Consider the following 51,079-nt stretch of genomic DNA (forward strand, 5'->3'; position numbering starts at 1 on the left):
CTGATCTGGGGTTACTCCGTATGGATCCACAAACGAAAAGATTTTTAAGACCGAGTAGACAATAAACATTTTCTTTTAATGTTTTTTTTTTTTTTTTCATTCATTATTTTAGTAATATTTTATTGATTTTACGAGTGGAATGATACGGGATGGCTTTTCGAATGTACGTTTTTTTTCTCATTTTGGAATTGTATTTAGTAATATATAGAAAGCTTAAATTGGACTATAACTTTGGTTTATTTGTAAATATTGCATCTTTTTGTTAGAATGGCTGTTGTTTTCTTTTAATAAATAAAATAAATAAATAAATACTTATAAGAAGCACAAATGAAAATAAACGTTGCTATTCTATATATTGTATTATAACAAATACAAAATATTAGTACTAAAATCAAACAATAAAATTTAATTAACTGGTTTGTTCTACAAAAAATTCTAAAGCTAAATACATATACAGTTTGCTTAATTCTTTTATTTTTTACATACGCGTACGGGATTCATTTTAGAAAAAATACATATTTAAAAATTGTTGTTTTAAAAAATAAAGAAAATGCACACGGCGGACGTCCGTGTCCTAGTCCCAAAAACACAATCGTAACTGACATTTATGCCGCTCCAGGTTATCTCTTTCGTTTCGCAAAAAAACATCGCAAGGGTTCATACTGCAGCATACTTTTTTGAAAACATAAGATGCTATACTACGCGTCCCAAGAAACCAATTTCTAAATATTTTTTTTTCTTCTTTGGAACTAAATATATAATAATGTATAGACGAAATACATTTTGAACTCAAATTTGATAATTTGTGAATTACGACGTTGTACGTAGGAGGGGTCGAAATGTAAAGCTAAATACATAATTTCAAGTATAGAAAGCTATAAATCAGAAAAATTATCATTCAAACTGGTTGTTTCCAAAACTTCCATATTCATTTCAGAAAAAAAAATCCCAACATGTTCTGAGAAACTAAGCTATATATAATGTTATTTTTGTAAATATCTTTAATATTGTCTAATTAACTTACAGATGTAAGCCCCCAGCCAACCAAGTTTAAATCTTCTCCAGCGTAGGTATAGAACATAGGCAACTTTATGCTTTGAATAGTTTCAGAAAAGACAATTGGTGTATTGACTAAGACGATAGCTATATCTGCCACGAGGGTGCTAGAACTGAACTCTTCGTGGATTCTAAATGCATGAACGGGGTATGTGAAGCCGCCACTTTCCAGTTTTGTACTCCCAGCGACAACGACCACATCTGATATGGAGAGACTGTAAAATAAAATTAGTACAAAATAATAATAAACAAGTCAATAATCTCTCGTGAACAATTATTTGGAACAGTAGAGAAAACCAAAAAATATACTAAAAGACCACGCCTAAAGAATATGGATCAAACCAAAGCAGATAATAATGATATATTATAGTAATTACACTAGTACGCGTTACCACGACTCGCTGGTTCGTCACCCGTGTCTGCCACAGTCAGACTTCCTTAGATGATCGAAGTTGCATTTGGTTTAGAAGTGCCCTATGCACCACTGAGTGCACAAATGAGAATTGCGGTGAATGATGAAATAAACAAACACAAACCACCATGGAATTTTCCAAAATATTCCAAAATACCTGGGAATTTTTTAACAAACTTACTCTACTAAGCAGTGAGCAGCGGTTAGTATAGTCCTTGAGCTGATAATGGAACCTCCACACAGATGAGTATTGGATTTCAGTCTTAAAGATATCATATATGGAGCCAAGTTTTCTGGTGCTGCAGACCCGTTGATGATGCGATGGACATTTTCGAGGGGAGTTGATGAAACTGAAAAAAAAAAGGTTTTTTTAAAATTTATTGCAATAAAGAGGGAAAACAGTTTTGAGAAGGGAATATGGAAGTCTAAGCATCAACAAGGCTTACGACATGTCATTGGCTACTTTAAGCGGCCCCTTTACACACTGTGTAACAATCGCAGTTCTGCCTACGTTTAAACACCCACATTTTTTCAACTCTTCCACCTTGGGTGAGATTCATCTGGCTGAATTACTTCACCTACAAGGCAACGCCTTCACCTAATTTTAATACTGCTTCTTTTACCAGTAAGTTTAATTGACAATATTTTAAGTATAATTTGTTAAGAATATTTTTTATCAAGTTTTAAAAGGCTGTGCTAAAAAAGTTTTTCGCAAACGGTGCTGTAACTTAGTGTTTTAAAATGATTCGAAATATTATCAAAAACTGAAATACTAGAATTTAGTATTAATTTTAGAGCTTGCATTTTAAAGGGTCTTTTTATAACAATCGAATGGGTCTATAGAATGAACGTTTGAATGATGCTCTCGGGCGAAGTGTACAAGTGGAGAGTTCTGGGCATAGTTTGTAAAAACGGATGATACATGGAATAAACAGTTTGATGTATGACGAGTTCAGTAGCCAGGAGCAATATAATCGCATATTTAGAGCGATATGTGGCAATATCTTTGCCATTTTAATGATAAATATTTCAAGTGTATTAATTGAACGTAGTTATGCAGAAAGCAGCCAAAGTGAAACTGAGATAATATTACTTTTGTAAAAAAGTGAATGATCAAATCAATTCAACAATTGGAATGTTTTTTGCTTTAACAAATTATGAATTATGTTACTTCGTCATACATAATTATTTTTTATGAAAAAAAAAACAATTTCATCATGTATTTGACCAGTTTTTATGATTTTATTAGTCTAGCTGACCGCACAACCTAAAATGTGCATTTTTCAGAAAACTTTGTAAAACTCTGATATATGTTGTTTCATTAGGTGTTGAACATATAATTTTACATGCATATTAGGATACAAGAATCACTTAATTTATTTGTCATCATAACTTTAAAAATAATTTTAATTATGTGGAATTTTAATGTTTTCTCCGTAAGTCAACAACCTAAAATATGCATTTTGCAGTAAACAGTCTTTTCTAATATTATATGATACCTCATTCAAACTTTGAATGCTAAAGGTAAAATTTTGTATTAAAACATGTTTTTTTATTAAAGGTATTTTTAAATTAACAAATTTATAATACTAAAATACTTTTGTATTTATTCACACGGCAGAATGCTCGTACGAGGTTTTCTTGTGATTTGAATTATTTAATTCCAAAAACAAGTACGACGTTTGCTCCGAGGAATTTATTTTTTGTGGCGCCAAGAGTGTTCAATATCCTGAATGAACATATTAAGATCTCCAAAACGAAATCCGTTTTCAGGAGGAGTGTACAAGTCTGGATTTTGTCCAGATGTGCGTGTTGTCCAGATGCCCTTTGAAATATATGTGTGCTTATTTAATAATACTAAATTTTAATTTTTGCTATTATTTAATTATGTACGTGCTTCCACTTTCAATTATCTTGTATCCCAACTCAACACGGCCCTTGGCTTCATAGAGTTTGGCATGCGTTATTATTGTATTTTTTTTGTAATATGTACGTATTTGTATGAATAAATAAAATAAAAAAATATATTCAATCTAACTAGATTTCTGGAGGCATTAATCTTTCCACCAGCATCTATGCTGTAAGATTTTTTTTTATTGAAATTGAGAAATGCCGATCAACACTGATTTTAGAAAGTGATTATTGCAGTTTTTTTAAAGCGGCCTGGCCGTTTTTAGCAGAACATAGCAATAGCATAGAAAATAACAAAAATAACATATTTGTTATTTTCATTGTATGTTTTGTAATATAAATAATATAGATGTACATAAATACCTTGTTTTTAAAACTGTCTGAATATTTGTTAATTATGTTTGTTTTTTAAGTTAGTCTTCTTTGTTTATTCTCAAATGTAAATCCAAAAAAGTATATTGTTAAGTGTTTTTGTCACGAGAAACCCCAGTGAGGTCACATTATTTTTATTATTAATTAAAGTTTGTAAGCAAAAAATATGAATAAATAAATAGAATTGACCATACTGCAGCCGATAACACCAATATATAAATTTTTCATAATTGTGGACTGGCAGCTTTCACCATAGCTACGTTTAATTCTGTCTTGGAAATACGAATTCCTTCAGTAAATAACCCCGGTACTTACCAAAACAGAACACTAAGCATCCAACGATAAAGCTGATCAGACCATTCATTCTGAATGCACTCAGAACTCTAGACTCCAATGATATGTAATTAAATCTAAAATAAATACTAAAATGCAAGCTCCTTCAGATGCAGCGGTATTTATTACGCGATGTTTGATAATAAAATTTATTTTGAAATCTTCAAGTGTTGATTAGGAATCAGGCATCTTCACAAATTTAGGCCAGTGGGACAAAATCACTAATTGATGTTAAAAATAATATTTTTTAATTTTATTTTTTTTAATTTATTTTTTTCTTACGGGTTACATACATTTAACAAAATGTTTTTACTTACTTCTTCTGTTAATAATAATATTTTTAACATCTTTTGTAAAGGTTGACTAAATCTTTTGTTTAATTTTGTCTGGTAGTTTATTGTATACTTTCAGTCCATGGTTTATTAGTCTCGATTGTCCTTTTCTCGATTCAGAAGGTTGTATATGATATTCTTCTGATATTCTCGTATTGTGTTTGTGTTTACTACAGTTTTTTTTTTAAGTTTGAATTCTTCGTCTACAGTTACATCATGTGGCTAATTTATAAATAAATTCTAAGGATTCTAGTTAAAAGAGTTCAGTTACATTTAATTGTTTTTTTTTTCGGTATGTAATTTATTTTTTACTAATATTAATTTGTGCGTCGTGTAATAATTATGAATCGTCTCTCTTCAATTATTTACAAAGAACTCTTTCGTAAGTCTACGACTCCCAGAAAATTCTCCTAGTTTTTTTTTAAAGAAAAATAAATATTTGCGTTCTTATAATTTACCCAAATATTTTATTTTGAGGGTCATTTTCAATGAATTGTAAATAAATCAACTAAAATTGTCGAAATTTATTATTAGTAAAGTAAGAACCGGAATATGGTCCCGCGGTAGTATTGTGGACCATTCTCCTATGGCTCGATATACGTTTTTCCCCCACAAGTTATTTGCTACTTTCCGGAAATGGTCTGAAAATTTAAATATTTTAGTAAATAATAAAGACTCAAGTATTTATTTCATTCCTTGAAAAAAGTCACTATTAGAAAATGGAAATCAAGTTGCGATATAGTGAGATTCGAACTACGGATCTTTGATTGGTGAAGCTGAGACCTAGCTACGGCGGCCACCGTGATGTAGTGGTCGAGATGCTTGACTCACACCAAGGTTCCGGGTTCGATTCCCGGTGAGAACACAAAAATTAAATGTGATTTTTCTCAAGCCTGGGCGATCTGTGATTTGATTCGCCACTGTAATTGGGCCTTCTGGCCTGTTGTGGTGCAAAAGAAAAAAAAAGAAATGTGTCTTGGTCAAAAAATAAACCATAAAATAAGCTTAGTATGATTGTACTAAGTCGTAATTATTTTTATGAGTGACTTTTTCTTACACCGGGTAAAAATAGTTACGCCGGGTATAGTTATTTCTTAAAATTAGCTTGGTATAAGGAAATCTAATAAGTGAGGCACTATGTGTGATAACATAATTTCTTGACGATAGATTTTATGCTGAATTTTTGGGATTCGATAAGTTTTATTTTCAATTATCACGCGATGATTGCAATGAATGATTATTATCTTGTCACAATAAAGTGTCGATTGTGCAAAGTAGGTTTGGCAAGACCTTGGTACTGTTTGGTTTAAATAAATATTTATCGTAGTCCACTGGAAAAATGTTAAAATCCTTGATTCTTCTCACTGTGTTGCTAGCACAAACCAATTGTGAGTATAAACTGCAATTTAATATTAGGTGTTAACATAAGTTGTATCTGTTTTTTTCCAAATCAAAAAATGAGCACCAAAACACAAATTGTAAAAATTATGCGTCATTACAATACACTGTACAGTGTATAGAAAACTTATAGAAAAACAAAACAGTTGAACTTTTATGCATCTTATTCAAGAAATAATCAGTGCGAATTCAGCAGTGGTTGAAATACATTTCGCGATTCTAATAATAATTAATTATTTAATTTGGCCATTTGGATTTTTAGCAAACCTTGGTTTAATTACTTTTATTTTATAATAAATTCATGGCGTAGCCGAGATCTGAAATTGCGTGGTGTTTCGAAACTTAAGGTATTCCAAACGAAAATATGAAATAATTTGATCAAATATCTTATTTTTTATACCATTTTGTAAAAAAAAACCTAAACTATATGGTTATGGTAACAATCAATATACTGTTAAGTTTTCGCAAACCAAATTTTATAAAATTTCCATTGAAAACAAACGTAAAAAATGATAAAAGCACCATCTATGAATAACCACATTAACAGTGTAGGTAGCTCCCTAGTTACAATATATTTTTTTTATAATGTATAATTCCTATTTTAATATGTTTATGTATTTATTGCGATTTTTTTATTTTTATTTATAATCGTTATCCGTTGTTTATATTATGTTTGTAACACTCAATATAATTTTTTTCTAAGTATTTAGTGTTATTTTTGCATTTTTATTAATATTCTTAATATAATGTATATTATTGTTTTCCAATTCAGTATCCTTTTTGATTACAATTAGTAGAAATGCGTATTTACCAGATGTATTTTTCTGTAATAGACAATCCATTCTTAGTTTTTTTTTGGCTTTTTTCACCCCTAAGGTATATTTATAAAAAACTTCAAATAATCAATTAAATTTAACTTCGAGTCCTCTTTTAAAACTATTCCCGTTATGATTTATTTTATCTTCTTTCTCTCTCTTTCTTTCAATTTTCTGTTTCTTTCATACAATATTTTATTATATAAATAGCAACGCGTGTAATTATAAGTTAGTTAAATTCCTGACGATGAGGTAGTAACCTCGAAACCGGTCGAAGTGTAATTTAAAAAAAATTAAGTGGTTTATACAAATTCATAAACAAATAAGTGTAAAATGTCATACCACAAGGTGAAAAATGATTTTGATAATAATATATTACAGTTCGCTTACAGTTTATAATATTTGCATCGAAATATTTGTTAATAATGTGATTCACTGCAATATTTACTTGTCCCCCCTGACGCGTAAGACTGATTACCTTAGAGTATTTATGAACAATATGTACCCTTAGCTGATTACCTTACTCTTTCTGTAACATATGATCGAGATATATTGCATTTTTTTGCCATCTTTTTGCTAAAATGAATGTTCCCACACACGCCATTTCCCAATGTACCTATTTGCATATATTATGATTTTCATTATGCCTACACTCTATAAATCATAAATACTAATTTATCTATTCACTGTAGCTACTCCAGCAATCAATGAAGCAAATGACGGAAACTGGCGCATTGTTGGGGGATCTGATGCAGGAACGACTGATGCTCCTTACCAAGTGTCTCTCAGGTCGAATATTAAGCTGCACTTCTGTGGGGGGTCCATCATTAATACACGCACTATCGTCACAGCGGCACACTGCATTTACAGGTAACTGCAGATATTACTATTCATCTGAATTTTTAGCAATATAAGCATTTAACCCAAAGTTAAGATAAAAACAACTGTATTAAAACTGTCAGCAATGTAGGTATATCGTAAACTAGAGAGCTTTATGCCTGGTGGGCATTGTTAAGGCTCTCGTAAGGTCGTCCAGCCAACTGAGTTGCCCATGCGGAGTCCATCGGATAAAACTAATGCCTTCCTAAAAATTTGAGCTCTAAAAAGTTAGTGTCTATTTTTTTTTATTTACGAAAGTACGCTATTAGTTAATTAATATTTTGATTAAAAAATATTCTGTTATTGGTTTGTTGTTTTAATTGTAGCGTTCTGAGATGGGTTCTATATAAATTCATTAATAACTTCTAAAAAATGGCGACAAATCCAAACACACAACTTTCCTAATGCGCAGTTATTTTTTTTATTATTAATTTTCTTTTATTTAGGAAACATACAGTACAGTTACAAATTTTAATATTTTACACAATTAGACTTAACTCTAATGGACAAGTGAAGTTTCTATATTATAAAGCAAATTATAGGTAAGGTTAATTACGAAAGTATAAAAAAGAGAAGGAAAAAGAAAAACAAAAATTATTAATTAATTATTAATAATAATTAATAATTAATCTTATTTTGAAATAGAGCAATCTCTTAATCTGTCTTCATTGGAGAGACGTAGAACTGAGATGGACCTCATATGCATTTTCAAAATACTTAATGCTTTAAGTGATGTCCCATCTCTGTTGCAATAAATTTCTTTTCATGTTCCCAACCGTGTCACCAGAAGTCAAAATCTGCTATTTATAAAATCTTCTAAGAGCAACTTTGGTTTTTATGCCCCAATGTCCAGAATGTGTAGATTAGTCCATTTATCACACGACTTGGATTTTTTTGGTATAGATCTTCCGGCTTTTCGTAGATCTCTTCGCGACTAAACAGTGTGGGATGAAGTTGGAGTGGCATGGTTTAGCTCAAAGTGTTTGGTCTTTCGTTTTTTTGAATATATTGTATACTATTATTTTTTTGCCCTTGTTTTTCTTTGCTAAATAGTTTTATGTTCTTTTTGTTCAGTTTCTTGCATTTATGTTTCTTCATGTAACTGTTGTAATTGGCTTGGGCCGTATGTAAATAATAAATAAATAAATAAATAAATGAAATTGGTTTACAAATTAAAATTTAAGTAAAAAATATATATTTTAAAGTTTGAAGTTTGTGGTGAGTATTTACAAATGGAATTAATAATAAAAATTAAGAAAATTTGTAAGAGTAATTAAAAATTAAGAATTAAAATAAAGAATGAAAAACATGCTCAGATGTAAAAATAAAATAAAATAGTAATAACATTTAAAAAAAAAAGGAAAACATAAATACATACATACATATTTTAAGGGATTCAAAGAAACGATGAGAAGAATCTGTAAGTGAAATATAAGACAGTAAATTTAAGTCAATTTCAAAAACATCTTCAAAATTAATGACACATTATAGTAAGAGCAGCAATATATTGATTTTATATACATATATAATATAAGTAATTAAAAGTCGTTTAAAAGTATAAAAACATGCAAATGCAGCAGAGAAAAAAGAAAGAATAGCAAGTATAGCAAGTAACCTTTAAAATTTGAAAAAGCAATATAAGGAGAAGATTTTCAACCAAGAGAAGTCGATCAAATTTCATTAAAGCAATTTTAGTAGTAATACAAATTTCAAAAGAGAAATTTGATTTATAATAATAATATTAGTGTATATAATTTGAAGTGATGTAAGAGAAAAAGGGATCAACGGGAGTTTTATTCAAAAGTTTTAAATACACTATTTTTAAATATTTGTAATCCTGTATGATAGATATCTATATGGTTAAAAAAGCTGTTAAAAGTGGAACACAATCTATGTAAAAACGAATTCTGACAATAGTTCGTATTGACACTAGGTATTCTAAAGGTTGGGTGATTTTGTAGGGCACGTGATGGACAGTTAATTTGAATTTTATTTAGGAGCTGGGACGAATCAGCTAGACTGTTAATAATTTTGTAGAGGAATGTGAGGTCTATTAATGTTCTCCTTTTTTCAAGGTTAATTAATCAGTTTGTAAAAACGTGCAGATAAGTCATGATTTGGAAATATAAGAGAGCATCGGAATTCAAATGTTTTAAAAATTTGTTTTGTGCTTTCTCCAGCCTCAATATAAGTAATGTATTGTGGATTCCAAATGATAGACGCAAATTCAAGATGGGTTTTTACATAACTATAATAAAGATTTTTTATTCTTAGATCATTTTTAAAAGGCTTAGATACGCGTATAATAAAACCTAATATTTTATATGCTTTTTCAATAATTTTATCAACATGTGATTGAAATACCTAGATCTCGTATTTCTTGGACACGGTGCAAGACTGTACCCGATAGAGAATACGAATAATCTATCGAATTTTTTATTCTCGTAAAGGAAATTGTTTTGCATTTAAGCGGATTTAATATGAGCTGATTATTTACACGATAAGTAGAGAAGTTTTCAAGATCTTCTTGCATTTCAAGACAATCTTGTAGGGAAGTAACTTTTTTGTATATTTTTGTGTCATCGGCAAATATTTTGTATTCGGAAAATTTAAAGACGTTACCCATATCATCAATATAAAGAATAAACAATAATGGACCCAAGTGGGATCCCTGGGGTACACCGGAATAGCATTGTTTAAATGAAGACTGATAGTTTAATAGTGCAACTGATTGGAGGCGAGACCTTAAATAAGATTCAATCCAACGTAGTAGCTTACCGTGAAAGCTATAAAATTTTAATTTGTAAAGAAGGATTTTGTGATTGATTTTGTCAAAAGCCTTGCTAAAATCTGTATACTGAGCGTCGACCTGATGTCGGCCACCCATTACGTTTAGAACCCTATCTGTAAATTCAGCAAGGTTAGTAGATACATTTCGCATTTTAATGAAACCGTGTTGGTTCGGATCAATGAAGTGCTTCACTGCTGGAGAAATTTGTTCAGTGATAATTTTTTCCATTAATTTGCTAAAAACTGAAATTTTAGATATGGGTCTATAATTTTCAATATTGTGTAGATCACCAGTTTTATAGACAGGAGTGACGTGAGATTTCTTTCAGCACATTGGAAATTTATCTTCTTTTAATGATAGGTTATAAAGATATGACAACGGACATGCCAATTGTGTTGCACATCTTTTTATGAAAAACGTAGTAAATCCGTCAGGTCCTGCTCCTTTTGAAGGATCTAGATCATTTAAATATTTTAGAAATAATTCAGAATTAAATGTTATAGTTTGAATGTCAATGACATTTCTAGAGTCCACAATAGGTAAATCAATGTCGTTATTAATAAAAACAGACTGAAAGAAGGTAGAAAATAACTCGCAACTGCTTTGCACGTTATCACTCTTTGTATCATGAAGAAACATTTCAGTTGGATAATAACTTAGAGATTTTTTCGATTTAACGAATGACCAAAATTGTTTAGAATTTTTCTGAATAGCTAGTTCAGTTTGATCAATGTATTGGTCATAACAATTTTTGGCTTCTTGCTTCTGGCGTGAACGGAGAAGAGAAAATGTTTTATAGTCTGCAAGGTTTTTATAAGTTTTCCATTTTTTATGGTATTTAAGTTTTTCATTTATTATTTTTATTAGTGATGCGGAATACCAATTTGGAAATTTTTCACAAGATTTCACCGTCTTGGTTGGTACAAATAAAGTCACTGCATCATTAAGTATTGAGTATAATACTGATGTCGTTTTTTCTGTATCTAGTCCCTCAAATTTATCGTTCCAATTTACTTCCGAGAGTAGTTCATTTATTGCTGTATAATTTGCCGAATGATATGAAAATTTAAGTCTAGGACCACTTTTTGCGTCATTTGATTCTATTCTTGCAGTGATATCAATACAAAGTGATTTGTGATGAACATCTTCTGTAACGAGAGAATGGTCGCAGGTTATAACATTGCACAGGTCACTGTTACTTAAAATGGGATCAAGTATGCGATGTTTACTATTATTTTGGGAATTAAATTACTTGAGATTCAAGAAGTTTATTTTATCAATAAAATTATTGCCAAGTGAATCGTTAAATTCACATGGAGAAAGGTAATTAACCTCAGTATTAGATTTCCAATTTATATTAGGTACATTATAGTCTCCTAGTAGAATGAATAAATCATCAGGATATTTGTACATAGTACTAGAAACATTCTCAAAGTGGCGTTTTTTGTCTTCAAGATGATAACGACTGTGGAGTAAGTATGTAGAACATATGAAAATATTATGTTTGGAATAAGTTGGAATTGAAACCCATAAATCTTCATTTGTCGTTGACCAATTTAAATGACTGTATGGTAAAAAAATCTTTCGGACAGCTATAATCACGCCACCGTCAAATTTTTGACCGGCTTCTGCATAATTTCTATCTCGCCTAAAAACGGTAAACCCATCATCAAATATTTCTCGGTTGCTGATGCTTCAGCATAAGCCATGTTTCTGTCAGTACTATCACATGATGTTCATTATTTAAAATAGAGTTGAAAAGAAGATTAGTTTTAGTTCGTAGTCCACGAACATTTTGGTAATAAAATTTTAGAGTCGTGCCCTTTGAGATACAAAATAATAGTGTAAAACAAAAAATTGAAAAGAAATCAAGCAGTTATGCGCGGACTGGTAAAAAATGTTAAATACACTGCGCTCTCTCTGATTCTGCGTAAGTGTTTTAGTTCCTTTAAGACGGAGCTTCAGTACAGAACTTCACAAGTCCGCGCATGCGCAAATAGAGATACTTCGTATCTGAGGAACAAATTCCAACAATCACATCCAGGTTTATTGTTTATGTAATGTAACTGTTTTATAAGAAATTCAGCACCTTAATCGGTTGACACGATGTCATTAAAACTATGAAACATAACTCTTTTATGCTGAAATTATGTCTTTTTTTTTGTTGACTTTAAAGGATTTAATTTCAATTTCTATGTTAGTTGGCAGAAATTTTACGTATGTTTGTACCTAGTACCACGTGACTGCTTTCCTAGTTGAAAACCTCACCGCTCACTTCTAGAGTTGCCTCAGCTTAGTGACAATAATTGTCTTATTTTTAAAATAGTTACAATATCAAACAAGCCAACTTATTACCTTCGTTTTTTTTATTTATTGATTATTTAGTTGATGAAAAATAAACATGCTTAAATTGAGTTCCTTACTAGGAAATTCCGGGCCGAGGAATACATTTTACAAGTTTACAGTTTTTTTCAAAATTTAAGAACAGGATAAACGATGAACTGAAATCTACCTTGGCAAACAAATGTTTGTTGAAGGATGTAAAACCAGCAGTTCACAATGTAATTATGGTGCAGACCGTAATGTATGCAATCGAAGTAAACGCGGTCGAAATGCGATCTCTTAGACGACTGTGTGGGAAATCAATGTATGACAGAATAACGAATGATAAAACAAGGCCGGAGTGTAAATCTGAGTCAGGTATAATTGTTAAGATTAATTAAGGGTCTCTGAGATAGTTTGGTCATGTAGGAAGAATGGATGACGAAAAAATGGAGGGACAGGATGAACGGTAATGGGAGAAGAGGATGACCAAGGAAGACGTGGCGTGATCATACAAATCATAATCTTAAGTCTGGTCATGTCAAAATCAGGCAAAATTAAAGGCCACGTATGGGCCTGGTAATATATGCAAGGCTAGACGTGTGTGGCGGTCCATCCTCTCTGCTTACCCTTACGGGGAAATGACGTGATGGTAGGAGTAGTAGTTGTAGTAGTAGTAGTAGCAGTGATAGCCACGGTACACTATGAATGTCGGGAATATGTAAAAAATGTAGAATTATATGAACTCTATTCTTATACATTTAATCAAATAGTCAATTTTTATTCCAGGCTGGAATTTGATGACCTGACAGTCTTTGTTGGAACCATCTATCTAAACTCCGGAAGTACTGAGTATGCTCTGTCGAAGATAATGTGGCACCCAGAATACGATTCTAACAGCTATATCAATGACGTGGCGGTCCTCATCACCAGTACCGCCATATCCATGTCTTCAACTGTGGCTCCTATCAGCCTCTCCACATCTACGGTTGAAGCAGGAACGACAGTGATGTTGACAGGATGGGGAACCACTACAGTAATTTTTTTAATATTAAAAAAATAAATTATTGCAACAGAGAGGGAAAACATTTTTGAGAAGGGAATATGGAAGTCTAGACATTTGCTGCGCTTATAACCTGTCCTTACGTGGTTTAAGAAGCTACCTTACGCCCTGTGTAGTATTCACCATTCAATAATTAAAATCTTAAAAACTCAAATTATGGGAAAAAAAAAAATTTAAAAAAAAAAAACACTTTCTTACGGGGAACATGGAAGTATAGGCTTTTAAAGAGCTTACGACCTATTGTTGGCTGATTTCAGTGGCCACTTTACTTGCCGTGTAACATTAAATATTCTTAATTTCAGTCTAAACTTGGACAATCTTTAATTTTAGGAGTTATTGAGATTAAGATTGAACTTTATTGCAACAGAGAAAAAACTTTTTTGAAAAGATAGTGTGCAAATCTAGACACGGAGACCTGTCATTGGCTGGTTTAAGAGGCCACTTTACACAATGTGTAACAATTCAATATTCAAAATTTTACTTTTAACTTGGACATACCCGAAATTTTGTTGATTAAACTAACTGTTATAAAAGAAAGTACACAAATTAAAAACTATTTCCAGGTGTTGCCTAGTAGATCAAATAATTCAACCAGATAAATCTCACCCATATAAATCAAGATTTCCGATTTTTTTCTTCACAAAAGCGGACTTCCTGGCAGGTCTTCCTTGTGAAGTCCCTCTGGTGTATTGTGAGCAACCACATGATGAATTCTTGCTTTATCCATCCTATCCACGCTGTCTCTCCAGTCCGCTGTCTCTTCCTAGCCCATCTTACGATGTCTTCTATCTGATAGGTCTGTCATTACAGAATTTCTAACTCTGTCTTCGAGAGTTCTCTCTGCTATAGTGCGCAGTACTCTCATCTCAGACATCTAAAGGAAGGCTTTTAGTCCCAATTGTTGCTGCTCTAGTTTATCTGCAATATGTCATAATGTGCCGGCCACAGATTTTGTAAATTTGGACCTTGCTATCTGATTCTGTTACTAAGAGTTAACGTAATGTATGCAATAATGTATGTCTTGCACAATATAATGAATTATATTAAACTGAAAATTTAATAAGGAATAAGTTACTTTCTTTAAAAAGATTTTGGCGTGTGTGCGTGTGCGTTGCAACCAAATTTTAATTGATGTTTGTTGCATTTAACTTTTAGTACCCTGGAACTAAGCCCAACAACCTTCAGAAAATAAACTTAAAAACGATTTCAGTACCTGACTGTGAATCCAAATTATCTACTGGAGTCATTTTAGACACTCATATTTGCACTTACACTAAAGTTGGAGAAGGTTCATGCTCTGTAAGTATACTTTTAACTGCTTCCATACTTATTCAATCATCTATTTATCATTTTAAATAAAAATTTTGATTCTTCAATGGAAGGTTGGATTTTAAACAGAATTAGAATAGACAAATTTCGAAGTAGTATAATTTATATAATGTCAACGTGTAATAAAAGCTTGAGTATTACATATTACAAAATGTACTACACATAGTCGATGAACAAAGTAACAAAACATTCGAACATTTATTAAGTTAATAACTCTTGTGTGGCTGTGATGTCACACTAGTCGACAAAGGACACAAGACTTAATATATCTCTCTTATTTAAAAAAATGTGAATTCATATTTTTTGTAATCCTCAAATGGATATTTTCACACTCAATTTGGAAAGTAACATTTGTATAACTATGCTAAATGTGAATACAAAAAATATTTATCCTTTCTACGCGAAGAATGAATGTCCGCTAATTCAGCAACACATCTATACAGATACCTTATACAAGAGAGAGCACGAAGATATAAGTCATATCAAGGAAGAAAGAAACGCCTTTCTGCGGCGGGTGTCGTCTAGAACAGATTTAGTCTTCAGTCGGTTGATGACAATGATGGGGGACGCACGCGCGTAACATGAGCGGCGTATTTGTGGTTTTTAATTAATTTTGCTAAAACAGGGCTTAACTATATGTTTATTCGCATTAATTATGGAAAAGGAATTATTAAGCAGTATGTCTCCATGTTTTTAATTTTTTTCAAATGTCTGAACTTTAAAATATACCGTCTTTTACTAGTGGTAACACGATGTTACATCACCGCGCGCAAAGGGATTATTTACCACAGTCTTTTAAGAGTTAACGATGACCACCAAGTCTAAACATTAGCTAACTGCGTCAACCTAGAAATTAATATTTTGTAATTAATATTTATTGTTCCGCTATTACTGTTGATACGTGTAACACCTCAGCTTCTACGTGAGGCTTTTGCGATTATTTAAACAAAATAAAAACGTTCACTCATTACTTCAAAATGGGGTACTGGGTGGGAAAGAACGTATATTATTAAAATAATGAACTTATTAAAACTGGCACAGAGAACAATAAAGATGATCGATTATTAACTAATAGACTAGATCAAATTAAGACAAAAAATAATGTAATATTTTTGATGTTTGAAGCACTTACTTTGTGGAACATTAATATTTAATTTATTAAACAAAATAAAATCACTTTGTTTTTACGTACCACTTAAACATTTTTATAACTTAAGCTTATGTTTTTTAATTTAAGTACATAAAAACAAAGTGGTCTTATTTTATTTTAATATATAAAAAAATAAATGTTTTTATATTTTTATGTATCGTATTTTGAGCGCTGGCTATTACACCACGAGGGTGTTTGCTTACCATGCAAGAGGTCTCGGGTTCGATTTCAGACAGCCAGGCCGCTTTCATACAACACACTGTAATAATGTTGATCTCAAAAACGGCATTTCTCAATTTGCAGAAAACACCCACAGCTCTAGAAAAACCTTACGGTACTTTAAAACGACTACTTAAACTGGTCAAATACGTAATTAGGTACTTGTTTGAAATATATTAAAAACTAATGTATTAATTGTCTATCATTTGTCAAATTCAGAAACCTTCCAACTGTTGTGTAAATTTGATTATTTACGGTTTTCACAAACGTGTTTTTTTCTCAGCTTCACTTTTCTATGGTTGGGTGCTTTCTGCATGACTTCGTTCAATTATTGTAAAATGTATAGTTAAATTCAAATACAAAAAATAAACATAGTCATAATAATATTAAAATCGGGAAGTTCAGTTCAGAATTATTTGCTAAAACAGTAGTAAAATAAGGAGTTGTTATTGATCATCGCCACAGCAACCTAAAAGAATGGTTTACCAATCAAGTTTTTACGGTTAAGGCTGATATTTGACTATGACATTTATAATCTTTCTAGTTTGTCTTTTTTACTATTTTAGGGAGATTCTGGCGGTCCATTGGTTGCTGGAAATACTCTTGTTGGTATCGTATCCTGGGGATTTGCTTGTGCTCGTGGGTACCCCGATGTCTTCACCAGGGTCAGTTCCTTCGTCGACTGGATCCAGAGCAACGCCCAGCACTAATCTTATCTCTAATAAATCTGAAAAATTGTCTGTTTGCGAGTTTATACAATAAAAATATTACGAATCGAAATACTATTTATTTAAATATTAAGATGAAGGATAAAAACATTACCAAAAGGATATGGAATTCAAATTCAACAATTTTCCCTACCAGAATAGGAAGATATTGTTTTTTTTTTTTTTTTAAATATATGCGTTCTTATGATTTACCCAAATATTTAATTTTGAGGGCCATTTTCAACGAGTTGTAAATAACTCACTATTAGAAAATGGAATCGAGTTGGGGTAGAGTGGGATTCGAACCACGGACCTTCGGTCCGTGAGTCCAAGACACTAGCCACAGGACCACAACCCGAGTTTGTATTATGTTTTTTGAACAGTTTTAAAGTTATATGGGTCTACGAAGCACATTTGAGTAAAAAATATAAAAAATAAAAAAATAATAATAATTTTGAATTTTGAATTTCTCGAAAATGGTCATTGCATTAGCCACGCCCCTACACGTCACGATTCATGTTAATTTTGAACTTTGTAACCGTTCAAATTTTTAAAGAACATCGTCCCGAGTTTTGACGTCACAATTATTAATGCCAAACATATCGCGTTTTTCCAGCGACATATTTTTTTGTAATTTCTTTTATAAAGTTATGTAAGAAAGGGGTGCTGCGTTGGTTTAGACATGTAGAGCGAATGGACAGCGAAAGAACGGCTAAAAGGATCTACGATGCAAATGTTGATGGATGCGGAAAACGAGGAAGACCGAGAAAGACATGGCACGATCAAGTCCATCAAATACTTCAAGATGGACATGTCAAAAGTAGGAATTATCGGCGTGCGTGCATGAGAAGATGTATGAATGTAGAGGAAGCGAGGTCTGTATGCCAAGATAGAGTGTTATGGCGTTCTATCCTCTCTGCCTACCCCTACGGGGAAACGGTGTGATGGTTTGTTTGTAAGTTTGAAGTTATGTATAAAAAACAATTCTCCACAATATTCATATTGATTTTGAAAACACAATAAATTACTCTGAATCCCTAACATATATTTTTATCGGTATTCGTAGTATGTGATATTTCAGTGGGCTTTTACATGTTTGAAAATATATAAACTAAAGCAGGTATATTTGTAGGAGAAATTATAAACCGTGAAAAATAAACAATAACAATGGAAATTCTCAGATATTTCACAGGTCATTCAATTTTTTTTATTTCTTCTAAAAATAGTCTTTCTTTGAATTTCGATTTTGAACAGCAAAATGAATAGATCATAATTCTGTTTTTTTTAAATTTAATTATCACTTTAGTTAGTGCGAAGGTTTTTACGGTCACTGTTATCAACATGCTTCTTTTTTGGGTTGTACCGTGTGTGTTCCGACGTTTCGGCTACCATTGCAGGAGCCATCTTCACTCACTCGGTTTACCCTGAAGATGGCTCCTGCAATGGTAGCCGAAACGTCGGAACAAATCCGACACACACGGTATCACCCAAAAAAGCAACATATTGATCACTTAAGTTTTATTTGAAATTCCTCTTACTTATAAATTTGTATAAAGGACTTTAACTTTAGAGTTATACGTTGACCGGTTTCTAAGTTACTTCCTCATCATCAGGACTTGAACTGACTTGGAATTACTCGCGCTGCTATTCATATTATTGTGTAGAAGAAACAGAAGAGTGTAAAAAGGAGAGAGAAAGAGGATTATATGAATCATAACGGAAATATTTTCAAAAGAGGACTCGAAGATTAATTTAATTGAATATATATTATGGAAAGCTTTTGGTTTTTATTTTTATTTTATTTCGTTGGAAAGCCAACAGACGTTTATAAATTTGTAAGATACAATTATTTAAGAAATACATATCACTAAAGCCCAATTAGAGGCTTTCACATAATATTGTTAATGTAAATGTTGTAACATAAAAATTATACATAACTAATACAAAACTTATAATATTACTAAAAATGTAAATGTAATACATATTACTAAAATATATCTACTTTTGAATATTGGTCACACAGTTGCACATATATTTATATATATAATTCCTCTATACGTGTGATGTCACCGTACTCCTCCTAAACGGCTTAACCATTTTACGTGCGGTTTTCAGAGAAATATAGATCTTTGAGCTGTGCGTGTTCGTAGATATTAGAATCTTCAATCCAATATGTTAAAAAAAAAATAGGAGCATTAATGTTTTATTCATTGATCTACCAGGGTTGCATTCGAGGAAAATGCATTCACAAAAAATGGAAAGATGTAGTTTTTTTTGTGTTTAAAAAAGTTTGTTTTAGAATATTTACAAACGGCATTTGTTTTTTGTGGATCTCAATCAGATTACTTCCTTAAATTCCTTAAAATTTCTACCCATTTGTTTCTTTTTATTGGATTTTTGGTAACACTAAAATAATATTAAATTCAATAAATAAAAATAAAAAAATTCCTACATAAGTACACCACTTTGTTGGTGAGACGACCGGAGTTTGACGTTTGCAAAAAAATGCAGAAATTGAAAAAATATTTATTTTATGTTTTGGAATTCAACTATAAACAAGAACCTACTTGAATTCAATATTTTTTAATATCAACAATTTTTAGTTTTGGAATTTAATCACAAACAAGTACCTAGATGAAAAGTGTTTTTCCAATATGATAGCAGGCAAGCCAACTTCGGGCAGGACAACGTCTGTCAGGTTCGCTAGTTTTAATATATAATACAACTATAGTTTTAGAGTATATACATCTTAGAGTCCGTACTATTCCAAAGTTTGTAAGAATTTTTGAAAAGGGGGCGTGGTCGTTTGTTTAGTGAAGACGTTTTTCGTTTCCAGATGTTTATAAAACAGGGTTGTCACAAATGCGAGATTGGTAGGGAGTAGGAATTACAATAAAAAAGTTTATTTTAATTTAGTAGCAAGTTTACTAAAAACATTTTTAATAGATAAAAGTAAGCAATAATAAACATTATAAATGAAATTGTGGAGTACATAAATTAATTTTAAAAACAAATATGCAATTACAAATAATAAACAAGTAAAACTGCAATTAAGTAAATTTATTGAGTTTGAAAATTAACCAATTTGTTTAAATATTGGCTTGCTCTGACGGCAGGTTGTAACTTACATCTTTAAAAACTGGTTAAACGGAGTCTCCAATTCCAAAATATTTTCTGAATTCGTTGTTTGATTTGAAAACTGAAAACAGTAATCTGTATTTTTTTAAAATTTAAACATGTATCTTTGGATAGAGTGAAGATACAACTTCCAATTTGGTGATTTGGAGAAATCACGCCGTTTCACCGAAGAGGTAGGCAGAGAGGATAGAACACCATATCACTCTGTCTTTGCATGTAGATCTCGCTTCTTCTACATTCATACATCTTCTCATGCACGTACACTGATTATTCTGACTTTATGGTAGATAAATATGAAATAAATGTACGTTTACCCATAGCGAGTTAGGTTTTTGAAAACAGGGAGGTACCGCACCATTTATAACACGTACCAAATAATTTGTTTTTGTCCAAATTAATGGACAGAAAGTGGTTGGAACAAACCCAATTGTTATTTTCAGGGGACAATTGTTCCGTCCTGTCTTATGGATCCATTTATTTCGCCTTATTTCATCTATAGGGAATCAAAAAAAAAAAACCTTAATTAACTATATTATGCTTATAAATTTAATGATAAAATGATTACACTAATAAATAACATTTAAGTGAAAACGTAATATTTTAAGGTAATGCACAGCCCTGGCAATCTTAATTATAAGAGCCGCCCATAAAGTGGTCATAAAAATACCATTTAAAATTGGCGCAGATGTATTGTCATCTCTTTTAGTTACATTTAATAAACGACAATTTCACATTCTTTCAGTGATCAAAGAATTATTTATAGATGTCGATTGACTCGGTAAAAGGTCATCGAGTTTGCGTGTCTTGAACATTTGAAGAAATATTTGGATTGAAACGATTGAAAAAAAATATTTAAATCACATAAATCCAATGTATAAGGTATTTGAATTACACCGAAACAAATGCTATGATAATTGCTCGAATTATAGTACAAAAATAGTGGTGCATTTATGTTGAAAACTACCAAAAAACGTATTAATTTGAAAATGTATAATATTTGATAAATACCTGTGATAACTGAAGCGTTTTCTTCCTTTTCCAGTTCTATTTGAACATCATTTCATGACACAAGTCGGCATAATGATTTTTGATGTAATTAGCACTAAATACGTTAAACAATCATCAAAATACCGACAGAGCGTTTGACAGTTCGAAACAATACTGGCCGCCTACGTAAAAAATGAGCATCATAAAATTCTAAAATCGACTACAAAACAAAAATGAGGACCGTACCCACAGATTTTTTCTGTCTCCCTTTCTCTCATTTAGAACATATTGTAAAAAATGAGTCCGCTATAACTGGCAACATGCATTGGATTGGTAAAATGTTTTGTTATCCCTCTATATATGTATATACTCTAAGACTATAGTTGACCATACAGTGTACATTTATTATGTGCCTACATACAGAACTGCACATAACCTGCATAATATAGGCTGCGGATTCAAGGCGCAACATCGTAAATTGATTTTTATGGAAATTTTATTTTAAAAGGAAGTTAAAGATATGTTATTAATATCAATACAATTAAATTTCTGATTGCATATATTGTAGGTTCTATTTACAAATTAATATTGAAAAGATTTAGTGGAAAATTTAGAAATTTTAAATAGAGATTGGTATCTAGTCTAAATACTACATAAAAATGGTAAATGGTTTTACTTATTTCTAATACGAGTATTCCTAAATAGTCTAAACGAGTACCGTTTTTATCAATACGCAAAATTTCTATACCCGTTTCTTGATTAAAATTATAGTTTTCGGATATTGGATGATTTTCGAATTCTGTGAAGTTATTATTGCTGAGACATCTTATGTACCCATATGTTCTTTGATTCTTATTTTAAATTCACCAGAAGTTTTTCAAATAAAGACATTTTGGTAATTAAAACAATTTTATTTACAAATTCCCGAACGATTCAATTATCACACTTTTTAAAACAATTTGATAAGAAAATAAAATAAATAAAACAACTTTATTTTTAACCACTAATTTTTATTTTCACCGACTGGTTTTAAAGCAAACAAGCTTGTACATGTAATATTTAATGAACATGATAAAATTAAAAGGGAATCAATTCATTAGTTACGTAAATCTTGACGAAGAAGCTTGTTTGCTTTAAAACCAGTCGGTGAAAATAAAAATTAGTGGTTAAAAACAAAGTTGTTTTATTTATTTTATTATCACGAAAAACCACAAAGTTAGTGCTTCAAATATAGTTATTACTAAATGAGTTATTTTATAAATAAATAAGTGTAAAATGTCATACCATAAAACAAAAAATGTTTTTGATATTAAAAAATAGGAAATAATAATGTGACCGTAATAGAGAAAAATACATTAGTATATTTTTTTTTAACAATTTTAAATTAATCTATGAAATGCTGTCTGGTAAAAAAATATATACATTTTAACAGCATTTGAACTTTGTTTGTGACCGTTTAAATTGAAATAGACCATCGGCACGAATCTTCACGATTGTCAAGGCCAAAAATTTTACGTTTTTGTAGGGGCATATTTTTGGATAATTTATTTTTTTAAGTTATGCTTGTCAGCATTTCTCCACATATCCTTATTGATTTTTAGGGGTTCAGCTATGTATGTTGCCGGGGGTGTATATAAAAAAAAACCAAATTAAGATCGTATACCAGTCAACGCGGAAAGGGAATGATGTTTGAAAAGATTTTGTGTGTGAAAGTCGAAAGTACTCGACGAATGGACTAGTAAAATCAAAATGATAACAAAAAAACAAATGATGTAATATCAGATAACATTTCATAAAGCACATTTATTTCTGTCATCGATACATATCTCTAACCATTGACTTTTATCACATTTAAACGATAAGACCTTTGAAATTAGATATACCGTATTTAAATCAGTCTACACTGATAAAAAAATTGTATCAAATGGATACTGCTTTGAAAATAGCGGAAAAATTTCTTTCGGAAAAAAGTATAACCATTTTATTTTACTTTTAGCAGTCATTTTTAAATTGGAAAAAAACCGAAAAAAAACGAACGTAATTTAATGTATTATTTTATTTATTTATTCCTTTAAATTATTTGTATTCTTTTTTTGTACAGAATAATGTTCTCTCACTGTGTCCCGTGCCGAGGGAAACATTTTACAAAATGTGAAACATGCCTAAAATTATCTATTTTACAAAGTTAACATAATAATAACAATAAAAAAAACGTAATTAATCAAATTAACCTAATTATCATTAACATAATAAACAATAAAAACTAAAATAATCATTATAAACACAAACAAATTATAAAGACCAATAGAACAAATTTCATAAACAGTACACACATTTTACGAAGTTAGAAATACCACATTGTAAAACGAGGCTCGCACAAAGGCATGCATATTTTATAGGCCCAAAAATTTTTGATTTTTTTTTTAGTGATAATATTTCATTGATTACAAACTTTCAAAATTTTCCTTCTTAAAAAAACATGCACTATCCTGGATTCAAACTAAAGATACAAACTCTTTTTTTCTATGATTTATTTTGTTGCCTTTTAATAATGAGGAATATTTTTGTGTTTTTTTTATATTTTTTATTGACTTTTTTCATTACTATAAATAAAATTCCATATTATCTTTTACAGAATATCTTATTTTTTCTTTCTTATGTTACACAAAAATATTATAACTGTCAATTATTTATTATAGGAGCAATAATTCATTAACATTTTCTTGTATACCCACGAACAGGCCATGCCTTTGTGGGATTTTTTTGTTTACTATTAATATGTATTTCATTGTTATGTAATTATGCTTTATTTTTTTAATACTCTGTTTTATCATTTATGTTTATTGTAAAAAAAAAAAACTCTCTGGCCGGCGCGGTGCGCCGTATGAAAAGCTTTTATCTCGCGTGTTTACGTAAAAAAATACACTATAAAAAAGTGTTTTCTACGGCCGTGAGAGCGTTTGGAATAGCAGCGTTGGGAAGTATATGTTATGGAAAATAGCAGCTTTCAAAAACAACTGAGAGTGCGGCTAGGAATAGCAGGCGTTGCATTGAAAAGTATGGAGGCTGTCTGAGGATTGGATATGTACTCAGTAAAAACCAAATGCCGCCTATAAAACGCCAGCATAACACCTAATCTCCTCCAAGGATACCAATCGTGCCAAAACTCTGAGTTTCGAGAATGGATGTCTCAGAAGAATTCTGGGTGTGCGGTGGTTGGACTTGGTAAGAAACGAAGTAATAAGAGAGCGGACGGAACAATCTCCGGTGACAACTGTCACCAAGCTGAGGCGATACGGTTGGCTTGGCCATACGCTGCGGATGCCTCCTGAGAGCCTGAACCACGATTGCCTACTTTACAAGGCATCAGGTTCTCGACGTCCTAGACGTCCACTGCTGACTGTCCGTCGGCAATTCGTGTCAGAACTACGGGACACGAACCTGACTTGGGAGGATTTAACTTGATAGGATAATTGAACGTATTACAACAGAGATGAAGAACATTTAAGAGAAGGCAACATAGAAGTCTAGGCATCTACAGGTCTTATGACCTGTCATTGGCTGGTTTAAGTGGCCACTTTACACACTGTGTAACATTCACCATTCTGCCCATATTTGAACATCTATATTCCTTCAATTCTTTCATCGGTTGATGTTTGTGAAGTTAAAAAGCTGAAACCTTTATTTATGCGGGTGAGATTCATCTAATTGAATTACTTCACCTACATAATAGGCAATGCATTAAAAAAATGTTTTTTTCAATTTCCATACTTCTTCATGGACCAAGTGGATTTATCAACAATATTTTGAGTTTATCCAAATTTTTGTGGTCAAGAACTGGATTTAACTCCCTGGGATGACAGGTCATAAACCCTGTAGATGCCTAGACTTCTATGTTGCCTTCTCTTAAATGTTCTTCATCTCTGTTGTAATATGTTAATGTTAACAGCTCCCCGGGGAGTGGAATCCAGTCCTTGTCCACGAAAATTTGGACAAACTCAAAATTTTGTTGATAGGATAACTTTAATCTTGATAACTCCCTAGGCGTGAAATCCAGCCTTATCGACAAATATTTGGACACATTTAAAATGTTATTGTCGAAAAATACGTTTTACAATAATTAATCTTATTGAATTAAAATGGCTAACAGCTAATCCAGTTTGTAAGTTTAGATAACAAAAAGATTTATTTAATTCAAACAATCATTTTTATCTAAGGATTATGGTAAGATAGTACACAAATACAGGTTCAAGTGTTTTTAAGTAACCTTTTTTGATTGATTTAGGTTTTTGTTTTTGACGTTTGATATCTCTTTTCTGACTAAAGATATTTTTATCCAACTTTTCAAGGATTTCCGATTGCTTATGAATTATGAGTAATCCGTATTAGCATTTTTGTATTAATAACCTAATGATCATTTTCCCATTCACGCGCAGTGGTGCACACGAAAAAGAATTAGTACTCTAAGGCAAGTTATCCCGATTATTTGATACACGAATTCAAGATGATCAGTCTTATGCTTCAGATCCAGAACAGTGTCATTCACTGCTCATAATAATTATTTTAAATAGCGCTATTTCCACGATTAAATACCTGAAGGGCGCTTAACAAAGTGATTCTATGAATACTGATTATTTATTTATTTATTTATTTTACATAAATTGCCTTTAACATATATTGAACATGAATATGAAAAAAAAAATACACATTTAAAAACATAACAAAAAATGAAAAAATTGCATAAATATAACAATAGTAACAAGTAAGTAAATACACATAAGCAACCAAAAATATTAACGAAATAAATACATAAATATGAAAAAACAAAAAAAGAAAAAACATTTTTTAATATAAAGAAAAGTTTAAAAATAATATTGCGAGAGAAAAAATAAATCAGACTCGTTTTATAACTATCAAGTCCAGAACCAAATATATCAGCCTTGTCCTCATACTGATTGCCATAGCTATGAAGCCTAGGGATAGGCGAGTGCATGAGATAGTTGGTTCTAGAACATGCAGAACAAAAAGGAGATCTGTGGCGGGTATGTCAACCAGGTACACGGAAACACACCAACTCCAGCAAATCTTGACAGTCAATTAATGAATTGATCACCTTAAAAAGTAATATTAGGTCAGTTGGAATTCGATAATGGGGCGACCAGACTGGAGAAATATATTCTAAACGACTTCTAACCAGGGAGCAATAAAGTGACTTGATTGGAGCGATACTTTCAAATTTATTAGTAACCCTACAAATAAATCCCAACATACTTAGCGCCACATTTGAAATCTTGTCAATATTTTTAATAAATGTAAGTTTATCATCAAAAATTACGTCAAGATCCCTTATGAAATCAACTCTTTCAATTGTTGAGTGGTTCAACAAATAGTTAAAAATTAAAGGTTTCTTACTTTTTGAAAAGGAAATAACCTGGCAATTATCTTTATTGAGAAAAAGATTATTTTTATTGCACCACTCGTGAATTCTGTTGAGATTTATCTGCAGAGTATTGCAATCGTCAGTATTATTTACAATTCTATAAAGTTTAAGGTCGTCAGCATAAAGCAAATATTTTACATAGCTAAAAATTTCAACAATATCATTTATATAAATTTAAAAAAAAATAGGTCCCAAGTGTGATCCTTGGGGTACGCCGTATTATATTTTGACTTAAAATTAATAATTTAAGTAAGATTTTTAATAAAACAACATTGACCATCAACGAAAATTTTGGTTCAAAAATAGCTAATTCTTGTTTATTTCCACCAGTTGAATGAAAACAAATACCATAAAATGTCCGATTAGCTCTTGCTTTGGAGAGAGAGTATCACCATTTTTAGAGATTACATGGTTTGGGATAGACTATTTATAGACTCCTCCAAACTTAGTTTAGAAACTTTGTAACTTTACAACGACATTCATCTTCTTTCTATTCCTGGTGATCATGCAGTTAACTTGAAGGAAACTTGACAGCCCCAGACTCAAATATGCTGAAAACAAGTGGAAAATCTATGGCGACCCAAAAGTCGCTGTACTCTTTAGAATGAAACCGGGGTACACTTAAAACTTATTGTTTTTATGTAAATATGTGGGACAGTAGGAATAGGAAATCATATATTATTCAAGCAAACTGTCAAGCAAGAAATCTTAACTCTTGAGAGAAAAATGTCTTTGCCGAGCCTCGCGTGCACCCAAATATGTAATTTTTTTACTCCTTCATACAAAGCTGGGTTTAATGAATTTTGAAAATTTGTATGGACCAAAAATTGCCATGTATAATTTATTAACTTTTCTGCATTTGATTTCTTGACATGTATAAACTTTTATCATGTGTATTTTTTTATTATTATTTTGTATTTTGTTTAATATGTTCCTAAATGTTTTGATTTATATAATATAGAAGAGTCTTGACTTAACACGGAATTTTCAACAAGTCGGGACGTAAAAAATATAATTGTGCTTTGATAAAATTGTGCATTGTGTGCATTAAATAAATAAATGAGAAAAATCACATTATAGTAATTTTTATATAAATATCAATCAAATTTCTTGGTTGCGTTTTATTTTGTTTAATTTGACTAGCGAGTACCTTTGCATAAATAGGCATCTTCAGAAATACTGAAAAAAGGTAATCAATGAATTATATTAACATTTAAATAATAGTATTTTTGTATATCCGAATTATGTTTCCAATAATCATGTGTTTATTGTACTATACGACATTTCTTAGGCATCCAGATGTTTACTAACTAAGATGGATATGTTCTCATTACCACTATGGCTGCATCATGTGCGTGGCTATCTCCCTTAGTGGATTCACTACTTTTTTCATTCTCAAAAGCATTTTTTAAATATCTATCCTGCTTGTGTAAGAAAATGTTTTTGGTGCATATATTGTTGTGTTATATTTAGTTATAAAGGTGCTAAACTTGCTTTGTTTCTTTGTTGTTCTCAATTTATGTTATTTTTCAATGTTTATATTATTTATATCCAAATTTAGTTGTTTTAACTCTTAGGAATGTAATTCAACGTATCATACTTGTAAAATACTTTGTATTATATGATTTATAAATAAAAAAAATAATATGCAGATTTATCCAAAAATACCAAGAAAATCATCAATTTAATTTTGTCATCAGGTGCTACGGATTTACTCGAATGATTTATAGAATATGTTGGTTTAGATATTTTTAGAATCATCACTTCACAGTCACAGATTCGCACCTCTGCTGGGAGAGCATTCTAAGCCACAGGGCCAGCAACCGCAAACGCGCGAGAGCGCTGATGGCACACAGGTATTATAATGACTACCATGCCAAAAATGGACCCTGGACTTCGGGCGTGGCAGGTAAAAACTCTAATATACCACGATGCGGACAAATAAATATCTACTAGGTTATCTTTTTCAGGATGTTGCTAAACCGCAGTGTTTTAATTTACTTTTGAGAAGATTTCGTTGAATGTAATAAGTGATAGCTTTACAGTTTAATCTAGGCTTTGTAAGGCAAAAACAAAACTAACGATATTCGAGCGACGCAATTAGCTCAGACATTTGCTGATGGATAATACATATTGTAGGTAATATACGATTTCGATTATCCCTGATCAATGATTGATCGACTTTTAATCTCACCGCTGTATGCACTGATGATACATTCGGCTGAAATAACAGTGGATATTTAATTTAATTTTTGTTTGTAATAAAATCGTACTATTTAAAAATTTTAACATTTCAATTTTCATAATTTTTTACTAAAACTAAAATCTCACGAACCCATTTTCTGTAGCTTGTTGGTGGAGATTAAAATTTTTACGAACTTATATAATATTATCTAAATTTATAAAAACAATGAATTTACACATATAATCAACAGCCTGAAAGATCAGAATAAACATTTTTTTTAAAATACAAGAAAATATACAAAAAATTAAAATATTTACACATAAGCTACTATTCATATGCAGGATGTTCTTTAAACCCTGTCACATCCGAAACCACGATGATCAGTATGGAAAAGAAGACATATTAGCATATTTAAAAAAATATTTAGAGCCAAGAAAATTTAAACAAATAAACAATTTTAAAAATCAAATGGTTGCTTACTTCTGCAGGAGAGAAGCGAGAGGAGCGCGGTCGTGCGGTTGACGGAGTATCAGACTCCCCCCCTCCCCTCGTTTCACCCTCACAGAAGTAGGCAAGTATTTGTTTTTTTAAATATTTTATTTTTATAAATTTTATTCGTTCTTAAAATTTATTTTAATGTGCCAATATGTCTCCTTGCTCATACTGATTATCGTGGTTTCAGATGTGACAAGGTTTAAAGAACACCTGTATAAACTTTTGATCGAGTAGCCACGCTCTTATTTAGCTCTTGATCCATTGTGTGTTTAATTGAAGTTCTTTCGGCAATTAATTAAAAATGCTTCTACTAAATAATTGAGAGTTCTATTACATACTAAGTATCAAAAGTCTTTTGGTACTACCAAACCAATATTATGCGTGAAGCGTGTATTATGTTTGAGAGGAATTTTGAAAGTATTACTATTAAATTTTTCTAAAGCGATGCAAAGCCACATTCATCCTCAAACAGATTTTTGTACAGGAGAACATCATTGTCTGTAAATATCTGCTGGTTCAATTCTCTAAACTATAGAGTACTGTAGACCCTGGATTATTTTAATATAGGTTTTATTCGAATGTCCCTACGACTTTATATCATATCTTATTTTTGATTCTACTAAAGAAAAACAAATAATTTTAAAAGTAATTTTAGGCAAAATAAAAGATAAGTTATAAAATGTACTCACAAGAGTCCGCAATTCAAATAAAAGTTTAAATAGTGGACAATCCCATTTTAAATTATAATCTTTAAAAATACCCAAATTCTTGTGCACCTCTACAAATGCTATGAGCTCGCAATTACATAGGTTAGAGATACCATCATGTAAGCAATTTTGTACAATAAGCAATAATATCAGGCAAAACATATTTTGTCGGCATGTGGGGATTTTATGTACAAGCATTTAGTCTTTTTTTCATTTATAGTAAGACCATAGTCTTGAGCCCAATTTAACAATTTATTTAAATCACTTTGAAGTATGTCTTCTAAAGGGTTTTACTCGAAATTACTAGAGTGGTGTCATCTGCAAATATAAATCTCCTTACTTCTTTGAATACATTAAAAATCATTGACACATAAAGTATATACAGTTAAGGACCCAGAAAAGATCCTTGAGGCATCCCTGATAAACATTCCCTCGCTGAATTTAATGAATTTTTTATTTTTATGCTCAATTTTCTCTCCCTCCTAACCACACAATTCTGAACTTATTTATTTTTCTTTTCCAAACGATTAAATGAACTTGTATGTAAACTTAATACTTTCGTAAACAACCTTACCATCGGTAAACTAAAATACTTGCAAATTGATCATCTTGATAAAAATATTCATAATTAATTACATCAATCGTTGATTAATTACCGATCTAAATGGCTAGCGAAACACTAATTACTGATTGATTAAGAAATAAACAAACTAGGCAGACAAACATAAATGATTATAAAATTGTTTTCATATCTAATTGCAAAATACACCAACATTCTAAAAATAAGTATCAATAAAGTTCAGTCACATGAACCAATGAAATGAACTTATGAAAATATGGATAGCTAGGCATATAACTGAATCGATAAAAACATGGATATGGCACTCAACTACCAGGCGGAATGGTAAATATTATAAAGTGTATAAAGTAATAACTTAACCCAGACGATAACAGATCATGAGCTCTGTTGATGCCTCAATCACCATATTCTCAACAGCTTCATTTCTGTTAAAAAAATATCTCATACTAACATCAATGAAAATACGTCAAATATAGTTAATTCTTCTTCTAGACCCTATCTGCACCAACTGTTGCGCAAAGCACTAAACATCAGTAGAAAGATGGCTGTGAGTGATTTTTATACATTTCGAAGGAGAGCAATTTTGAAGTTTGATGGGATTTTAAAAATCAAAATTTTATATCGATTGATATTTCGGTAGTCAGATGGCAGAAGGAACCATCTGTAATTTTCAAAAATGTTCAGGAGAGCTAAATACGTCTCAATTTCAAGACTTTAATCCACAAACTAAAATATTTTAGCGTTGCTTTTCAATAGGACATTACCATTCTAAATGACGCTGATTTTTTAAGTTTTTTTCTGTGTGCATACTAAAATATTCATTCAAACTTTTGAAAACCAAAACATAGACAAAAATACAGATGGTTCATTCTGCCATCTGACTACCGATTTTCTCTTAAATAATAATTATCTTATACCTCTTCAGGGAGATTCTGGTGGGCCATTGTTTGCTGGAAATGCTTTGGTTGGTATCGTCTCATGGGGATCACTTTGCGATCGCGGATACCCTGATGTCTTCACCAGGGTCTGTTCTTCAGGAAAGAGTTTTGTAGTACCTACTAGACAATTACACAATTATCATTCGTTGTTTTAAGTACATGTCGATTAGTAGGTATCAATTACGTATATCTGTAGGTGATCTCTTGTCAAAAGCAATAAATGCAAGTCACCGAGTATACAGTTGATTTGTTTGATATGATTACGATATTCTATACGAGTAATATTGTAATAAACAAAGACCAAGGAGTTTTTCTTAAGGAACCCATTATCAACTTTTTGTTATCTTTTACATTAAATCATGCAATGTGAAGGTTATAATACTTATAAATAAGCTTCCAATTTTAATACTATTTATGTTTGAAGCATTAACTTCGTAGTCAAAGGTTGTAACTAATTTTAGTAAATATGAGAATGCAATCACTTACAGATTTTTTATGTCTACCGGTTCCAAGATGTATTCGTATCTTCTTTAAGACACTCATTACATCAACATGCAAACACTGAAATACAATTTCGCCTTTAGAGTAATATACACAGTGTTGATGAAAAATACATAAATTACATGCAGAGTTATGGGGGGATGTAATTGCCACCGCGTCTGATAAATATAATATAGCACGCTTTAAGATTAAATAATTCAACCGTCATAGGTCATAGTAACCAGTCGTGTAATTTTCAACCTCTTGACCCCTCCCCTTCCCAAACCTCCATGACACCCATTTTCTAACATACCGTTAAATACTACTAACCTTATTTTTAGAGGATACACATTTTGTAACATTCACCATTCTACTTTGCTTCTATACCGTGTAGCTTGTGTTTTTTTAAACCTTTGATTGGTTTGAATGTACATAAACAGACGTTTTTAGTATAATCAATAGCATTTGTGTGTTTCAGCAACATATAGTATGAATAAAAGCTTGGGAAATCCAGGAATGGAGTACCAAAACCAATTAAAATCAAACTATCGAATTTTTCACTATCCAAAAGTATATTGAGCGAGCACTGACAAGTAAAAAAAATATAAGCATCTAATTAGACCTGAACCTTTTTCAACACAAGAGTTAAGAGAAGAATTGGATATACGTAGGGGAAACGGAGAAGAGAATCGTAAAAAAATTAATTACTTAAGAAAAATTCTATCAACACTACATTAAGACATGTATTATGTATTGCATTTACCGAAACTAGGTTAGATTTGAGTATTGAATCTCCAGAACTAGGTTTGTCTAACCATAAATATTATTTCATGATGGATGACCTCATCACCAAACGAATATTTGTCCAAGAGAGCACAGCTCTTGAGAAAATCATAATTAGATATGTCTACTTTCCACCACTTGCGGACACAGAAAATTATCATAGGCATTGTGAAGACACCAAATTTTCGGGCTCAAAATACCATATCAATAAACTAATTGTATGTGGTGACTATAACTTTCCTTATTTGTCCTGGGAAAATAGTGGAAGTCGCTTTATTTATAGTAAAAATGAGAACGACTAAGCGCGACCAGTACTGGACATGATTATTTTTAAAATTTTAATCAGCTTAATTTTATATAGATCCAACATAGAGAATAAGTTACTAGATTTCGGTTTCATCAAATTATGCCAATCTAAATTGTGAAAAGTGCGTTGATCTGATTTTGCCAATTGATATCCAACCTTCCTCTTGAATCAATATTAAATTTACTTGCAATTTTCTTAATACCGACGTATCTTCGAAAGCTTTTTCAATTCTTCAATTCAATTATTATTCAACTTTCCAAAACAGACTGGACCATTTTAAATACCTAAGGACAATACAGAATTATCATTTTGTCACATTTATGACATAATTTTTAAATAAACAGATAAATTTGTAATAATAATAATAATGTTTGGATAATTTATAAAGCGCCATTTTTGTGAAAATCACCTTAAGGGCGCTGTAAAATAAATAAATATCCCAACACGTCTTGCAGCTACAAAGCGCATAGATGGTTGGGATTCTAGTTCCTCGTCTCCAATTATGATATATTACAATTATGATATATATGAGCTAGATAACAGAACGTCTTGCAGCTACAGAGCGCATGGACAATAAGAAATCAAGCCCCTATTTACATTTGTCCCTAAGTCCCTAAGTATCAACCTAAAAAAACAATCCGAACTGATATAAATTTTGCTAAATTAAAAAAAATGTAAGGCAAAAAGTTTAGGCAAAATCAGCAAAAAATTAATAAAATATACATTAATACGGGTTCAAAATCTTTTATTTATAAAAAAATGTATGTCATACAAATATCCTTTTATATTTAAATCTCTAAGTACAAAGATTAAGCACTTTGGCGGAATAAATGCCAAAGCAATATTCGAACCTTTTAAAAATCAAACTGGTCAAATAAAGAGTTAGTCAAAAATTGGTTCTAAACTTTTTAATTAAAAAACAAATACTCATTTTCGTGCATAAATATCCATTTTATCCTTAACTGTCTCGATATATACTGATGAAGATGGCGTTTGTAATTAATTTGTAAGAGTTATATTGTTGCGGGTAAATTATTGCGTGTTTTAAAATTACTATGCACGCTTGACCCAAATCAGGAAAACAATTTAAACGAATAAAAAAATCAAAAATGTATGATTTACCTTATCTCTCTGTAGATGCCAACTGATTAGTGATCATCGGAAAAACCTGTTTGTCTTAAACATTATCGTGAAACGAGTAATCACATAAAGATTAGAGATTAAATATTCTAATGGAAGCTTTATTTACATATATTTAAAAAATGTATTTTAGATAAAACGGTATCAATAGATTAAAAAATTAAATAAATACCGTACCTACGGATTCATTTTAACTATTATTAGTACCTTGTTAAGATGTTTAAGGTTGTGTTCCTATTGGCAGCAGTATTGGTGTCAGCTTATGGTATGTTTTACGATATTCTAAAATACATTTTAGAAATACTGTTGAACTTTTTATATTGAATTTTTGAAAATGCATGTTTAGAAATTTTATGGTAAGATACCGCTGCGCTGGTTCGAAGAAGATGCCGTATTTTTTCACTTAAAATACGGCATCTTCTTCTTCAGCCATGTTCTGTTTACTGCTGGATTAATACCTCTTCCATGGGTTTCTACATCGTTCTATTCCCCGCTTTTTTATACATGTTTTATCGGCTATTGTGACAATGTCGTCAGTCCATCAGTTTTGGGCCTTTCCAACACCTCTTTTTTTGGCCATGGTCTCCACTTTATTATGTTGGGTGTCCACCTGCCTTTTTTTGTCTGACCAAGTATCCTGCTTATTGCCATTCTAATTTTGCTGTAAGATCCATGATGTCCGCGACTTCGGTTCGGCGCTTAATATTTTCATTTTGTATTCTGTTTCTTAGACATGCATTGAAAATCTTTCTTTGCATGCTGGGTGCATTTCAGTTTCTAGTTTCTTTTTGCTGTCACAAACATGATTTCTAGTATGTCATCACAAGCAATAAACATGATTAATAGAATCGTCTTTTTAAGTATAATGTGACTTGTTTATTTTCAAAAATGTACTTCCATTTAGACCCATTCTGTTTGATAACTCCTCTGTCGGTTGTCTTTACCAAATTTTACTTTGTACGACTCATAATTTTTATATTTTATGTATTCATTTCTAAACCGAGCCTTTCTGAAGTCTTATGTAGTTTCATAACACTTTCAGCTAGTTCATCCATATTGTTACTTTTAAAAACAATTTCATCTGTAATATTTACACCTTTATTCTCCCAATTCAGGGTTTTATTTAGCCTCCAAGTGCTAGTGCAATGAGCTTTGACGGTATTTAGTCCACCTGTCATACACCTTTCTCTACTTTGAATTTTATCAATTTTTGTATCCTCATCAATCTTCGCATCCATAGCAGCGTTATCATAGATGAAATGTATTAGTCTTATAAATCCAGAATCGTCTCTCAATTTTTTGGTGATATTTGAAAATAAAGGCTGTAGGTTGATTAGTGTAGAATCTCCGATATTTTTTGTGTATGTTAATTAAACATTTTTTCCCACAAACTACAAGGCAAATATTTTTTATTAGTTCAGATTAAGGTTTTTGAAGTTACTGCCGTTCGCGTTCTTTTTAAAGGTGTCGTATCACATTACAGCGCCCATTATCAGGGTTGATATAATTTGTGTGTTCTAACTGATTCATACCGTTTCGCAGTCAATGCCAATTTGTTTACCTTAAATCTGCGTCGTTTCGGTTGTTGCAATTATGGAATTTATTTATTACTTCGTACCAGGATGTGCATCAAAATGGCCATGTAAATCGAAGAATTTTTTTTAATATCCTGAAATTCATTTACAGCTGCACCAGCTGAAGAAGTTGATGATGGATCATGGCGTGTTGTCGGAGGATCAAACTCTGGGGCTGTTTCATACCAAGTTTCCCTGAGGTCAGCCTCCAACTCTCACTTCTGCGGAGGATCAATCCTGAACGCCCGCACTGTCGTCACAGCTGCTCATTGCGTTGTTGGGTAAAGCATTTATAAATAAATCTATATTTCAACAGAGTTTTTACACAAACAAAATGTCAAGAAAATCAACATGACAAAATTGGTATTTTCTAGGATTAAAACCAATACAAAGAGCTGGGCATACCGATCGGTTCCTTTGTGGGCAAATGCCTGTTTTAAGGAACAGATTTTTTATCACGACAAAAATATGAATAAAATTAAAACAATTTTGAAAAAAGTCGTAGGACAAAAAAAAAAATATTTTAAAACAGCAATAAAAAAAAACATCAAAGTTGAACAGCATTTAATTACTGATATACTAATGGAATGATTTTTTCTAAAACAATTGCTCAAACTCCTTTTTTTTGTTTTTTTTCAGTCAGTCAGCGAGCAACGTGAGGGTGGTTGTTGGAGCTGTTCTCCTGAACTCTGGTGGTACCACATACGCCGTATCCAGATTAACTAGCCATCCACAATACAATGGAAACACCATCGTCAATGACGTCGCCGTTGTCATCACCAGCTCTAACATCGTTATGGGATCAACCGTTGCTCCCATCGCTCTGTCAACAGGAACCACTGGCGGTGGAGTCACCGTGAGGCTGACCGGATGGGGAAAGACTAGCGTAAGTATATTGATTTAAATTTGAAATGAAAACCCTGGTATTTTTAGTATATCTAAATGTTTGTGGACAGACTAGATTTCACTTCCTAGGGGGTTATTAAGATCTAAAATTATTGCAACACAGAGGAAAAGTATTTTTGAGAAGAGAATATGAAAGTCTAGAGATATACAGGTCTTATGACCTGTAATTTGCGGGTTTCATTGGCCACATTACACATTGTAAGTGTATAATTCTGTTTATGTTGAAACATTCATTTTTCCTCGATACTTCCATCCGTTGTCTTTTTTTAAGCAAAATAGCTGAAACCTTGAAACCCTGAGATGTGGGTGAGATCCATCTAGCTGAATTATTTCACCTAGTGGCAAAGACTGAAAATGTTATTCAATTTCATTTCATTTCATTCATTTAAAATCTTGGGAAAAAAACAGTTATGTTTTCTGACAAAGAAAAAGATACCTCTTAAAATTGAGGCATGCAAAATAAACTTACTAATTGTTTTCTTCCAGTACCCATCAAACACCTTGCCCAACAACCTTCAGACCATCAACCTTAACACCATCACTGTTGCCGACTGCAAATCCAAGCTCTCAGCCATTGGAAGCGTCTCCGATACCCAAATTTGCACACTTACCAAGTCCGGAGAAGGCGCCTGCCAGGTATGGAATCACCTTCTAAATAAATGTTTTAGTAACTTACAAAAATATATCTACAATGTTATGTCAGCATATTTCAAAACTGTGTATTTTGTTTGACTATCAGACGAAACCAATCTACCCTCACGTGAATGAAGGAATAATGATCATAATCAGAGGTTAACCTTTAACAATCTTTTGACATTTCTGCAACCTATGTGTATCTTTTGTAACGTTCATGTTATTTGAATATCGTCCTACAAACCAAAATCTTCAAAAATCAAGTGGAAATGAAGCACTCACGTCGATGGGGACCAGAAGTTTTGAGATCATGGGTTGTTTTAAAAATAAACTCATATACACGTCATATTACCCATCATGTTTATTATCTTTACTCTGCAGTTCAGTAACCAACAACTGGAATTTTAAATAACTGTATAAATGGTATAAATTTAATATTTAGTTTAGTGACGTTTCAACTCTGCGGTCTCTGTAAAACAAGGAACAACATTCCTCTCTTGCGGAGTTCCTTTTTCTTGATTGCTCTTCCGTCTACTTTTGTTCTTTTATTATGATTATCAACATAACCTCAACTTCAATCTCCTTCATGGTTTACAAAGGAGTTGTTTTATTATATTATTTCATAGCCCTTGAACAAACATCTGAAGTATTAGGTTGTTTCAGAGCATATTTACATAAAAATTATATGACAGAAGTTGGTTATACCAATGCAGTATTCTATTTATCATCAGTTGTGGACTGGAAGAGAGAATGATGCTAATAATACGCACCATTATTTATTAAGCGAAACTAGGCGGGTAAATAAAATAAAAAACTAGCATTAATTAACTTACGTATTTTTATTTCGTTGTCACACTGCCTGTCTCTCTTACATATCTATACGAAATAGTTTCTTATACGCACATGTCAATTTCCAGGGAGATTCTGGCGGTCCATTGGTTGCTGGTAGTACTTTGGTTGGTATCGTCTCCTGGGGATCACCTTGCGCTCGTGGATACCCCGATGTCTTCACCAGGGTCAGCTCCTTCGCTTCCTGGATCCAGAGCAATGCTCAGAACTAATTTGTTGAAAGCAACCTAAAAGACCTCATCATAAATATATAATTCAAGTTAATACTGAGTTAAAAGAAATTATAATGTCTAACTTTACTTGATATATATATGACAAACCAGAAAAATAAAACATTATTAAAACTTTATTGTGAATTGTTTTTTGTCTTGTTTTCTATAGCCATTCGTGTCTAGTCGTATTCTGTAATCTTGAAAGTAGAGACAAATAAAAACGCTAAAAGTTATATATATATATTTATGTGGCTAAATAATAAAAATATACCAGAAGGCGTGTAAAACCAAGTTTTTATACATTGTACTGTATCCAAAAGTCACCCTCTACCCGACATTCCACCTACGCGCATGCGTGAAGTGGCCGCGTAATGTTGCCAGACTGAAAAATTTATTAACATAACTAAAATACAAGTTAATTTGGTGTAATGTTATGTTTTACCACAAAAAACATTTTACTGACTGGACCATTGAAAAAAAAACAGTTATTTTTATTTGGCAAACGGAACAAAATCATTAAATAATCATTTAATATTTTAGTAAATTAATACCGTTTAATATTATCCTAAGACTTATTAATAGAAAGCCGAGTAAAAAAATTGACTACCCTGGCATTACAAACAAAATATTATTTTACCATCTGACAGACAGTAAAATAAACGAACTCTCAAATAATATTTGTGAATTCGCTTCTTAAATTAGGGTTTCCTAGGACAGCGGTTCCCGTATCATAACGGAAAACGGTGTAGGTAACATTTATCAAATTATTTATTTTTCTTTAGTATAATCAATAATAAGTTATGGTTTAAAGTCGTGGGTACATTCGACTAAAACTAATATTAAAATGATCCAGGGTCTACAGTATTCCATAGCTAAGCGAATTGTACCTGCAGAAATTTACGAACAAAGAAGTAATAATGATCTCCTGTACAAAACAATCAAAACTCTGCCTGTTCGAGGACTACTGTGGCTTTGCATCATTTTGGAACAATTTAATAGTAATACATTCAAGTTTCCTCTCAAACATAACCATAATACACGCTTCACGTCTAATGATGGTTTGGTCGTACTAAAAGTATGTAATAAATATGGAAATAGAACTCTCAAATATTTAATACCTAGAATTTTTAATTTATTACCAAAAGAACTTAAATTTAACTCACATTGTAACAAGAGAGTGGTTACTCGATCAAGAGTTTAAATATGAATAGTAGCTTAGGTGTAAATATTTTAATTTTTCATATATTTTCTTGTATTTAAAAAATAAATTTACATTATATTATTTGTATAAACATGTTTATTCTGATCTTTCCGACTGTTAATTTTTATCTGTTATTCATTGTTTTTATAAATGTAAATAATATTATTAAGTCAGTATGAATATAATCTTCACCAACAAGCTACAAAAAGTGGCTTGGTGGGATTTTAGTTTTAGTAAAAAATATAACAAGTGAATTTTTTTTTAAATTGTACAAATGTATAATTATGCTATTAAATAAATTTTTTTTTTTTAAAATGTTATAAATGTTATCAAAACCGCTTTCCTAGGAAACCACTCTCTAGTCACTGTTAATCTAGGGTTTCCTAGGACAGCGGTGCCCGTATCTTAACGGCCGTAGTGAACGGTGATGCGGTAGGCAGCCGTCGTAGCGGTGAAGTGGTTTCATTTTTTAACGGTGTTATCAACACCATTTTTATAGGAAACCACTCTCTAGTCACCGTTACGACGGCTGTCAACCGCATCACTGTTCACTACGGCCGTTAAAATACGGGCACCGCTGTCCTAGAAAACCCTAGCTTTACGACGGCTGTCCACCGCATTACCGTTCACTACGGCCGTTAAGATACGGGCGCCGCTGTCTAGGAAACCCTAGCTTTACACATGAAATGTGATTCCACTGTATTTTCTTTTAATCCCAGCAGTATTTTTACACCTAAAAACGACACAACACGGCATAGTTTAATTTAAATCGGCAGTTGCGTACTAAGCGTCGCCTACAGAGTAACTTATAGCCAAAACGTAAAACTACTCATTAATAAGTAGTTTAGTCACCTTCAGTTCGATGCGCGTACGGGTTTCTAGACTATTATAATTCTGTCTGTGGCTTATATAAAAAAGAGCTAATGTCGTAAATCTCAATATTATAGGGGTGTCATTATTCAAGTCATCAATTTTGTGGATATATATTAAACTGTTTGACTTGTTTGATAACTTTTATAAATTATAAACATAATCACATACGCATGTTTTTATAAAATAGTTAAAAACGTTTTTCTTTGTTAACATAGACCCTTTACAAAATGTTAGAAATAAACTAATTAAATCTGACATTGGCCTTTTCAGTTCGAAGCCACAGGTATACAAACATTGTGCACTCACATTTATTTTAATGATCATTTACTCCAATTGCAGCGTATCTTGATATTTTTTGTTACGTAGACGGTCAGGCGATCAGTCTAACGCGTCAGGTGCTAGTCCAGGAACTATGAGTTTTTTATCATTTTTATTATTTAATTATTTTTATTTAAAAAAAAAAAACAACCTATCTCTATGTGTATGAGGCCAAGAGTCCCGTGTTGAGTTGGGATGAAACATAATGAAAAGTGGAAGAATGCACATTATTAAATAATAGCAAATATTAAAATTTATTACAAAAGCAAATATTTTAATAAACATTTGGACATCTCGCAATATTTGCAATATCTCACAGCAGTCTCCTGCAATGGCCTCTTTCCTTAGACAAAATCCAAATTTGTATACTTCTCCTGAAAATGGCTTTCGTTTTGGAGAACTTAATATGTTCATCTCGGACAATCAACACTCTTGGGGCCACAAAAGATAAATTTCTCTAAGCAAAAGTCGGACCACAAATGTATCAATGACTCATTAAAAAAATAGTCAAATGTCAAGTACCTTCATGAATAGGGTATTATCACTCGGGAGGAATATCGGATTTATCATACTGTACATATAAAGGCTTTTTCAAAGACTCTTTTAATCTTTATAAAAGTCATAATAATCAATAATTTCATTCATAAATTTCGTTTACAATATTCAATGTCTCAGAAAAGCTATTTTATTCGGTTGGTATCGAATTAAATCATATTAATCCACCTAACAGTACAACACAAACCATGCGTTTATTTTAATGTTGGTAATGCCATTTATAGAAATTAAACAACCCGTATTTTTGTCTATGCTTTTTTCCCCCTCTCTCGCCAACTTTGAAGCCAGTATCAATAGTAAAATGGGGTGACATTTGAATCGTAAGGTGACGATCAGCAAATATATTGTCCATATTTTTCTCAATAACTTGGAAACCTTTGACAAATTTGAACTGTTTTTTTTATATTATGTGATAGACTAAAGTATTGGTTTTTAAAATTTTTGATCACTGAGTGTCTATTATTACGATATATTTAAATATATTATTGTTATTGTATACATTTATATTTTTAACAAATATTAAGAAGTTATCTAAAATGAGCTGAAATTGATGATTTTTTTTTTACATACATGTTTTGCGAGCGACGTGATTTGAAGTTATCAATAAAAGCTTTGAGACAAGGCCTGCAAAAAATATTTTCCTCAAATACTAGAAAAAGCTCCAATGAAAATTAGGGCTGCTTCCAACCATTATAAAATATGTTTTGGAACACTATACAATGAATAATATAAAAAAAATATCCTAAAAAGCATTTTAGCCAGTATTTCCAGAACAGAAGGAAAATTTTGTTTACCAAGCGATAGTAAAATGTGATGACGGAATTTACCCTCAACATACGGGATTTAAGAAAATAAATACAAAATATTATACATTTTATATCAATATTTTCTCCTAAAATATTTTCCTTTAAAAATGAGCGAAATTAATGTGAAGCTTCGTCCTCGAACGATAACAGTGAAAAGATTCTAGTAAATCAGATAATTGTGACGAAATGCTTGTAGAAAACCCTTATACACTTCTTATGAAATTTTGTCGAACACTGTTGAATATGGCCAATATTAATTTCCCAAGTATATTTCACGTCTTCGTAAGAAACAGGTTAGCAGATGCAATAATAGATTTACTGGAATAAAAGTCAAGTCATTCGGTAAAATAAATGTTTTCAGAGCTGTGAAAGATAAGTTTCCACCATATATAAAAAGAACACAATAACCTCTCATTCTGTTCCGATAATAATGTTAGGTAATAAACAAATTCTTATACACAATTATAAATTCATATCCTGATTTTTTATTTGATCAGAAAGCAAGGTTTTTTATGTTTTCTTTATCAATTATTTAAGAAATGTGTGTTTTTTTTTAAATCACTATAATTTTTTTCAATTTTAAACTTGATTTATATTTCAATTATTAGTTTTGTGTTTATGTTGAAATTCCTTTTTTTGGTTTACAATAATTAAAAAAATAAATTCAGCTTTATGTCGAATTGAAGTATTTAATTTGTATTTATTTAATTATTTCATGAGATGCGACTTAAGCGCCCATCAAGTACACGCCTTTTCTCAATTTGCGTGCTGTGCCACAGTGTCTTTTTTTGTAAGTAATTTATTAATGGAGAATGGATGATATAATTCAGAAAGAAGTGAAAAGTTATATTTATAATTATTTTTTGTGTGGCACTGACTGAAAATACCGTTTTTTTATAATTTGTATGGTATACTGAAATTATTTACTGATTAAAAAAAATATATACAAATCAATGTAAGACGTCACTCTCCATTATGTACACAAGAATTGTTTTTTTTTTACGTAATGGGAAACGTTCCTGTAAATAAATGTATTAAATTGATATAAAAATTGTATTTAGCAGTAATATTGTAGACTTATATTTTTTATCTAGATAAAAAAAAATATATATATAAATATTCAAAACAAACACATAAAAACATGATGTTTCAAAGCGACCCCACTCCAAAGGGTTGACTTTGATCACCAAGTCTTTATTATTTTCTCGCTCACACAACATAATTCTTTCTCATTTAAAAAATAAGAGTTTTAATTTTTCTTTTACGAAAGTTTGAAGTTCGAAACTGATCAAAGTCACCCTATTCCACTAATTCTACTCGAATCATAAATTGTTACGTAAAAACTATCTCCGCATCCGATGACGTCATACTTGGTGACGTCTCAAGTTGTCTGTTTTTATTTATATCGAAATGACTAGACTTTGATCCTTTATATCTCCCCTATCGGATTTTAATAAGAAGAGTACCGATTGTCTTTTGATTTTTTCAATTAGTTTATTAGCTAATAAAAAAAATCCATGATAATTGCTCATTGAAACAACGTCTCAAATAAGAAAGTGGGGGGACATCGAAGCACCACTCTTAAGTATGATTTTTTGTGCATTTATTTATTGAATTGAAAGCACTTCCTCCAAACATACAATAATCTAAGGTAAGCTGCGAATAATCGATTATATGGACGGTTTGCCCCTGGTAAACACACATAAGCAACCAAAAATATTAACGAAATAAATACATGAATATGAAAAAACAAAAAAAGAAAAACATTTTTAAATATAAATAAATGTTTAAGAATAATATTGCGAGAGAAAAAAAGAAATCAGTCTCGTTTTATAACTATTAAGTTCAGAACCAAATATATCAGCCTTGTCCTCATACTGTGGAGCCTAGGGATAGGCGAGTGCATGTGATAGTTGGTCCTAGAACTTGCAGAACAAAAAGGAGATCTGTGGCGGGTATGTCGACCAGGTACACGGAAACACACCAACTCCAGCAAATCAGGACAGTCAGTTACTGAATTGATCACTTTATAAAGTAATATTAGATTATTGAACGGACACTGAAAAATATGCTAGACAAAAACATGCTAGAATTTATCTAGACGTAATTCAAAAACTGAGGAAGTCATTTAAAATTTGTGTACTGAAACTGACATTAACACCCACGAGACTTGCAATTGAGTTATTAAATTTGAACTGTAATATAGTTTTTAAATAATGTTTGTCAAGTCTTTATTTAGTCTTTTTGAAGTAAACTAAATCAGAATCCGATAAATGAATTAACTGCAGAAGGAATATTGAAACATTATTTAAAGTATAATGGACATTGTATTCATGTATACATTTTCAAAAGCACATTGCATTTATGAATAAATTTTCTTCATAGTGTTGATTATTTGGAATAGTTTCTGAATGTACATCTCGCGTATATGTACCGCATGTTATATATGTGTTTGTGTATGTTTTAAATATGCATGTAAATATGCGTATGCATGTGTGTATATGGGTACGTTCATGTGTAAATGCATGGATGGCTTAGGCTTAGAATGTGCATTCGGTAGTTTTATTTATTACCTCCGTGGAAAACGTAAATGTTGACGATTATACTTTTCTAACTTAAGTTTTATTTTTGTCACATTTAATGTTCACACCTTTTACTTGTGTAAACTTAATTATTATTTTTTTGTTAGGAAATCTTCGTTTAAATTATTTATATTTTCTGAATTCAATAAAATAGAACAAATTTAAGGAAAATTATCACCATAAAAATTAACGCAAAAATAGTAAGGCTCCCGGAATTGAAAATATCTCAAACGAATTGATAACACACTTAGGTTAAGACTTAGGAAAGGGAAACTAATGTAGTGCGCTATGCACCATTAGGTGCAAAAAATTAATTATGATGATTTAACAAAATATTAGCAGCAAGTATTATACCGGAAGAATGGAGAATGAGTATAACTACGCCTATATTTAAAAAAGTACAGAAGAAAAATTCTGAGAATTATAGAGGAATTTCTTTATTAGGTACAATCATTAAATTATTTACAAGTATACTTAAAATGAGACTTTAGTAAAAGATTACCAATAAAAAGGAACAACAGGTTTTTAGACGAAATCGCTTCTCCGCAGACGCAATTTTCATTCAATGATTTTTTGCAAATAAAATAAATTCAAAATAATCCAACTCCTTGCTCCCTGCTCATGTATTTGGAGGTATAAAAATAAATTAACGGAGTTATTTACCAAAACTAGGTAAGATCTGAGTATTGAATCTCCAGAACTAGGTTTTCCTAACCATAAAATTTATTTCGTGATGATGGATGACCTCATCTCTAAATAAATATTTGTCCAAGTGAGCGCAGCTTCTGAGAAAATCATAATTAGATATTTCTACTTTCCCTCCACTTGCAGACACAGACAATTATCATAGGCATTGGGAAGACACCGAATTTTAGGGTTCAAAATACTCTATCAATAAACTAATAATATTTGGTGCTATAATCTTCCGAACTTGTTCTGGAAAAATAGTGGAAGTGAAGTAAAAATAAGAATCACCGAGCGCGACCAGTACTGGACATGAATAACTTTTTTCTTACAGCTTAATTTTATGTAGATACAACATGAAGAAAAAGTTACTAGATTTCAATTATCAATTATGTCAATCTAATTGGTAAAAAGTCCGTTAATCCGATCTTGCCAATTAGTAAAATTTCCTCGAAACTTGTTCAAAATTCACTGAGGTATGTTTGAATTACAGTAAAGCTGATTTCGATTCAATTTTTTTTATTTTTTTATTTTTTATTTATTAATAAACAAATTAAAATACAATATTTAAATATGTTTCTTACTATGTATTCTGTTTTTATTTCGCATTTTACTGAGTTTCAAAATATTTTTATAGACATATTTATATATTTTCATGGTTTTTACTATGTTTTCACTGCATTTATTACTTTGTTTTTGTCATTTTTTGCTACGTTTTTTTACTACATTTTGACTATGTTTTTACTACATTTTTATTATGTTTTTACTACATTTTAACTATGTTTTTACTACAATTTTACCATGTTTTTATTACATTTTTTACTCTGTTTTTCACTTTGTCCTGTATCTTTATAACTGTTTCTATAAATTGATTTCTGTTTTTTATATATTTTTTACTGCCTTAGAACGGGGTAAATAACCCTAGTTAGACAGTCAAAGCAACTTTACATAAATTATAATTTTGTGAATGTTATATAATGATAATAAATAAATAAATAAATAAATAAATAAATATTACAACTAAATACAATTTTTTACAATAATAAAATACATATATTTACATTAACGTTTCCCATTACGTAAAAGAAATAAACAATTCTTGTGTACATAATGGGGACTGACGTCTTACAAAAGATTATTTTATTTTAATCAATAGTATTTTTAAAATAACATATATAAATTACAAAAAAGATATTAACGATGTTTTCAATAAATTATTTTCAATTATTACTCAACTTTAGAAAGTTCTGTTTTAGAAAACAGACTGAACTTTTTTTAAAATGGTAATATAGAATGATATATTTGCCTCATAAATTTGTCTCTAAGTATCAACCTAAAAAATCTTTCCTATGTGATTTAAGGCCGAACATACAATTTTACTAAATTTTAAAAAAATTTGGACCAAAAATTTAAGCAAAGTCTGTGAAAAGTTTAATCGGTTGGTACTAATAAAAAAAAATGAGGAAATACAATAAATTAATTTATTTAAATCTTCAAGTACAAAGAATAAGTACTTTGGCGAACTTATTGCTAAAGCAATATCTTCCAGTCATCTAAAAATCAAACTGGTCAAAAAATACGTCCAAAAAAAGTTTTTCAAAAAACATGTACAACTGTTCGTACATAAATATACATTTTACCTTATACTGTCTCAATATATACCGACGAAGACGGCGTTTGTAATAAATTTGTAAGAGTTTTATTGTTGCGGGTAAACCACCGCGTGTTTTAAAATCGGAAAATAATTTTCAGTAAAGTAGGATGTTTATGTAAGATTTATCTTATCTCTCTGTAGATGCCAATTGATTAGTGATCATCGGGAAAACCTGATTGTCTAAAACATTATCAAAAAACAAGTAATCACATAAAGATTAGCGATTAAATATTATAATTAAAGCTTTATTTACATATATTTGAAAAATATTCTTTAGATAAAACGATATCAATAGATTAAAAAAATAAATAAATACCCTAACCACATATTCATTTTTACTATTAGTAGTACCCTGTTAAGATGTTTAAGGTTGTGTTCCTATTGGCAGCAGTATTGGTGTCAGCTTATGGTACGTTTTACGATATTCTTATATAATAATAATCTAATAATTAAAAGCCCTTCAGGTACCCCAGCGTCAAGTTATTTGAGGAATTTGAGATCTAAGATATAAGTCAATTATATATTTTTAGAAAAATAATGTTTGCGAAACCAAATTATTCTACCAAATCCCAAAAGGAACACTCCGACACTCCCAGAAGTCAAACTAGAGGATGGGTCATGGGGTCGACCACAAACTCTGAATTTGAGCAAAGAAATTTCAGGTTTCTGGGTTCTAAAATATTCCATATGTTACCCAAATATTGTAAAACCATGACCCGGATTTAATTGAATAAATTTGTTAAAAATTGGTTACTGGGTTTAGGTCAAGAAAAATTGGAAAATTTACTCAAAACATTCTTACATAATAAAAAGCATAAGTTAATATTGTATAACTGTATAGTTCATTAACCAGTAGTTAGTAATATTATTTAAATTTGTTGCAATAGAGGGAAAAAAAAATTGAAAAGGGAATATCGGAGTCTAGTAATATTATTGTTTATTTTGCATAAAAATGTCTGCCTTAAAACAGGTTGTACCTAGTTAAGCAGACTAGACATGATCCAGAGAAATCTATTCACTAACTGTGTATGCAGTAGATAAAGTAATTGTTATTTTTGTAAATCAACCATTATTATTTTATTATTAATAATAATGAAAACTGGTTTATAAACTTATAAAATTAATCAACAAAATTTATTAAACATAAAACATTTAATGTTCTGACAATATCATCACATCCGTTTCCGCAATCTGTGGGGATAGGACACTATATTGGTTCACCAATAATAATCCAGCCTACCTGTTTCAAACTTCTAATACAACAATAACTTAAATTTATTGTCTTTTAAAGTTGCTTCTCTTCAATATTTTTTTAATCCTTTAAAATATGTATGTATATAACATATTTTTCCATTCTGAAAATGTTTTTTTTTGCATTTGAGCATATTTTTTTATTTTTTATTTATTAAAATTCTTACTTTTTAATTACTATAATACTATTTCAATTTATATCAATACTAACGTTGTTACTGTTACCATATTTTTTCTTACTTTGATTTAAAATTTAAACTACTTTTAAATATGTTTAAAAAAAAAAGATTTAATAACCTTAGCATGAAATACTCGTATAATATGGAAACTTCGCTGGTCCATTTGAGATAAGTCTAATTATGTATACTTTAAAATTATGTTTTTATACTGGATGTTTCCTAAAAAAAAAGGAAAAGAAAATAAAAAAAAGGTTCGGTAATCTGTTTAACGCTTCAGGTGCTAGTTCGAGGATTGTGAAATATGGCAGGGAATCATCATTAATAAAAAAATCACCTTGACCCTGCCAGGAATCGAACCTGCGAACTCAAGCATGGTTGGCAAACGCGCCAACCACTACAACACGAGGCGGACTTATCTCGACTCGATTTAATTTTTTTGGATAGTTCCATTACCATTGAAAGCCATTGATTACAAAACGCACGTCAAGGGTTCCGGTTCTATTTCAGACATAAAACTTAAGCCTTACAATATATGGGATGGACTCAGTCCATTAATTAATAAATAAATATGTGTGTTCGATCCGATCCGTTTGAATCTACTGAAGTATATTTAAAATTCGCCTTGAATAAACAATGAGGCACTTCAACCCTACGGGAAATTGGGAAATTCATCTTTCAATCAATCTTTCACGTGATAAAAAAATGCGTTTTTAAAAGCATTATTGAGAATTTATCTGACGTTGCACGGAAAAAAATATGCTGTTACCATCGTAATATTTTATTTATTCAAAAAGTAAAAATAATAATAAGAAAATGTCAAAGCTTGCAGCTTAGAATTATTCTACCGAGGATTTGAAATTAATACCGATAAAAAAGCGTTATACTATTTTAAGATAAGTCATGGCTGATACGCCTTAAAGCTAGGGTTTCCTAGGACAGCGGTGCCCGTATTTTAACGGCCGTAGTGAACGGTGATGCAGTGGACATCAGTCGTAAAGGTGACTAGAGTGTGGTTTTCTAGGAAAACGGTGTTATCAACACCATTTAACACCGTTTTCCTAGGAAACCACTCTCTAATCACATTTACGACGGCTGTCCACTGCATCACCGTTCACTACGGCCGTTAAAATACGGGCACCGCTGTCCTAGGAAACCCTAGCTTAACTAAGCCCTATTGAAGTGTCAAAAGATATCTTGCTAATACTATTAACTACTGCCAACTATTGAATTATATAACAATGAGAAATGTATGAAAGCATAAAGTGTTTGGTTTTGTAAAATCACTAAAATAAATTTAATATGCCAACCGTTTTCAAAACACAACTGTACGTTGTAATCTATTATCATAATGTCATAATGTAATCTAATATCATAACATGATTTTTGTAGACTAGACCATAGTACAGAGTAATATTTGATTATTCAGGAAGATATGGTTTAAACAATTTTGAACACAGCACTAGCTAAAAATATGTACAATGGATCTTTGCGCATGATAAAATCATATATGGGAAAACCTTGGGTGTTTTAAGTCATTGATGACATCTTCTTTTTCAGACCTGTTCTGTCTCCTGCTGGATACCTCTTCCATACGTTTCCACGTCGTTCTATCCCCTGTTTTGTTCATGTTCTATCGGCTATCGTGGCAATGTCGTCAGTCTATCTATTTTGGGCATTACCAACGCCTCTTGTTTTGCCCATGGTCACTATTTTATTATTCTGGGTGTCCACCTGCCTCATTTTATCTTGCCAAGTGCCTTGTCCATTACTGTTCGAATTCTGCTGTCAGATCCATGATATCTACGACTTTGGTTCGGCGCCTAATATTTTCATTTCGTAGTCTGTTTTTTAGACATGAACCGAGAATCTTTCTTTCCTCGGATCGTTACGTGCATTTCATTTTCTAACTTTTGGCTGTCACAGACATGTCACAGACAAGTCCTCGCTTATAGTATGTTGTTACAAGAAATAAATTTGATTCATAGAATTGTCTTTTAATGTATACTGTGACTTGTTTATTTTAAAAAATATACTTTAATTTGACCATATTTTTTTTTGGCAACTCTTTTGTCTGGTTGTCTTTGTCAAGTTTGACTTTGTGTCTAAGATAATATATACAAGATTTTATTATTATTGACCAAAATGTCTTGTATGAACAACTCATAATTTTTATATTTCAAGTATGTATTCATTTCCAAAACCGAACCTTTTTGAAGTTTTATATAGTTCCATAAAACTTTCAGTTAGTTCATCCATATTGTTACTTGTAACAACAATGTCGTCATTGAATCTGAGGATACTTAAGTACATGCCACCGATATTTACAGCTTTCTTCTCCCAATTCAGGATTTATACATCCTCTAAGGTTAGTGCAATGAGCTTTGGCGATATTATGTCCACCGTTCGAAAACCTTCCTTTACTTTGATTTTATCAGTTTTTGCGTTCTCATCAATCTTCACATCCGTAGTAGCGTTATCATAAAGGAATTGCATTAGTCTTATGAATCTAAAATCATTACTGAACTTTTTGGTT

General features: G+C 31.1%; 4 protein-coding genes across 4 annotated transcripts in view; 3 read left to right on the top strand and 1 right to left on the bottom strand.

Annotated features, from left to right (window-relative positions):
* Positions 1-1,015: 1,015 nt before the first annotated feature.
* On the bottom strand, positions 1,016-4,115 carry LOC148283368 (trypsin delta-like). The gene is made up of 3 exons (XM_088223633.1): positions 4,067-4,115; positions 1,650-1,818; positions 1,016-1,271 (listed from the first exon to the last, which is right to left on the bottom strand). Exons 1-3 carry the CDS (start codon positions 4,113-4,115, stop codon positions 1,016-1,018), a joined length of 474 nt encoding a protein of 157 aa, XP_088079759.1.
* A 1,563-nt stretch (positions 4,116-5,678) lies between these two features.
* LOC148283369 (chymotrypsin-2-like) lies at positions 5,679-17,532 on the top strand. The gene is made up of 5 exons (XM_088223649.1): positions 5,679-5,804; positions 7,322-7,499; positions 13,411-13,657; positions 14,840-14,983; positions 16,949-17,532. Exons 1-5 carry the CDS (start codon positions 5,756-5,758, stop codon positions 17,090-17,092), a joined length of 762 nt encoding a protein of 253 aa, XP_088079775.1. The 5' UTR covers positions 5,679-5,755; the 3' UTR covers positions 17,093-17,532.
* A 16,925-nt stretch (positions 17,533-34,457) lies between these two features.
* On the top strand, positions 34,458-38,580 carry LOC148283370 (chymotrypsin-2-like). Its single transcript, XM_088223650.1, has 5 exons — positions 34,458-34,534; positions 35,956-36,124; positions 36,483-36,729; positions 37,236-37,385; positions 38,300-38,580. The coding sequence occupies exons 1-5, from the start codon at positions 34,486-34,488 to the stop codon at positions 38,441-38,443; spliced, it is 759 nt and encodes a 252-aa protein (XP_088079776.1). The 5' UTR covers positions 34,458-34,485; the 3' UTR covers positions 38,444-38,580.
* Positions 38,581-47,468: 8,888 nt separating this feature from the next.
* LOC148283371 (chymotrypsin-2-like) overlaps positions 47,469-51,079 on the top strand; it is a 6,779-nt gene continuing 3,168 nt past the window's right edge. The window contains exon 1 of the mRNA XM_088223620.1: positions 47,469-47,525. Coding sequence (XP_088079746.1) covers positions 47,477-47,525 — 49 coding nt within the window. The 5' untranslated portion in view covers positions 47,469-47,476. The remainder of the gene's footprint in view (positions 47,526-51,079) is intronic.

The sequence above is a fragment of the Micrasema longulum genome, unplaced genomic scaffold (assembly GCF_059751315.1).
Source record: "Micrasema longulum isolate JH-2025_06_02 unplaced genomic scaffold, ASM5975131v1 h1tg000244l, whole genome shotgun sequence".
Taxonomy (NCBI): Eukaryota; Metazoa; Arthropoda; class Insecta; order Trichoptera; family Brachycentridae; genus Micrasema; species Micrasema longulum.

Coding starts and splice junctions, on each gene's coding strand:
- LOC148283368 (XM_088223633.1), bottom strand. CDS start 4,115: ATGAATGGTCTGATCAGCTTTATCGTTGGATGCTTAGTGTTCTGTTTT. Junction 1,819..4,066: donor ATGCTTAGTGTTCTGTTTTG/GTAAGTACCGGG, acceptor TTTTTTTTTCAG/TTTCATCAACTCCCCTCGAA. Junction 1,272..1,649: donor GCTGCTCACTGCTTAGTAGA/GTAAGTTTGTTA, acceptor TTTATTTTACAG/TCTCTCCATATCAGATGTGG.
- LOC148283369 (XM_088223649.1), top strand. CDS start 5,756: ATGTTAAAATCCTTGATTCTTCTCACTGTGTTGCTAGCACAAACCAAT. Junction 13,658..14,839: donor CAGGATGGGGAACCACTACA/GTAATTTTTTTA, acceptor TTTAACTTTTAG/TACCCTGGAACTAAGCCCAA. Junction 14,984..16,948: donor TTGGAGAAGGTTCATGCTCT/GTAAGTATACTT, acceptor TTACTATTTTAG/GGAGATTCTGGCGGTCCATT.
- LOC148283370 (XM_088223650.1), top strand. CDS start 34,486: ATGTTTAAGGTTGTGTTCCTATTGGCAGCAGTATTGGTGTCAGCTTAT. Junction 34,535..35,955: donor AGTATTGGTGTCAGCTTATG/GTATGTTTTACG, acceptor ATTCATTTACAG/CTGCACCAGCTGAAGAAGTT. Junction 36,730..37,235: donor CCGGATGGGGAAAGACTAGC/GTAAGTATATTG, acceptor GTTTTCTTCCAG/TACCCATCAAACACCTTGCC.